Consider the following 55,334-nt stretch of genomic DNA (forward strand, 5'->3'; position numbering starts at 1 on the left):
CGTGGAGGGCCCCTGGGGGGCCCCGAGCCTCTGGCCGCCTGCCTCCTTCACGCACATCGGGGGCCGCACCAAGGCGGGGATCTCCCCCACAGCGAGACTCGCAGGTGGAGAAGAGAGTCCTCCACGGGCCTGGGTGGGACCACAGAACCAGCACACTCACGGTCTCACAAGAGCCGCACCCCACGAGCACGGAGGCCCCTGGCCGGGGCTCAGCCTCCGCGGGGACAGAGGGCCTGGGCACCAGTCAGACAGGCTGCGCAGCATCACCTCGTCTCCACCCCTGTGGGCCCCCTAACCTGGCCTCCCAGCTCCAGGCCCAGCACCTTTACACCGGTGTCGGCGCCTGGCCGCCTGGGGCCTGGGAGGTGGGAGACACAGGCTCAGCGCGGTAATGGTTTCTGCCTTGTCCTTCACAGCCCCGGCTGGCAGGGAGGTGGTCCCCAAGTGATGTGTGGCCCAGACAGGACACAGGCCACCTCTGCTGCCATTTCATTGGTCAAGCGAGGTGAGGAGCGACAGGGAATTTCAAACGTGTGGCGGTGGAGGAATGTAGTGCCCCGCACTGGGGCCGAAGGAGGCCGAGTACAGCAACTGGGGCGTGGGCCAGCCAGCGAGGGTCTGCGAGGGCAGGACAGAGCCGAGCAGCTGAAGGGTGTGCGTGGAGGGAGCCGGGGCGCAGTGCGGGAGACCGCAGGGCCTGGTGGCCACGCATCCCCGGTGTTACCGTGGGGCAGAAGAAGGCCCCTGGACTTCGTGGGATAGGAAGGAACGGCCGTCCCTATGGCCGGGTCGGACGGCAGAACTTACGGAGGCCAAGGCTTCCCAAAGTCTGTCAAACAACCCCGTAACAAAAAACGACTCTTCGGTGACAAACTCTTAGGCTCAGGGAGCTTGGCGACCTCACCTGGCTGTGTGAACAAGGGCGGAGGTGCAAGGCGTCAAACCGTGCCTCGGGCCCCCGCCACACAATGCAAAGCCCGTGGGGAGTCCAGTGGTCAGTGCCCAGGCCCCCGTTGGACCTGCGCAGGACCAGGGTACCCCGGGGCAACTCGAGCGCACGGTCTCCGGGGGCGGCCCTGGGGCGCGGACCGGCGCCAGGGGCTCCAGTTCAGCCCGGAGGCCGCACTGAGAGCGGGACCAGAGACCCAGCCAAGGAGACCCCGGCGCGCGGCCGCACATGTTTAGCGCCGCCGCCACCCCAGCGCTCGAGAGCGCGCGCTCGCGCGCGCGGCCGGGCTCTGGGCCCGCCGCCCCTCCCCCTCCCTCCCGAGGCTCAGTTTCGCTAGCCACCTGCCCCCTCCCCGGGGGTGACCCGCACCCGGCCCAGCACCGCGGGGCCGCCTGTCCTGGGCGCGACCGACCTCCGTCCCAGCGCAGCCCTTTCCCGCCGCCCCATCCCGGGCCCGGCGCGGCCCGGCGAAGCGCAGAGCCGCAGGCTGACGCTTAGGGTCCCCAGACAGAGCGCCGGCTTTGTTCACGAAGGCAGCGGGGATGCGGGGGTTCAGGGGAACCCCTCGTCTCCGCGGCCCCGCCGGGCGGAGGTGCCTCGTCCGTAGACCATTGGGCGCCGCGGCCCCAGTGTCAGCGCGGGACTGGCCCCTCCCGAAGTGATCAGCGGGTACAGGGCTCCGCGCGCCGCCAACCGCGCCAGTCCCGCCCCGTCTCCGCCCCCAGCGCTCGGCTTCGCCCCGGCTCCTTCGCGCCGGCCCCGCCCCGGCCCCGCCCCCGCGCGCTCGCAGTCCGCGGAGCCGGCACGGCCTCCAGGACCCGCGAGCGCTGAGGCTGAGGCGCAAGGCGGCAGCTGCCAGCCGCTCCCACTCCCGCTCCCGCCCGGCGGGCGGGCCATGCCCGGGTCTCCGGCCGCGGTGCGCACCCAGGCCCGGCGATGAGGAGCGGCGCCGAGCGCAGGGGCAGCAGCGCCTCGGCGCCCCCCAGTTCGCCGCCCTCCGGCCGCGCGCGCCCTGCGGGCCCCGACGCGCCCCTGGCCCTGCAGCCGCCCGCCACCGGCCAGCCTCGAGCCCGGGACGCGGGCGATGCCCGCGCGCAGCCGCGCCCCCTGTTTGCGTGGAGCAAGTGGAAGAAGAGGATGAGCTCGTCCATGTCGGCGGCCCCCGCGCGGAGGCCCGTGTTTGACGACAAGGAGGACGGTGAGTTCGGCCGCACGGAGGGGACTTGAGCCGCTCCGGGGACAGCGCGGGGCCCCCACCCGCTCTCGCAGGAGGCCGCGGCGGTAGGATTTCCTCGCACCCGGACTCCGCAGCCGCCGGGTGGGAAGGCATCCAGGGCTGCTTGGTTTCCGAGGAAACTCGGGAACCGTGCCGGAGGTGCCCACGCGTGTCCACAGCGCCCACCTGCATCCTCCACCTTGTCCAGGGACTGCCCGGCGGCTCCAGGCTTAGGTGGGACGCACCGAGGGCTGCACGTTTTCATTTTCCTCTTAGGGGGCCTTGCGCCGCTCCGTGTGCTGCGCCCATTGTGCAAGGGGGTGCGTGCCCCACAGGTGGCTGGGAGCCCCGGCCCTCGCTCTCGTCTGAGGTGCGCGCCAGGCGCTCGGCCAGGGGCATGCCCAGCCTTCGAGCTGGGATGTGCTGTGGCGGTGGCCTTGCCTTGTGCACAGAGCTGCCCTTTGGGGAGCCGGTTTCCTCCTCCAGGCGAAGCTGCCACCCAGAGCTTAGGTGCTCCTCAGTGGCCCCAGGGAGGTGGGTGCTGGTGGAAAGCAGGCGACAGGCAGCGGCCGACCTGCTCACGCCTTCGGCGCCCTGCTGGGCAGCAGGGACCTTCGCAGGGAGGGGGCTGTGTGGTGTCCACCTTTGGGGCACGGTGACACATTTACACACAAACACACAGCTCCTCCCCACAGATGCCATGCCGATCGCCCCAATGGTACCACGATGACACACTGGATGTTTTTGACATTTTCCTAAAATAGATGAAATATGCACTTTTTCCTTTGTAGGCAGGCTGCAGAGGTCTGATGGATCCTTTATAATTTTAGAGCACAGCTCAGCGCAAGAGCCCAAGCGATTTATTTCTGATAAATAATTTAAGCATTGTAGGAAATTACAATAGTCCGAGCTCAGGCCAGTGTTGGCGAGTGTGCAGGCTGGGTGCCAACCGTGGTCAGGGAGCGCGGCGGGAGCCTGCTGTTGTGCCGGGGTTGGGGTGGGCGCCGGCCGCAGGGAGGGGCCCCGACGCCGCTCCCCGTGCCTGGTTTTCAGGACCAGCCACGCGGCACAGTGTGACCTGGGACTGCCTTTCATTGTGTTCTGAATGTGGTGGGGGCAGCAGAGCTCACCGCTGTGAATGTTCCGTGTTACGTGTTTTTGTTTGTAGCACAAATATTCAACGTAAAGAAAGCCCAGAGTGAATTAGGAACGAGTGAGGAAGCAGATTGATGTCCGACTGCCGGGTAAGAGCGCGTCAGGGGCGACTCAGGATTTCAGCGCCGTCTGGTGCCGGCCGGGGCCGGCCGCGCTCTAGAGCCTGGCGCGCTGCTCCCTGAGGCCGGGGTGGAGACCCCAGTGCGGAACCAAAGCACGCGCTGCCCTCAGCCTGTTAGGGTGGACCTGTGCCGCGTGCTCCGGGTGTTACTTCTCAGGGTCCGAGGGTCACTGGAGAGGCGAAAGGCGCACAGCATCTGCTTAGGGTGCTCGCACTCTGATTCGAGAATTGCTTAGCACGCCCCGCCCCCCGCCCCGTATCTGCCTGCACGCGGGTGGCACGGACACCCGCTGTCGGGACTGCGGGAGGTGGGGACCGGCACGGGCCCCAGGTGACCATCGAGCACCTGCTTGTCACCGAACACGTGACCGGGGCTTACTCGGGCATCGGGGTGACCGGGAGGCCAGGCCCGTTTCTGGGGTTGGCGGCCCCTCTGTCCCACGCGCATCCCACAGACGTGTGTCCGTGTCAGGGCGCCCGCGGCTCGGGGGGGCCACAGCCGTGCCCGCAGCGGGGACGCTGTGCGGCTGTGAGCGTGGAGCCGTGGCTTTATTTGGGTGCAAAGAATGGGGTTTGGAAAGGAGGAAGGAACATCTTTCAGGAGGGGGCTGTGCCCTGACTCCGCCCCCCCCCCCCCAGGCTGGGTGTGCGGCCGCCTGGGCCCCCGGAGGGGCCGGGCGCGGGTGGGGCTGCTGACTCCCACTTACAGTCACGGTGCGGTTGCTATGGCAATGTGAAGCCTTCCGATGCCTTTTTTTTTTTTTATTAAAACACCCAATTAATACATCAAACTTGGTACACAGAGGAAAGGAAAAAAGAAAATGAGAGGGCAATTTAACAAAGTGCCAGGTAAATGGCGACAAAAAAGCGTGGTTGTGCTATGAAATAACTGTCCCTGCCAGTGCTGAGGAGTCTGACCCGCGGTCCTGACCTGGCAGGGGCGGGGGGACTGCGCAGGGCTCTGCGCCTCCCCTTCGCCCCAGAACCAAGGGCTGCCTTTTCCTCTCCCCCCGACCACCTTCCTTCCATTCTGTCCCTCCCCGGCTTCCAGAACAGTTCCTTCCAGGGACTGAGCCTGCGGGGGGCCTGTGTTTCTTCTGCTGCTCTGCCCCAGAGCTGTGCGGGGGGCCCTTCACTTCTCCTGGCCAGAGGGGCTGCTGGGAACCTGCTGGGGTGGGCCGCCCTTCTTAGCAGGGGCGGCGGGTCTCAGGTCAAGGGGCGTGAGCTTGCTCCTGGGGAGGGACTGAGGGCGGAGGAGGAGGCTGGCCTTCGCCCGGAAAGACGGGGAGCCCGGCCTTGGGCCGGTGTGCGGGCAGGTGGACGACGGGGCCACCAAGTGACCTTTCTTAACGTTAAAAACAAGTCTGTTTTTTTCTAACTATAGAAGCCATGACACGTGTACATTTGTAAGAATTTCATATTTTCTTGTTTCTTCCTAAAATTGCCCCAGATAGGAAAACCAAGACACCTGTGAGCGCCGCTGCACAAGGGTGTCCCTCCCTTGTGCGCCCTCCCGGCCTGTCCCTGGGAATTTGTTGGGCGGCAAGAGGGCGCTCAGACATCGGCACGTCTCTAAGCCCCCACCCACCGCCCCGGGATGGGCAGTCAGGATGACTCTCCCGGGATGAGAGTCACTGCTTGGTGGAGAGAATGTTGTTTAATTCCCCTCCGAGGACACTGGGGTGTTTCTGTTTCATAAACACCGTAGACAGGTAGGCAGTGGACGTCCTTTGTACGGTCAGCCTGGCGCACCTGGCTGACGTCTGTGGGACAAATTCCCGGGAGTGACTTCGCACCGCCGCGGGGGTGTCTGTGTAAGGCAGCGTGTCGGCCCGCCCGGCCCCGGCGGAGAGCCGGCTGCTGTCCTGGGTGCCGCACGGTCACACAGCGGTGACCAAATAGAGGGGGCTGCCACGGGTGCAGGGGACCGGACAGAGGGGCCAGCAGGAGGCCACAGTAGACGAGGGAACGTGAGCAAATGACCGAAGGGCAGGAGGGGCCGGAGCAGAGGGCAGGGGAGGCCGGGAAGGGAGGCGAGTGCGTGCTTCTCTCGGGGCATGAAAGCCCTTTCCCCGAGTCCTGTCGAACCGGGAGCACGGACGAAGTCCTCACCGAGGACGCGCTCCTGGTTTTAGAGAGAAGGGAAGGGAGGGAGAGGAACACCCACGAGAGAAAGAAGTATCGACCGGTTGCCTCTTGTAGGCGCCCGGACTAAGGACTGACCCTGCAACCCAGGCGCGTGCCCTGACGGGGAGTCGAGTCCGTGCCCTTGCCATTTACAGGAGGCAGCTCCCGCGGAGCCGCACCAGGCAGGGAGGTGTTTCACTTTTTGACAACCTAACGGGCGAAGAGGTTGTATCAGCCCTTCAAGTTCCTTTGATTACGAGTGAGATTCGCCGTCTTTGCCTTCGATGGACGGACGGGTGCCCGTTGGGGCTCCAGCTGCTGGCACCTGCCCCGACCAACGCCTCCTGGTCAGAACTGGGGTGCTGCTGTCCTGCGCCTTCCACGGCTCTGAGTACGTGCAGGCCTCCCCTGACAGCCCCCCGCCCGCCCCCCCCCGCCTGTCATTTATCTGGGAAGGCTGCTAGTTCTGGTCTGGGGCCTCCGGGGCGTCTGGGTACGGCTGTGTGAACGGCGCGTGCTCCGAGGAGGCCTCAGGATCTCCGGCTCCGTTCCGCCTGGGGTCCCGCAGAGACGCGCCCCCGGGCGCAGGGGAGAACGGTGCCGGGGAAGCCTCTGCCTGCCCAGCTGCAGCTTCGCTCGCCACACCCGGAGTCCCGCCCCGGACTGAGCGCCTCTCCCTCCGGCGAGGCCTGTGCTCCCCCCGGGGGAGTGTGTCTGGGCTGCCGGGAGACCGAACACGCCCCTGTTGTGTGCTAGTCCCGTGTGTCTGTGGCTCCGTGCGCGGGGTCTTTCTGCCTGTCGCGTGGCCCGCGGCCCGGTTGCTGGAACAGCGCTCGCCGCGAGGGCGGCCCCTCTGCCCCCTTTCTGCCTGTCTCCCTGGGCCGTGTGGGTGGCGTCTGCAGAGGGCAACTCCCCGGCTGCGTCCTGGGGCCTGTGCCCCCCTGTCCTTTGTCCACTGCCCAGAGCCTGCAGGGCAGCGGAGGGTGCGGTGCGGCCGCGGGGGACTGACCCCGCCCGAGCTCCCAGTGCGGGTAGAGCCCCAGCTTTCGGAGCCCTCCCCGGGGGGCTGGCCTTGAGTTTTGGCAGGCGCCTCTCCCTCCCCTCCTGACCCTGAAACGCGGTGGGAGGGAGGAGTCTCTCTGTGGGGGCCCCCCAGGGCACCGCCCCCCGGCCCCCGCAGGGGCGCTGGGGGCTGCAGAGGCCCCTGCTTGGGGGTGGGCCTTGGGTCCCCGGGGCAGGAGGGCACAAAGCCCAGCCCCCTTGCACGTTCAGCCCTGGCCCCGGGGCGTTGCAGGCGCTGGTCTCCCTGTGGCCCCGTGGCCGGGAAGGACTTGGGACCCGCTGTCACACTCTTTATGTAACAAACGTCAGCTCTGCGTGTCTATCCATCTGGTTGTATGTTTTAAATGCTAAAAATAAGCCTGTTTTCTTTTAAAAATGTAACCGCCCAGCTTCCAGCTGAGATCTGCAGGAATGGGCTGGAGGCCTTTCTGCTCGGGGTTCTCTCTGGGGGCGCAGCGCCAAGGCAGGCTGGGGCGCAGCCGCTGAGCAGCGACGTTCCAGCAGGGCCTGGACACCCCCCGCCAGGGGCTCCTGCGGGGCCGCGGGCCCCCAGCCCCTGGGGTCCTGAGAACGGGGTGGGGCCGGACTCCGCCTGTCGGCCCAGCCCCCAGGAGAGGCCAGCGCTCGCGTGCCCAGCCGGGGGGACTGTAGAGGGAAGACGGGCCCCCCGGGCTGTGGCCTTGGCACCGCCCCGACGCCCGAGGGGCCTGAGCCGGGAGAGCTCAGCTTGGGCCGCAGCAGGGGCAGCGCCTGTCTCCCTTCTATTTTGCTTTTGTTCCTGTGTCGCTCCCAGGTCTCTTCCCTCAGGCGTTGCCTGCTGCCTGTGTCACCAGAATGTAGCCGCACTGTGTCCCGCGGCTCCCCTGACACCGTGGCGGCCTCGTCCTTTGTCTGAGCTGAGACAGGCCCCTTCCCTCGGGCTCCCACCCTGGCAGGTCGCGGGAGGCCCCGCGGACCCTTTGCCCGTCCCCCGAGCTCGCCCTCCCGCCCACAGAAGGTCCTGCCCCCGCACCCCTAGGGCTTGCCGTGGGGTGCGAGGGGGTGCTCTGTGCCACCCCGGGTGGCACCCTCCTCGGCGGCTCCAGGCCTCTCTTTAGCCCTCTGGGTCCTATGTCAAGGGCCTGTGGCCGTGGTCCCACCTCCCTCGCTGGCAGAAAGCTCAGAGTGGGGCTCCCCCGCCCCCCAGGGAGTGGGCGCCTGCTGGCGGGTGCCAGGGGGACATGCTGGGCTCCTCGGTGCTCCGGGTGGCCTAGCACGCAGAATGATTTCAATGATTGAAATTAGAGACCATTTGGGAGAAGCTGTAATTAATGCAATTGTCGTTATTTTTAAAAACTGGGATGCAAGCTTCATCAAAAAAAGTTTTCCGTCTTGACCCAAAATCTGTCATACAAACCAAGGCATCGGACTGAAACCAGCGGGGCTGAGGGCAGAGCGCAGACACAGGGGCTCGCTGAGGCCCGGCCCCTCCAGCCGTGGGAGGCCGCCTCTCCTCGACGCCCGGCTCCTAAACACGCCCCGGGCCGCAGCCGGCCTCTGAGGGCTGCCGGCGCGGGTGCGGGCCCTTGCGGGTCGTGTGAAGGCCCTGCTTGCTGCGGTCTGAGCGCCGAAGCCGAGGAAACAGGTGGGTGACAGCCAGTGCCGCACCCAGGGCATGCAACGCCGGAGCGGAGCGCGCTCAGTTTCTCGCAGCCCTTTCGGAGCTGGCCTCAGAACGGCCTCCTTGCCTTCAGAAGTCACCTCGCGGCTCCTCGGGCTCGTGCAGGGAGGCGGACTCGTCACCAGCGTGAGGACCCGGCGGCTGCGGCTGATGGGGCGTGGCTGGGCATCGGAGCCCTTCGAGTGTGGCTTTAGCTCCTTCCTGCGCGTCACGCTGTGCAGGGGGACGTCTGCCGTGCCGTTTGGTGCCTCCGGGCCCTCGGCCTCTCCCCGCGGCCCGCGTCCTGCTCATCAGCTGCCCGCGTCCCACAGCCCTGGGACCCAGGCGGCACGGGCAGGGATGTGTGACCGAGCTTCTCACCTCTGGCCCGTGTGTGTGCACGTGCGCACGCGCGTGCCTGTGGGGACTGATGTCAGTTCCTTGTTGCTGGTAATAAACTTATCCCCCAACGTAGTGACTGAGCAGCCATTTCCGCGATTTCTCATGATTCCGTGGCCGGGAACGTGGACAGGGCCCCGTGGGGATGGGCCTCTCGGCTCCATGGGACATCGGCAGAGATAGAACGTCCACAGTGGCTTTCTCATCGCCACGCACGTGGCGCCTCGTTTGAAGCGGGAACGGCCCGAGGCCAGGGGGCTGCAGAGGGACCACCCGGACGCGCGTCCCGCAGTCTCAGCTCCGCTGTCGGCTGACCTCCTCGTCACCCACCTGCGTATGAACAGACCCCTTCAGAACACAGCGGCCGAAATCAGCAAATGTCACCGTACGGTTTCTGAGTGGGCCATTCGGGAGTGGCTCCCCGGCGGGCCCGGTGCCGGGGACACCGCCCACCCCATGAGGCTGCAGTCCGGGTGCCAGCCCGGCTGCCGTCGTCCGAGGGTCCAGCCGCGGCTGGCAGGCCCACTCCCAGCCAGGTCCCCCGCGGGGCTCGCGGCTGGAGGCCTTGGTGCCTCACCACGGCGCCTCTCTGAGGGCCACTCGTGTGCCCTAACACGTGGCCGTGGCCTCCCCACGACGTGGTGAGTTAAGGACCCGCCCCCAAAGTCACACACTGTAGCTGCCACCTGATCCTGCGCGCCAGACGCCAGCTGCTCTGTGCCGCCCATGCTCGGAGGCAGGGAGTTGGCTCCACCCTGTGGCAGGGATGTCGAAGAAGGGGGCACGCTCTCGATGACGACAGCGGTCCCGCGCCGCCGCGAGGCCACGCGCTGGCCCCAGGCCTCTGCAGCAGGAGGGCAGGACTGCGCACGGGACCCGCCGGTGGCTGTTCCGGGGTCGCGTTCGCCTGGGTCCTCGCTTTCCCTTCCGAGTTATCCCTGCTTTCTAAGTATCAAAGTCAACTTCAGTTTCTGAACCACATTTGAGCTCCTCAGGCAAAAAGGGTAGTTTGCAAAGTTAGCAGGAGGTAGAGACAGGGAAGGGGAGGAAAGACGCAGAGGAAAACCCCTGCGGCAGGAAGGGCCCGCCGGGCCCCGGTGCCCTGCCCCGTCGGTCGGGCCGGGAGTGGCTTGGAGGCGGTGGGAACCCGGGCCGGGCCCTGCGGTCCGACCTGCCAGGTGCTGGGGCAGCAGGCGCCCAGACAGCAGTGGGTGGGGCAGCGGGGGGCCGGCACCCGGGCGGGCGGGGCCGCTGGCGCTGGAAGGGACCCCCTTCTCCGTGGCAGCTCTTGCAGAGGGTGCCCCGTGAGCTCACAGCTGGTAGGATATATGTACAAATGTGTGTTACTTTTAAAAATTCTTTTCCTCTGTCGTTTGGATTCCGATGCCCTTTGCCCCGAGCCCTCAGCAATTAGAATGTGCGCCCCCCCGAAGCTGGGCTCGGGGCAGACTCGGGGCTGGGGGGCTCAGCCCAGGCTCCTCCCGGCCCCACCCCTGCCTTGGCCGCCTGGCTGGCCCTGGGGCTCCTGCCCAGGGTCTCCGACGCTTCTGGGAACCAGAGAGGGAGGGGGCTCACGCTCCCCGCGCCCGAGCTGTCGACTGGGCGTGGCTATCAATACCGGCCGCCTCGCCCTCAGACGTGCCCCGGTTTGGGTGATAAATCGTGTGGCTGCCCGTCTAGCCACCTGACACTGCCCGATGGTCCTTTTTTCTTTATAGCTTTTTATTATGTAACAAAGTGACAAGATGAGATATCGAGAAGCCCAGTGTCTTACGTAAACTCAGCACTAGTGCGGGGCCCATTTGCCATTTGTCACGTCGCCTTTCAATCCACACGCGAATGCACACAGAATATATATCACTGTTAACAAGCCGTTTCCTAGTACACTTATTTTAGTATATTTTAGAGTTACAGAAGCCCCGGCTGGAGTAGCTCCATGGACTGAGCGCTGGCCTGCGAACCCAAGGGTCGCTGGTTCGATCCCCAGGCAGGGCACAGGCCTGGGGTGCCGGCTGGGTCCCCAGTTGGGGGCACAAGAAGCAACCACATATGGATGTTTCTCTCCCTCTCTCTCTCTTTCCCTCCCCGCTCTCTAAAAATAAATCTTTAAGAAAAATCTCAGATTTGCAGAACAGTTGTGAAAGTATACAGAGAGCTCTGGCCTGTCCCTCACCTGGTTCCCCTGACGCTCACACCCTGTGTGAGTCTGGTACATTTGTCATAGCCAGTGAAGCGATATTGACACATTATTGTAGTAGAGAAGCAGACCAATAGAACAACAGTGTGTGTAGAGATGACAGGTAGGTAGGTGACAGGTAGACAAGCAGGTGATGGATGGATGGATAGACAGGTAGGTAGAGTGATGATGGAGAGAGACGACGGGCAGGCAGGCAGATCGGGGGGGATCGGCTCGTGTGGTTCTGGACAGCCGGGGAGGCCAGCGTCACGGTCCGGCCCGGGTCTGCCGGCCTGAGACGTGCCGCCGACGGCCCGCGTCCCAGCCAGAAGGCTCGGGAAGACGCGGTGAGGCCCCAGCTGGGCAGCGGGGCAGGAACAGGGGTGAATCGCCCCCCCACCGCCTCGTTTTAGCCCGGCCCATCTTAACCCTCCGCGACCCGGTCCGGCCAACACCGGCCTGCTGGGCTGCCCGCCGCCTCCGTGCCCTGCGTGACCTCCTCCTCGCGGCCAGGGTGGGCCCGCGTTCGGCCGGAGCTGTGTCTGTGGCGTTGGCCGGGGGGCTCTGAGCCCCCGGGGCCCGGTGCACAGGCGAGTGCACGGCATCCTGCACACCAGCCAGCGCAGGCAACCAAGTACAGGCCCGCCGACGAGACAGGCACGATGCTTCCCGAGCCGCGAGGCCTCCGGAGGGCGTGGCTGTGGCGCGGGGTCCCCGTGTGACCGGCGCAGTGGCAGAGACACGGTCGGAGTCGCCGGGGGAGGCGCTCTGGGGTGCTGGGAGCGCTCGTTCCTGGACTGGGGCTGAGTCCTGGGTGCGTTCCCTTCATACCAGCCATTTGAGCCGAATGGATGTCGCAGGAGCCTGCGTATTTGTGGCCTGCCTGGCAGGCTCTAATCAAAAGTTTACGAGAGTATTTTAGGAACACCAGCGGGCCCCACCCAGAAATCCCGCTCAGCTCTGTTCGGCCCAGCGCACCGCCCATGCCCGAGGGCGAGGAGGCTGTGGGCTCGGTTCTGGGAGGCGGGGGTCCCAGGGTGTGGACTTGGCTCCAGTGGCCCCAGAGTGCGCGCCACTGCATACACGTCCCCGCGTGCCTGCCCCAGGGCCCGAGTGGCCTCTGCCTGTAAGGCCTGTCCCCCGCGTGCTCCCCGGTGTGTGCTCGTGCCCCTCTCAACTCCAGGCCCAGAATCCTGACTTCCAGGAAGTGCCCCGAGCCCAGGCCAGGGGCCTGCCCTGCGCCGTCCCTGCCTGGACACCTGCCCCACCCGTGGGGCGTGGGGCATGGCCCGGGGAGGCCCCCCCCAGCAGCTCAGGGGACAGAGACCATCCAAGGGACCGGCCTGAGTGGCAGCACTGTGGCCCCGAGCCCAGGCTCTGGGCCCCAGGCGCAGCTGTGAGCTCCGTGTGGTGCTAAGTTCACGTTTCATAATGTTGATGCATCATCCCCCGCTCCCGAGTGTGGGCGGGGGTGAACCAGGGGCCTGTGTGTCTGCGGGGAGGGCGCCTTGCAGCCGTCAGACCGCACCCACGGCAGGGCGTGCGGCGAACCAGCCGCACACTGCGCCCTCCCTGCGGAGAGCCGCCTTCCCATGCCCTGCTCCCCTGCAGCGAAACGCCTCGAGAGCGCTGTGCCCTGCGGTGTCCGGTCCTTCCTCACTGGGGTCAGGGCTTGTCCCCGCGGCCCCAGAGCTCCGTGAGGCCCCTTCCCCGGGGCTGAGTCTGATGCCCAGTGCTCAGCCCTCCTCGTTCCTGACCCAGGCAGACTGGGCGCTCTGGAGTGTCCCCAAGCCCCTGGACCCACGGGGCTTCCTCCAGGACGCCCGCGCCCCGACGCCCCTCCCCCGGCTCCGCGGAGCCCCAGCGCCGCGGGGGGGCCCCTTCCCGGCCTTCTCCTCCCGCTGCACTCACGCCCTGGCCATCTCAGCCTTCAAATGTCATCCATATGCCGACGACTCCCCAATTTAAACCTCCAGCGGGACCTGCCTCCCACATTCCAGACTTTCCGGTCCTGCCTCAGACTCCACGCCGCCTCTCCTGGGTGTCTCATGGATGTTTCAAGTCCAGCACGTTCAGGAGCAAACTCTGATGCGGCCCCGCCCCGCCACGGCCTGGCCCGAGAGGGGCCCGGCCGCCGGCCCCAGCCCTCGGCTAGCAGTCACACGGCCCCGCCCGTCCCCGGGGCCAGAGGGGCTGCCGGCCAAGGACGGGGGCGGCTGGGCGGTGCTACCTTTGGCGAGAGCAGTGCCCACCACGTCCCCATCAAGCCCTCGAGTTGTGCCCCCGGCCCTTGCCTGCTTTGCTCTTCGTGGGGGGGGGGCCTCTGGTGTGCCGTGGGGAGGGGTGCAGTTTGGGCGGCCGATGTCTTCCTCCCGCCTCTCCCACGGCGGGGCCCGCCGCGGGGAGAGCGGTCGGCCAGGCCTCGGGGAGAAGCCGCGAGAGGCCAACGCCTGCGGGAGCGGCGGGACCCCAGGCCACGGCGTCCCAGCGGCTGCGTCCGCGGGGCCCTCCTCAGGCGGCAAAGGCCGCGGCACCACGGGACGAAGCCCAGGGCCGCCCCACCTCTCTGCGCAGCTGGAGCCCAGCTCCCGTCCGTCCCTGGCGACCGTCCCGCCTTCTCTGAGGGGCGAGCGGCGAGCGCAGGCCGCATGCACGGAGGGACAGGCCCCAGAGAGGGGCTGTAGGGCGAGGCAGGAGCAGCGGCCGGCAGGGGAGGGGCGGGCGCTGCTGGGTTGCTGGGGGCGACGCAGAGGCTGCGGCGCCTCCTTCAGGCCGAGTGTGATGGGCGTGGCTGTGGCACTGCTGTCCCGAAGCCTCTCCCCGAGTTAGTTTGGAAACTTGCACATGGGCTGGTTATGAAACGCGTGTCAGACAGGAGCCCAGAAGCTGGCTGACGAGCAGACAGGAGCCCCGTGCCCAGGGTGGGCAGCCGCCTCCGAGGAGGGTGCTGGTGCCACCTGGGGACCTCAGCTGGACCCCCACAGGCTGAGCGGGGGGGGGGGCCGGCTGGGAGAGGGCGGCGCCGGCCACCCCTGACGCCGGCTGGCTCAGCACCGTGGACGTGGGGCGCTCCGTGCGGTGGGCCGGCCTGTGCACCGCGGGACGTCAGCAGCTCCGCTGGCCTCTCTCCACGGAGGCCGGTGGCACACTTCTGCGTTGGTGACAATGCTGCCTCAGACGCTGCCGCGCGTCCCCCACTGCCCTAGGCTGCAGGAACAGCCCCCAGCAGGGGGAGCTGTGGAGGCCTGGGCTAACGGTCAGGGTTGGTGTGGATTTCAATGGTCTTCAGGAGGCCCCGCCCCGGCACGGGCCGCCCCAGGGCGTCCGGAGCCGGGCGGTCCGGGCGGGGCCTCCGCTGGCGGACGAGGCCACAGCGGCTCCGAGAAGCACGGCCTCCCGGGGCCCAGAGCCAGGCCGGGGCCGGGTCTCCAGGGACGAGCAGGGCCTGTGACCTGCACGGCTGTGCCAGCACCAGAGCCGGCTCGGGGGGCCCCAGGTGGACGGGGAATCGCGGGTCCACATGAGTGTGCGATGTCGGCACACACGTGTGCAGACGTGTGCGAGCACAGCATGCGCACTACCATGTGTGAATGTGAGCACAAATGGGTGTAAATGCGGTGCGAGCACATGTGTGTGAGCGTGTGGGCCCGTGAGCAGAGCGTGCGCACGGGTGTGTGCGGGTGTGCAGGTGCGTGTGCGTGCATAGGCTGTGGGGATGTGTTTATGCACGCGTGTGAGTGTGCACTTGTGGGAGGCACGGACGCGTTTATGAGCGTGTGTGATTGTGAGTGTGGGCGTGCGTGTGTGGGTGTGAGGGATGTGTTTGTATGCGTTTGTGTGTGAGCGTATAAGATTGTGTTTTTACATATGAGGTCTGTCTGGAAAAAGGCCAGCCATTGTTAATATAATGAGAACGGTTTGCTCAACATCCATGTGACCTGGCCGCCAAGGAGAGGGGGCTGTAATGCACGCGTGTGAACAGCGACGGCTTCCCTGTCTAGTCAGTGGGTCTGTAGACGCCGTCGAGCGAGCACTTGCCCTGGGCGGCCCTCAAATTCAAAATAACTGAGTGAGTAGAGCAACGAATCCACATCCAATTTTGCATTAAGCTTGAACATTCCTCCACGGAAACTATTTGGATGATTCAGAAGCCGCAGCTGCGGGCAACGGGTGACTGGCAGCTTCATCATGACAACACGCCTGCTCATGCATCACGTCACGTGCAGCGCTTTTTCACGAAACATCAAATCACCCAGGTGACTCAGCCCCCTGCAGCCCAGATTTGGTGCCCTGGGACTTCTGCCTCTTCCCAAAACTAAAGTCACCTTTGAAAGGGCAGAGATTTCAGACCATCAATGAAATTCAGGAAAATACAACGGGGCCGCTGATGGCGACGGGGAGACCGGGGTGAGGTCCCAAGGTCCCTGCTCTGAAGGGGACTGAGGTGTCATTGTCCTCAGAGTTGTACAGAGATTCTTGTATCTTGATCTTCTTCAAGGAATGTCTCTATTCATAGTCCATGGCTGGATACCTTCTGGACAGACCTCGTGTTTGTGTGACTGTGGGGAATTGTGTTTGTGTACGTCTGTGTGTGAGGGAGATTGTGTTTGTCTGTGTTTGTCTGTGTTTGTGTGCACGCCCACATGTGTCAGGGGAGAAGCAGCAGCCGACCCAGGGGGGCCCGTGCTGGGGTGGGCACGTCCACTGTGTCCACTCCGTGTGGCCCGCTTTGCCCTTGGAGGCGGGTCGGGCAGGCGAGCCGCCTGCCGCCCCCAAGTCTCTCTTGGCCTCTTGAAGGAGTAGCCGGCTCCGTGGTGGCCGACCATGAACCCCATCCGCATGTGGGCTCCGCCGCCTGTCCCCTTCTCTGTTGGGATGACAGAGGGGCGGACCGCCTGGCTCGTTGGGGCAGGAGGTTCGGATGGCCGCCCTGTGCGCCCAGGTGGACCTGGGGCCATGTGGCTGTGCCCCGCTGTCTGCAGACAGACCTTCCGGGGGTGCGGGGTCGGAGCCGGGGGCGGATGAGCCGGCGGGTCTCAGCTGTGTGTCGGGCTGGGAGGCCAGGCTTGATCGGCTCGCCCCATCAGGCTCCTGAGTTCCAAGGGCGAGGGTGGCGGGGAGCATCCTACCCGAGGGTTCCTGCCTCAGGCAGCTGAGCCCCCGCCCTCTGGCCGGGGCGACAGACCTTCGAGCCTCAAGGGCAGCCCTGGAGAAGAGCACCGTGGGCTGAGGAAGTGGAGGGGACAGGGCCCACGGGACCGGGGCGGTGTGGACCCACATGGGCGTGTCCAGTGGGCTCTCCAGAAACTTTTACAAAACGAACTCCGGTTCCTTTTAATTACCGGAAAGTGCAGTGCCCCAGAGAAGACGCACTGGCTCCTTCGCCGGCTGAGTTAATTGGAAGGTTCCGAAAGCCTCGGTTAATTACCGCTTCCTCTCTGGCGCTGCCTCGGCTCCAAGGGCGGCACTCGATTGATTCCCGCTCTGGGTGTTGAGAGAGTGAGCGCCCGGCGGCGGAGGCGGGGGGGGGGGGGTTGTTCCCGGATGGGGACAGGCTGACGGGGGAGGCGGGGGCCAGGCGGGGGAGGCGGGGCCAGGCGGGGGAGGCGGGGCCAGGCGAGAGCCGCCAGCCCCGCGCGCGTGGGCCCCGCGCCTTCCCTGGAACCTCCTGTGGGTGGCTCGTGGGCCTCCCGAGAGAGCGCGAGCCCGGCGGGCGCAAGGCCGCCCTGGACTCCCGGGGCCTTGCCCACGTGAAGCGCTCGGCAAACGCTTGTCGATCGGAGCGAAGGGAGGAGAAAGCGAGGAGGGGCGAGCCGACGCGGGTGAAGGGGGCTCACCTTTCCAGGGTCAGGAGCAGAAATGGTCAATTTTAAATACCAGGGCTACTGACCTACAATTTACATCAGATAAGATCCCTCGATTTTCAGGGTGTGATTCGATGCGTCTGACAGATGTGTACAGCCCTGTACCCGCCGCTGTGGGCCAGGGCAGACCATCCCTGTCACCTGGAAAGGTGCCCGTGCCCCTTCGCGGTCGCCCTGGGGTCACCGGAGCCGGCCCACGGCCGGCGGAGCCAGGTCTGTGCGTCCCTCACGTCCTTGCGATTCTCCATGGTGACTTTGGAAAAGGAGGTTTTGGTTTGGTGAAGTCCAGTCTTCATCAGTTTCTTCTTTACGGTTGGTTCTTTTTTGTGTTTTCTCTGGGAAAACCGGTGCAACTCGTGGTCACCAAGGTTTTCTCCTTTGTTTCCTTTTAGAACGTGTGTGGTCTTAGCTGTGAATTTTTGTTTCTATTCCACGTCAAGTTGCTTTTTGTACTGACTTGAAGTAGGGGCCCTGGCTCTCGCTCTCTCTCATTCTCTTTCTTTGTCTCTTCCTCCCCCGCCCCCGCCCCCTCTCCTGCTCCGCGTGGATGTCTGTGTGACCCGGCACCGCGTGCTGAAGGGACTGTCCTTCCCCGCTGAAGCCCCCGGTGTCTTAGTTCAAGTCCCTTGCGCCTGATACTGTGGGTCTTGCTCGGGACCCTGTCCTGGCTGTTGCTCGGCGTCTCTGCACCACGCCCCGCGGGGCGGATGGGCGCGGCCCCACCAGAACCCTTGAGAGCAGGTGAGCTTCCCCCTCCGACCTGGTGTCTCTCCCAAGCTGTTGGGGCTCCTCCAGATCCGTTGCCTCTGCGTGTATCTGCCAGGACCGGCGCGTCCGTTCCTAGCAGCAGCTGGCTGAGGTGTCGACTGGGACTGCGTCGTGCGTACTGAGTGACTCGGACAGAATGGCCTCTTGGCAGCTGAGCCTTCCGGTCGGCGCACACGGCGTTTCTGCGTTCGGCGCCATCCCCGCTGCTTCGCGGTTGCCCGCGTGCCAACACTGCAGGTTTTCACTTATCCCTACGTGTTTTATATTTCTTTAAATAAATTGTTACATATGGACTGTACGCTAAAACTTTGCTGAACGCACCCATTCCAGTGTTATCTACAGATTTCCTAGGTCACAGCCACACCGCTTTTGAGTAAAGGCCTTTTCATTTCTGACGTTTTACACGTCCCCTGCGCCGCCTCGCGTCGCAGGCGCAAGCTGCGCAGACAGGCAGAGAGCAGGCACCTCGCCGCCCCCTGGTCTCAGAGGGGTGTCCAGCGTCCGCTGCGAAGGGCGACGTCAGCCGAGCGTCTCCAGAGGTTCCGAACCAGACCGGGGTCTTCTCTTCCCCGTGCGCTCGGATTTTGTGGTGGTGGTGTTTTAAAATCGCCAACGGTTGTTGAACTGTGCCACATGCTTTCTCTGTATCTGTGGAGGTGACCCTATGATGTTCCTCCTCTATGCAGCCCACGTGGTCAGTCGCACGGGTTGACTTAGAGTCGCCCACCTGCCTTGTGCTGCTGAACTCGACTTCCTAATATTTCAGCGATGACCTTCCCACCTGTGCCCAGGAGGGACATTGCTCTAGGTCTTCTGTTCTCGTGGGCCCAGGACTGGTTTGGGTGTTGGGCTGGCGCTGGCCTCAGAGCGGCCGGGGGCGTTTGCCCACCTTGCCTTCTGAGAGCCTCGGTGGAGGTGGTGTTATTTCTACACGAACCAGTGGCTGGAACTCACGGGGGAAGCCATCGAACCCTGCAGTTCTTGTGGGAAGATTGTAATACCTGGTCGATTTCTTTGATAGATTCGAGGTCTTCAGGTTTCCCACTGCTCTCCGGTTAGTTTTGGTTACTTGCGTCTTTCTCAGAATGGAGTCTGTCTCCTGGCAGCCGCGGGCGCGAAGCCCTGAGCTGTTGCCGTTGGCGGGGCGGTTTTCTCTCCTTTCCTTGTCTGGTTGGTCTGTTCCTTCCCTCCCGTCTGGCTTCGCCGCCCACGTCCTGGCTGTTACTGGTGCTTTCGGGTTCACTACGGAGTCTCTTCGATGCCTCCAGCCTTCCATCCCCATGAAATGTGCCCCTTTACCTCTAGCAATAACGCTGCCCACCTTAGAGTCTGTCGGGTATTAAGCTGGACTCTTTCTTTCAGTTCATATTTGTGGGGTACGTTTGTTTTCCCCACGTCTGTGTCTTCAAATGGGGAGTAGTTCTGTCATAAATAGCAGACTTGAGTCCTGCCTTTGAAGTCCAGTCTGAAAATGCCTGCTTTTTAATTGGACGGTTAATCCATTTACTTGACTGTTAGTGTCGACATGTTTGAGCCTGCGATCTTGCTGTTTTCCCACCTATTGATTGTTCGTCCTCGGTCTCCCCGTGTGCCAGCGGTGCCTCGCGCCTCGCCTGCTCGCACCCCGGGTCTGGGCTCCGCTCGGCTCGTCCCCGGCTCCGCCCTCCTGCCGCTTGTCCTCGTGGAAAGGCCGACGGGGTCAGCACGGTGTCGGCTTGGGACGCTCTGCGGCCCCGGGGCTGCCCCTTCCCGCCGCCGCCTCTGCGAGCCGCCACCGCCTGACCTGCTCCCTCCAGGTAGCAGGTGTGCGGCTGGTGCTCTCGGGCCTGTGTGGTCAAAGTCCCTTGACCACTGTGTCCCTGTGCCCCAACAAGCCTCCCTGCAGTCGGCGCGCGGGGACACCGCAAGGCCTCGGCGGCGAGTCGTGGGATCTGGGGACTCTGGCGGGGAGACCGCGCTCCACAGCACCCAGGCCGGGCTGCTGTTTGGTCTGGTCCTCCTTCCCGGCCGCCCCCCACCTCTGAGCCCCCTTCTGCTGTGGGACCCCTGGACTTCAGCTTGGGGGGCTGGGGCGGGGCGGGGCGGGGAGCAAGCAGCCTGGGAGTGGGCTCCCCAGCAGGGAGTGGGGAGAGTGGGAGCCATCTGGGGCCGTGGGGGAGGGGCGGGCAGCGGCAGCTGGCAATTTTGAGCAGAGCCGGCCTGTGCCTCATCAGCTCACCCCTCCCAGCGGCCCGCCGTCTCCATGGCAGCCCCTGGCGTCCTCATCTCCCCTCGTGGCCCCTGCCACTGGGAGCAGCTGTCCCCTCCCCCCACCAAGCTGCTCAGACCAAGGAGGAGGAGGAGGAGGAGGAGGAGGAGGAGGAGGGGCTGTTTGGAGGCTGAGGGTCCTGGTGCCCAGGGACGCTGACTTGGGCGCCTTTTCTGTGCCTGCCGCCCACTCTCTGGCTCTGCCTGGGGACACGGCCGGGGAGGGGACGGCGTGAGCCTGCTTTTCCCGCGGGGCCACGGTGGGTGGTTCTGCGAAGCTCAGTGGGAGCGGATCCTCGGAGCCTCTGAAGCCGCACTCGCTCAGGATCTTAGTGGGGCCCCAGCTCCTCCGGTCCCTGGGGGGACTGTGAGGTCAGGGCCTCCGGCCGCCCGTGGGGGGCCGCCCTGCGGGCGTGGGCAGGAGGGCGGGCGCAGAGTGTGGGCCTCCCCTTCGCGGCGGGCGGGGGCGCAGGGGGAGCTCTTCCTGGGGATGCGAGTGGGGTGGGTGCTCCCCCCAGTCCCACTCAGACCCCCTGCAGCCCCCGGGAGCTGAGGAGCCCCCTGGGAGGGGCCCTGGCCTGGCCGTTGCGGGTCGGGGTGCCTCTGCTCCCCGAGCCCGTTCTGAAGGGCTTCCGGGTCTGCGGGAGCCCCTGCCTTCGGGGGCCGGGGGCCGACAAAACCCGCTTCCCCAGCGGCACAGGGGCAGCTCCTGGCGGCAGCCGTCACCTCCGGGAGCCGTTTCCTGAGAGCAGGATTCTCGTTTCCTAGACGGCGCTGCCTGGCGTTCCCAGGCGGGCGCCGGGGACCGCACCCTCGGGGACTAACGCGGACACTTGGCTCCGTTTCTGAGAAAGCCACTCCCCTGAAGCTGGAGAAACGGAGGTCCAGGCCCCTGAAGACAGGAGTCGGCGAAACAGATGGCTTTCACCTGGGCAGGGTGGGGGGCCGGCCAAGTGAATGAGGCACAGCAGGGCCGTCTGTTTTTATACCTCAGTGAACCGGCTTTTATTTATTTTTTAAATAAGCAGAGAAGCGTAAAGAAGAAACCAGGAGGTAGCCCAAACTCTCACGCCAGGCAATCCCTGCTGGAGTAAAAAGGGAACGTGTCTGCGAGGCGTCAACCTGCGTGGGACCCAGAGCAGCAGGGGTGGACCCCGAGGCCCGCACCACGCGTGCCGGGCCCACACAGGGCTGCCCGTGTGGCCCCGTGACCGGGGCTCCGCGCGCAGGGTATTCGCCCTCGTGCAGACCTCACGCTGCCCCACGCCGCCCCCTTGGGGCATTTTGCTGTTGGCTCTACACCTCCCTGGTCATTAACGTCTGCACGATATTGCACATCCTGTCTGTCGCGGGCCCTGTGACCGGCCCCTGGGCGCACACACCTGGCTGGTCTTGGGACTGTTTTGATTTGAATCCTAAGTGGTGAACGTTGCTGGGCGCCGACCATGAGAATTTTTGCGCGTGTGTTGATGGTGCGGCCTCACGGCAGCAGCACGGCTGGCCCCCGACCGCGGCCGCAGCGGCTCCCGGGAGGGCTGGGCTGCACCCCGCCCCCCCGTCCCGGGCACAACCAGGCCTTCCCCGGGCGCCTCCTTGTGGTGTGGACCAGCGTTTGCACATCGGGAGGCGGGGGGGTGGTGGCCCCCAGTGTCCTGTCTGATTCACTGTCTCAGGCGACAGCCCATCAGGTCCCTGCCTTTTCTGTTGGGTTGACTTTCTCTCCAATTTGCGTGATTTCTTCTAATGAGAGGAAACTTACTCTCCTGTGTCATATTTATTGCAAATACCTTTACCCAGTGTGCAGTATTTTGATTTTCTAAAATTTCTGTATTTTTTCCCTGTGCAAAAGCCTCACCCTTTTTCTTGATGAACCCGCCCGCCAGGCAGAGCCCCCTTTGCGGCTCCTGGGCTTTATTTCCGTCTCAGAAGGGCCACCCTCCTTCCAGAATCACGAATACGTTCACCACCATCCATTTCTTCCTAGAACTCGTACAGACTTGTTGTGCGTGCGACACTCGGAGGCCCGCAGGCCAGCAGGCCGCCAGCTCGCTGTGACCGCGGTGACACCCTCTCTGCGGCCCAGCGAGGCCGGCTGCGCCCCACGCTCCGAGGCCTCCTCAGGGGAAGAAACCTGCTCCGGCCGCAGGAGAGGCGGGACCCCACGTCCCCGAGGGCCGAGGCCTGGGTATGGTGCCCGCAGGCCCCCAGCACGGCCTCCGCCCGGCGCGGGAGCAGCGGAGGCCCTGGCTTCTCTCCAGGGACTTCGGGGAGAGCCGGGCGGGCCGGCCGCCCGGTCCTGCGTCAGGGTCTTGCATCCTGGCCTCAGCTCCCGCCCCGCACACCGCAGCACTCCCGCGGGAAGGCGGCGTCCAGCCCTGCTTGTTCTGCTGGCTCCTATTTTTGGAAACAGAAGAGAACGGGAGTCTTAGGCTCCCCCTCCAAAGAGCGCCTGTCCTTAATTCTATTCATTCTGGCCTAAAATAGACCCACCCCTTTTCCAGGAGGAGAACTCGGCCTGTCAAGCCGGAGGGGAAGCGCGCGACCCGGGCCGTTCCCCGGAGACCAGGGGAGCCGCTCCGCGCGGTGGGGGCACATCTAGGTCGCCCGGGAAACCAACCCGGGAGGGAAACGCTGTGTCACTCTGTGTGTGCCATTCCCAGAGAGCCGGCAGGACCCCGTCCAAACGCCTCAGAGCCAGCGCGGCGGGAGGGCCCGGCCTGGGCCGGGGATTCCCGGAGCGGGTGGGCGGGGGCTCGTGGGCGCCGGCACAAACCTACCCCCATGGAAGGCTCGGCGTTTTGGCATCTCATGACTCTCCTTAGAAGCCTCCTTTCGGAGCCCTGAACATTTTCCCGCTGTCTCTGTGCTGTTGTCTCGCGGCGCATCTGCCTTCTAATTTTCGGTGAATCTGAAAAATCGGTGACCGGCACATGGTTCACCAGAAGAGCTGTCCCAGCTGGCGGCAAAGGCCTGAGCTAGGCCGGGAGCTGGCCGGGCTGCGAGGGTGCCTGGCCTCCGGCTGCCCTGGGCCCCGCCGGCTGCCCCCACCCCAGCGGCGGCCACAGCCCCAGGGAGGCCGGGGCGGCTGGGGTTTCCCTGGAAACATCCCTTCCCCGCAGAAGTTACGACAGCTGTCAGGCCCTGGGGTGGAGGGAGGCTGGTTGGGGGCTGGCCTGTCCCGCATGGAAGGGCCTTGTCATGTTAGGGGTGGGTCCTCGGGGTTTGGGGGCCACGGGCTGATTTCTTAGGGCCCCCGTCCCGTTTGTCACCTCTGATTTTCCTTCCCCAGAGGGGCAGCCTGGTCCTCCGGGGACGCGGCCCAGGCCAGCGCGCCTGGGGAGGAGGCAGCAGCCTGCGTGCAGTCCTGGCCTGAGAAGGCAAGGTCCCACCTGCAGGGGCCCGGGGACACGCGGGGCCCTCCCTGGCCCGTGCACACTGCCCCAGGGTTAGCGGGCAGAACGGGCGGCGCCCGAGGGCCCGAGGCCTGAGCCCTGGGCGAGGCCCCTGCCCGGAGCTGGGTTTGGGGGGACGGCCCCGGACGGCAGGGCAGGCTGTGCGGGGGGCGAGCCGCCCCGGAATTGTGGGGTCTCTGTCTGGCGGGCAGACACGTGCCGCCCACCGCTGCTGCTGGCCTCCGGCCGCCGGGAGGGGCCTAGCCGAGTCCTGCCGGACCGGCCCGCGGTTTAGAGACGGACGCCGCTCTCGCCGTGGACCTGGATCCCAGCCTAGACACGCACCTCGTCTCACAAACATCGGGGACCTTCCGCTCCCTCAGCACTTCACAGTCTCAGCAGTTAAGGCCCCGGGGCCCCGCATCCGGTCAAGAGTCCGCCTGGGGGGCGTCCCCGCTGGCCTGGGGCCAGGGCGTTTGCGATCTGCCCTTCCCTTCACTCATTCACTCCTCTTTCGCACCCGAGCCTGCGCTGGGCCTGGGGAAGGGGCTCGGGGCTGCAGGGGGACTTTGCAGCACCCCCAGACGACCCTGCAGTCACCCCAGCCTCGGTCTGCCAGGCCTCCCTCAGAGCCAGGCCCTCTGAGCCCCTTTCGGGACACGCAGCCTCTCTCTCGATGGGAGACTGTATGGGCCCCGGCCGTGCCCCCCCCCACATGATGATGTGAGGGGCACTCCCAGGTACAAGGGGCTCCCAGGCAGAGGGGGTGACAGCGGGGGGCCTGGCAGCTCTCGATCGGTGAGCAGACACGGGAGAGACACCGTGCAGCTTTGCCAGCTCAGGAGCTCCCTTCACGCCTTTGGGGATAAATCCGTCCCTCAGCTGCGTACGCAGGCAGGAGGCGCAGGCAGGAGGCGCAGGGAGGAGGCGGCTCTTAGCAGGGCCGCGGGGGCGATAAATGCTGTGAGGCCCCATGCTGCCTCCACACGCTTCTTCCCGCGCCCTCGCCGCCCCCGCGGCAGCTCGCAGGCCGGCCTGCGCCACACGCGCGCTCACAGGAGGTCTGGCTCAGCAGCGGGACCCAGAGGCGGCCCCTCTCCTAACCCTCTCCCTGCGGCTCGGAAATTGCCGGGACCCTGGAGAAGGGGGAGGGCTCCAGGGTGGGTGCGTCGGTCAGACCGCCGGCCGGCCGAGCCGTCGGTGAAGCCGCTCAAACGGGCCGCGTGCAGGACCGCTGTGCCCTGCCACGGTGCGTGTGTACCCAGGCAGCTCCGGCACACGTGCACACGCACAGAGCCAGAAGCCCCGTTTCCCCACGGCCCCCACAGGCCCCCACGGGCACAGCACACGGCTGGGCCTCTGAGGCAGGCCACTGGGCTCCAGAACAGCAGGGAGTCCTGTGCTGGGCACACCTGTCCGGCTTGGGTCAGGTGTCGGGGGCCCACAGAGGAGGCCGGGCCTGCACTCGGCACCCCTCTCCGGGCGTGGGGGCGGGCCCCGGTGCGGCAGGTGCGCGGGGCGCCGGCCGAGCGCAGGGCCCCCTCGAATGGACGGGGGAGCCCCGTCGTGGGGAGGGGCCGGGGAGCCTGGGGCTGGGCCAGAGGCCCCGAATGCGGGATGTTCCGCGGGCGCCGCTGCGGGGACAGGAGCGTTGGCTCTGCGTTGGCCCCCAGGCCGAGCACAGACCAGGTGGGGCTCAGGTCGCTGTTGAGAAGCAGCCTGATGACTAACCTGCTCCCGCCCTCGCTCAGAGGCCGGCTGGCCCGCCCTGGCCGTCCAGCTGCCGTTTTGCGGCCCCGCCCTCCAGCTCCCAGCTCCCCACACCCGCTGCCCCAGCCCCAGCCCCAGGCCCAGCCCCAGCCCCAGCCCCAGCCCCAGGCCCAGCCCAGCCCCAGCCCCAGCCCCAGGCCCAGCCCAGCCCCAGCCCCAGCCCCAGCCCAGCCCCAGCCCAGCCCAGCCCCAGCCCCAGCCCCAGGCCCAGGCCCAGCCCCAGCCCCAGCCCCAGCCCCAGCCCCAGCCCCAGCCCCAGCCCCAGCCCCAGCCCCAGCCCCAGGCCCAGCCCCAGCCCCAGCCCCAGCCCCAGGCCCAGCCCCAGCCCCAGCCCCAGCCCCAGGCCCAGCCCCACCCGCCCCAGCCCCAGCCCCAGCCCCAGCCCCAGCCCAGCCCCAGCCCCAGGCCCAGCCCAGCCCCAGCCCCAGCCCCAGCCCAGCCCCAGCCCCAGCCCAGCCCCAGCCCCAGGCCCAGCCCCAGCCCCAGCCCCAGCCCCAGGCCCAGCCTCAGCCCCAGGCCCAGCCCAGCCCCAGCCCCAGCCCAGCCTCAGCCCCAGCCCCAGCCCCAGCCCCAGCCCAGCCCCAGCCCCAGCCCCAGGCCCAGCCCCAGCCCTGCCCCAGCCCCAGGCTGGCTGGAAAGCCTGCTGCTCCCCACATGCCCTGTTCGCAGCTCTGATGCTCGTGTGATGCTGCTGTGGGAGCCCCCACGCACCACCGCGGGCAGAGCCCCCTCCGCAGCCCTGTGCCTGGGTGTGTCTGACCCTCCACCGCCCTGAGCTGGCCTCCCTTTGACCCCCTCCCCCACCCTGCAGGCTGGGTTCAAGCCCAGGAGCCCGGCCCCATGCTCTGTTTCCATAGCAATTTGGAAACGGCGCCTCTGTTCAGTCTGTAGCCGGGGCGTGGCCTGTGGGGTGGAGGGGCGGGCGGCGCCAGGAGCTGGGCAGGGAGGAGCTGGGCCGGGAGCCGGTGCCCTGTGCCCTCTGAGCGAGGCCCGCGCCCTTCCTCCGCCTCGGGTGCCCGGCCGCACGGCGTGGCGTTGCCCGTGGCGCCGGGGCCTGTGTGGGGGCGGTGGGGCGAGGTTGGGGCGTGGGGTGCCTCTCCGCTGCACGCAGGGGCTGACTGAGCCACGGGGGGCCGGGAGCAACTTCACAGTGGCCCTGACGGGGCTGTGAGCAGAGACAGGCTGCCGGCCCCTCCCCGGGGCTCGGCCTCATGACGCTCGTCTTGTGTCCCGAACCGGCCACCTGCGCAGGAGAGGCTGCCGCCCCAAATCGGGCCCCTGCGATTTCTGGGGTGGGCCTTTCCTCCGTCTCCCTCTGGCTCAGCAGGCGGGGCCCGGCCGAGGCCGCTTGGGACCCGTCTCCGTGTCTGCAGCAGGGGCGTAGACGGCATGTCCTGCATCAAAGGGCAGTTTGAGGGAAGCCCCCGGCCCTGTGACCCTCGCTCCCGGCCCCCGGGCCTTGCCTGTACTTTCCCCTCGAATCAGACGCGAGGCTGTTTGTGTCGTGACGCACGTGGCCCTGGGCCCAGGTGACGTGGCCCCCCTTGCCCGGTGGCTGGGACTATGGCAGCCCCCACGGCCATCGTGCAGGGTCTGGCAGGTGAGGGACACGCGGAGGCACCTGCCCTGCCGCGACCTGCCTGGCGGGGGCCGTGCCCCGGGCCGTCTGCAGCAGCGGGCGGCATCTCTCGGGGGAGCTGCAGGGGGAGCCCCGAGCTCGCTGGGCGCCCCCCCCCGCCCCCCCCCTGCCAGCAGAGGCTGCGTCTGCAGGGACGGAGGGGAGGAGGCCCAGGGCCCGCCCCGCTGGGCCTGGCTAGTTGAGGAGGCAGGCCGGGGACGCACCCGCCTGGGGCGAGGACCACCTCCCAGCTGGTCCCCAGCACTGCCCGCCCCTCTGGGCCTTCAGGGGGCGCCTGTGGGCCGGAAGTCGGGTGGCGAAGAGCCCTCTGCTCACACTGGCCAGCTCTCCCCAAGGGGCTGCGGTTGCTGACGCTGCCCTGAGGAGCCATCTGCCTGCCACTCCCCCTCGCCATCTGCGTCTGCGGGTGACTCGCCCTGGCAGGGCTGCGCTCCCCACATCGACCCCGAGCGCCTGGGGGGCCCACACTCCCCCAAAGAGGGGGTTCCCATGCGCCGGGGCCTCGGGCCGTGCTGGGGCGTCGGAGGATGGAGCACAGGGGCCCGGGGTCTGGGCAGGAGAGCTCGGCCCGGAGGGGGAAGGTCTGACCCCCCGCTCAGCAGCGGAGGTCCCCAGCAGCGGGGTCGGGGGCCGGCAGCGGGAGGGCCGCGGGGGCGGGCGCCGCTGCAGGCCGAGCAGGTCGCCCAGAGCGGGGGAGTGGCAGGGCCCGCGGGGCAGGGGCACCGGCCTGGCCGTGGTCCCTGCTGAGGGCAGAGCCCACTCCCCAGGCTCCTTCCCGCTTGGGTGGCTGCCCGGGCCGCCAGGAAGCAGCCCTCTACCTCCTGAGGCCGAGCCAGGTGCCCGGGCCCCGGGGACACCGTCCACAGAGCTGCTGACTGTCGGGCACCCACCTCCCAGGCCCGAGGCATTAAGTCGGGGGGCGGTCAGGAGCGGGACGGCCCTGCAGGCCCTCGCTGTGTCGCTGCAAGGACAGCGGCAGCCTGACCCCTCCCCCAGGGCCCACCTTCCCCCGACTCTCCTCAGTGGGGGCCCCTGTGTGTCTGTCCCAAGGGAAGCCAGGCCTCGGACGGGACGTGCCCTCTGCCTGCCCCGCCCTGGACTCAGCGCTTCCCCGAGCGCTGGCGTCGGCACCGGACCCCAGGGGGAGGTGGGCGCGAGGTGGGCCCAGAGGAAGGGCAGCTCTTTGCTTTATCTTTAGGAACAAAGCGCTGAAATGTCACTGACATTTCCCCCAGTTCTGTGGCAGCCGCAGCTGCGGCGGCGCTGAGCTCCCTCGCCTGCCTCTACCTGGGTGCCCGTGGGCACCCCACGGCGACCGCTCCCCCCAGCCCGGACTCCGACCCGCCTTCGCCCCTGAGCCCAAAACCGTCTTTTCTGCGACCGCAGGGCCGACAGGGCAGCGCATGGGAGGGGGCTGGGCCCCAGCGCCACAGGAGCACCGTGCCGGGCGCGGTCTCCGACACCGGGAGCCGCGTGCGTTCAGCTCGCTGGAACGGGGGCCTGGGGCGCCTTGACCGCACTCTGGGGAGAGCTCGCTGGCCCTGGCCGGGGCGGTGCAGCCGGCCGGGCGGCGTCCCGCAGAGCGAGAGGCCGCGGGTTCAGCTCCCGGTCGGGGCGCAGGCCTGGGCTGTGGGCCTGGTCCCCAGCTGGGGGCACGCGAGAGGGCCTATCCCTGTTTCTCTCACACACCCATGTTTCTCTTTCTCTCCCTCTCCTTCTTCTCTCTCTAAAGATAAATAAATAAAATCTAAAAAAAAAAAAGCAGAGGGACCCCTGGCTTTCCTGGAGACTGGCTCCAAGGCTGGGTGCCCAACCCCAGGGCGCCATCAGGAGTGCCCTCGGGGGCTCCGTCCGGGCTTTGTCGTGAGGAGGGGGCTCGGCGGCCCCCACCGAGGGGCGGCCCTTGGCTCCGCGCGGCTGCGCAGTGGGGGCGGCGGGCATGAGTCGGCCCCGGGGAAATGGAACGAAACCTCCCTCCACTCGCTGTCAGCTGGCAGCGCGAGGCGACCTATTTTCATAGCAATGCTGTGCTTCCAACTCTGAAAAGAAAAGCCTTCCTCGGGGAGTAAACATCCCGACACTGCTGGTTTCCAATCTTTATCTGCACCAGGAGGGGCCTGTGCCGGGGCCCACGAGCCCAGCGGCAGGGGGGCGTGGAGGCTGGGCGGCTGGGCGGGACACACGGACACCGACCGGCTCCCCAGCCCCGGGCTCCTGGCAGAGATGCAGGGATGGGTACGGGGGCTGCTGGGTGGGACTGACCGCGTCCCCCACCTTCCCTGTTACCTGGAGGGCCCGACCCCAGGAAGCACGCACCCCAGCCTCACACGGGGGCAGAGGCGACACTTCAGAGCACGCAGCGTGGCCAGCGTAGCTCAGGGACCTGCTGCCTACCCTGGCTCGGCTCCACAAATGGCTCCCCGAGGCCTCGTGGAAAGGAGCAGCCTCCTCGCGGCTTTATTCTCCTCCCAGCTTGGGGCACCCCCACCTTGCGTCCGAGCCCTGCACCCGGCACCCTGGCCGCCCCAGCAGCCGCCTGACTGCCCTGTCCCTGCGGCTGGGACGGGCTGGCCTTGCCCATGATGGACCCGGGAAGAGGGGGCCGCACAGCCCCAGGCCCCGGCCCTCGGCCTCGGCTCAGGCCCTCCCCGCCTCACACAGGAGCCGAGCTCGGCCTCCAGCCGGGGCCGAGCCCGACCCTCTTGGGCGCCGGGGGCTGCCTTGGGGGCGGTGGCTCAGGGCCCCCGACCACCTCACCTGATATCCTGCTGTTTTCCCTACAGTGAACTTCGACCACTTCCAGATCCTGCGGGCCATCGGGAAGGGCAGCTTCGGCAAGGTAAGGCGGCGCCCGCCGAGGGCCAGGGCAGGGGCCGTGGCGTCGGATGGCCCGGCGCTGAGCCCACCTGCCCCCGAGGGGCAGGCCGCACCGGGGTCTGCGAGTGAGGTGGGCACCTCCCGCCCATGAGGCCAGGGATGCCGGCACAGCGGGCTGTCCCCGAGCTCAGAGATGCTAGGGAGTCTCGGCCCAGGCGTGCGGGGTCGCGGAGCTCAGCCGGGAGCCGAGTGTGCAGGCGGCGCAGTCGCTGACCGCCCTCGCTGTCCTGTCGAGGACGCCCTGCCCCGGGACCACGTCCTGACCCTGGGGCAGGCGTCTTGGGACCCCCACGTCTGTGAGGGGGCCTTATCTGCCGGCCCCGAGCCCATTCCTCCGCTTTCCTGTTCTCTCTCCACCTCCCCGAGCTGCTAATTGAGAGATCGGGGCCATCGTAAGTCAAGGGTCTTCGCACGCTCTCTGCACAGGTTGCAATCAGCCCCAATCAGCCCCCGGACACTGCCTGGGCGGGTCTGTAGTAAAGGACCCGCTTCTGAGAGGACAGGTTCTTTCCAGACACGGGGGCTTGGCAGGTAAGCCTCCCCCGTACAGGTGTCTGGACGCTGCTTCTCTGATCCCTAGGTGCAGGGAACTTAAATGCTATTTTTAAAGAAGATGTTATTTATTTTTGGAGAGAGGGGAAGGGAGGGAGAAAGAAGAAGAGACACATCCACATGTGGCTGACTCTTGCGCGCCCCCCGCTGGGGACCTGGCCCCCAACCCAGGCCTGTGCCCCGACTGGGCATCGAACCGGCCACCCTTTGGTTCGCAGGCCAGCGCTCAAGCCACTGAGCCGCACCCGCCGGGGCTGAATGCTATTCATCACCTCGTTTCAATGTACCGCATGTGCCGCCCCAGGGCTGCGGCCTGGCGGGGGGCGGAGGTTGTTAGAGCCAGCGTGAATCGGCGCCGTGAGAGAACCCGCTTGAGCCGCCCCTCCAGTGCGAGACAGGGTGGCAGCGCCCCCGGGTGTCGGGAGGTGACTGACCCACCCGTGCTTCCCGCCGGTGGCTACCCAGGAGACGTGCCCCTCGCGTCAGCGAGCGCGTCGGCCGCTGTGGACCAGCCGAGACGGCCTCCGGAGGCGGCGGCAGAGCCCCGGGACTCGGGCTGCTCGGGCGGCTCGCGGGGAGGGAGGCACGCTTGGCGCGTGCGCAGCCGTCGGGCCAGGTCTGCTCAGACGCAGGGGCCAAAGGTCGGCGACTCCACCGCAAGAGCAGGAGGGCGCTGAGACGGGCCTCCCTCACCGCAGCCGCTGCTGCACCGCTGAGCCCGTGGGCTGGTTTCCGACTAAACGACGTGTCAGTAGGAGGCCCTGCTGGGGGCCACTGCCCGACCTGGCAGCCCCACGCCCCAGCGACCTGTGAGCTGCACTAGCTGGTCCTCCGGCCGGGCCCGCTCTGCCGGGCCCCGGAAGTCGCTGCGGGAAGGAGGCAGCGGCCCCTGGCAAGTCCCGTACCACGCGCTCCGACTGCGTGGCTAGTGCAGACGCAGCTCTGGGCAGAGCTACCGCGGCCTGTCGTACTTGCGGCCACCACCTGGGGCTGCCCTGTGGCTGCAGAGGCTCCATGGGCCACAGGCCACGGCCAGGGGCAGCCGCGTTGCATTGGGAACCCGAAACCCTGGTGGGCCTTCCGCCCTCCCCCGATGGACATGCAGGGGTGCAGCTGCTCTGGGGTTGGGGCACCCACAGAGGCCAGCTGGTCAAGAGGGCAGAAGGCAGGTCTGGGCTGGGGCCTCGCTGGCACCAAGGCACACGTGAGCTCGCCGCAGAGGGACCAGGGACCAGGGGTGGGACGTGGGAGAACAGCCGCCCGGGGTGGCGGGAGGCGGGGAGGCAGGTCGCCGGCCATGGGGGCGAGGGGCTGGCACGGCCCTTCGCTCTGTCCAGACTCTGGTCTGTCCCACTGCCCGTGAGACGGCCCCTTTCTTGGCAGCTGCAGACACCGTCCTGGGCCCGTCCCGGTCCGGGGTGCCCGGCAGCACAGGGCCGGGACCTGGGGCCGCCGATGCCCGTCCGGCGGCTGCAGAAGCTGCCCCGGGGCAGGAGGCAGCCTCCCCACGATGCTGGGCTTCAAGCGCTGCCACCAGGTGTTTGTTTTCTGGGGGACAAACGACACTTAGGGACCAAAAGAGCTTGGGGTGAGTCGCAACACCCGCAACACGTGCAACACGCGCAACACGCACCAGCGCCTTCTGTGAGAACGCGGCCACCACGCCTTCCGCCTCCCGGGCTGCCGCGGCCGCTGTGGCCACAGCTCGTCCCAAGGAAGCCCCCGGACACCCAGGCCTCGATCGGCGGGGCCTCCTGCTCTTCCCACTTGGATCGAATTCCATCTCCTCTTTGTGGGGCTTAAGCTGATTACCAGAGCAAGCAGCTCAGAAGGCTGAGGCCAATTTCCTTTCAGGAATTGGCTTAATGGGGCCGCGGCTTTCCACCCAGAGTCTGGGTTGCGGCGGCGGCGGCTCCCACGCGCGGCTGTAAACACCGCCGGTCTGGTCTGCGGCACCTGGGTCCCTTTGAGCAGAGATGGCGCCAAACCCCAGCATCTCTTAAGTGCCACCCACTGGGATAAAAGGGCGTCCTTGGAGTGTCAGGCGCAGAGGCCGAGCCCCTGCCGGCCTGCCCCGCGCCGGCCCCAGCCTTGTGCTCCAAGGGCGGCCAGGGCGGCCCTCGGCCTGCGGGTCCAAGGCCAAGCCCCGGGCAGGGGCCTCTCAGGCGAGGCAGGTTTAGCAGGGCTTTGCGGCGTCTGGGTGGCGCATGCGGGCCCCTGTTGGGTCTGTGGGCCTGTGTGAGCTGCGGAGCCACGGCTCAGAGGTGCGTGGGGTCTCGGCTGCGGCAGGCTGTCCCCGGGCGCCGTGGGCACCCCCGGCCGGCTGTGCCCCTCTGAGGCCCAGGGCATGGCCAGAGGGGAGCAGCAGCGAGCAGGGCATTACCTGGGGAGCAGAGGCTGCGGCTCCCGAAGGTCAGGAAGGTCACCGCACCTGGATGATACGGGGACATTCGGGGCTGGGAGAAGCTGCTCAGCTGCCGGGTCCAGAGTCCCGACCCACAGTCACCCACCGCCGGGCAGGACCGGATCTGGGCGCCACAACAGCGTCAAGGCCCCCAGCCCCCAAACAGAGCTGTCCTTACGCCCCGTGCTCGACCCCAGCGGTTCCCACACAGGGCAGCTCCTGCGGACGTTGCTTACGCGAAGCGGCACATCTGGGCATGGCCTTATGAAAATTGTCACACGTCCTGACTCGTCTTCGTGGCCGCGTGACACTCCGCCGAGCTCCCCTGCCCGCGCCCCCGAGGCGGCTTGAGGCTGAGTCTGCGGGAGGGGCTTGTGCAAGGGGCAGCGAGGGGGTCCCTCCCCGGTGCGCCCACAGCCGCCTGGGTGGCGGGCGCGGCGGGCAGGGGGTGGCGGCGGGCGGCCGGCTGACGCACCCGGCCCCCAGGTGTGCATTGTGCAGAAGCGGGACACGGAGAAAATGTACGCCATGAAGTACATGAGCAAGCAGCAGTGCATCGAGCGCGACGAGGTGCGCAACGTCTTCCGGGAGCTGGAGATCCTGCAGGGGCTGGAGCACGTGTTCCTGGTGAACCTCTGGTGCGCCCGCCGCCTGCCCCGCCCCCGCCCTGCTGCCTGCCCGGGCCGCCCCCCTCCCCCTCCCCGTGCACCCGCAGCCCCGCCCGGGCCGGGTGTCCACGGCACCCTGCGTCCTGAGGATTCCCACAAAGGAGGCCTGGGACCCGCGGCCTTTCTGGCAGAAAGTCCGTGGGGGAGAGTTGGGGGCCTGACTGAGTTGTTTCCACAGAAAGGGCCCCCAGACCAGCCCGAGGAGGTGGGGACCTGCAGGCCACAGCGGGTACCTCCCTTTCCCCCGGGAGTGCCCCAGCAAGGGGGCCTCCTGATCCCCCGACAGCCTCCTGCGGGGTGGGGCAACGTGCCCTCTCACGCGCTCGCAGACGGCGCGGACCCCGCGGACCCTGGCAGCGGTGCCCCCGGGCGGGCGAGCGGGACCCGGCCCCGCGGAGTGCGGGGCGCAGGGGTGGCCAGCCGTGCATGTGCCAGGTCCTCCCCCGGCGCCCACAGGTACTCCTTCCAGGACGAGGAGGACATGTTCATGGTGGTGGACCTGCTGCTGGGTGGGGACCTGCGCTACCACCTGCAGCAGAACGTGCAGTTCTCCGAGGACACCGTGCGGCTGTACATCTGCGAGATGGCGCTGGCCCTGGACTACCTGCGCGGCCAGCACATCATCCACAGGTGCGCGCGGCCGCGCCGAGCAGCGGGCTGCCTGCAGGGACGCCCCGCTCCCCCGCCACGCATCCCACGTGCTCTGCCCCCGGGGCGGCCCCGGCCGGCCCCCCGATATCCACGTGGGGCTGGTCCGACCCAAGCCGCCCCAGCTGGGTTCGGGCACACAGAGCCGCCGGGTCTTGGGGACTCCGGGGCCGCCTGGCCTGTGTGACTGCAGGGTCCCATGTGCCCATCTGCGCTGGGCCCCGGGGAGTCAAACCAATGTTCACATTAGCTGACAGCGGAGATAATAGGGCGATGAAGCTGCCTCCGTGGGACAGAACCCTAGGCGTGGTCTCCCAGAAAGTCAAGTGGCCTGGATTTCAGCGTCTCTGCCCTGGCGGACTCTGGGGGCAGGGTTGGTCAGGGGGCTGTTTCTGCTGCGGGGGCAGGGGCGGGGAGCTTCCGCTCCCTGTGTCCAGCGCTGGGCTCTTCTCTGCTATCTGTCTGGTCCAGAAGGTGGGGCTGGAGGCAGCTGGTCTGCCAGCTACGTCCATTTGTCGGGGGCCTAGGGCCTGGAGTCTGTCCACTAGGGCCCACGGTGGGCCTCCCTCGGGGGAGCCCCCAGCCCTGCCGGGGGTCACGGGGCAGGAACAGGAAGGATTTCTCCGCTTCCTGCTCCTTCTGCAGAGACGTCAAGCCCGACAACATTCTGCTGGACGAGCGAGGTGAGCAGGCGCTTGCGGCCGGCGGGGACCGGCGCCCTGCCCGCGGGACGCATCTCTGGTCCTCGGACAGCCGCCCCGACCTCTCTCCTCCAGGCCACGCGCACCTGACCGACTTCAACATCGCCACCATCATAAAGGACGGGGAGAGGGCGACCGCGCTGGCTGGGACCAAGCCGTACATGGGTGAGTGCGGCCCAGCCCCCCGCCAGCCTGCCTTCCCCTGCAGCCTGCAGCCAGCGGGCGGGTCCCTTCCTGAAGGCACACGGCAGTCAGTGTGAGGGACAGCGTGTTCGATCGTGCGGACGACCAAGTCACGCACGAGAGGGTGACAGGCGTGGCAAAGGGAGGGCCGGGCGCGCACGGCGGGCGGTGGGACCTGCCTGTGGACCCGGCCGTCCGTGGGGAGGGACCACAGCCAGGGGCGGCGGTTCTGGGTGCCAGCCCTGCGCCCGCGGGTCGGGGTGCTCAGCCACTCCTTCCCTTTCCGGAAAGCTCCGGAGATCTTCCAGTCTTTCGTCAACGGCGGGACCGGCTACTCCTTCGAGGTGGACTGGTGGTCGGTGGGGGTGATGGCGTACGAGCTGCTGCGAGGATGGGTACGGCCCCTCGGCCCAGCCCCGACCCCACGCGAGCCGGCTGCGCCCCCGGGTGGCCCCATGCCCGGGGTGGGGGGGAGGCTGCGTGCTCAGCCAGCAAGGACGCACGCTTTTAGCCACTCGGCTCAGAGTGGGGGCACAGTGCCCGGGCAGGCGCGGGGGGGCACTGCTGGGGCTCCTGGACGGCGGCGGGGGCTGTGCCCGGCCCGTCCCCACCCCCGGGCGGGGCCCTCGAGGCCCCCGGCCGCCCCTGTGGGAGGCAGCGTTCGGCCGTGCCTGACCGGGGAGGGGTGCCGGGAGCGCTGGGCCGCAGCGGCTCCGGCACAGCACCGCCTCCCTGCCCAGAGGCCCTACGACATCCACTCGAGCAACGCCGTGGAGTCCCTGGTGCAGCTGTTCAGCACCGTGAGTGTCCAGTACGTCCCCTCCTGGTCCAAGGAGACGGTGGCACTGCTGCGGAAGGTGAGCCCCGCCCGGGGCGCGGAGCCGCCGGGCCCGGCTGCGCTGGGTCTGTCTGGGGCTGTGGTGGGCAGCCCCTGGTCCCCGGAGGTGTCTCGTCCCTGCGTGTTTGTCTGGAGCCCCTCTCCAGTGGGCTCCCCGCCCGTCCACGCCGGCGATGTCCCGTCGCCGCCAGCCTGTCTGCCCACCAGCCTCGAGCTGACTGAGCCCTCAGCTCCCAGCCCGGGACAGGCACCCAAACCAGGCGCAGAGAACTTGGCCCTGTGCGGGCGCACGCCACACGTGCCGGAGGGCAGTCATGGGCGAAGGGTGCCTGCCACGCTGCGCTCTGGCCCCCTCCGCCCCTCCAGCCCCTCCGGCAGGTGGGCAGCCACCCTCGGGGGCGAGCGGAGAAGCCCTGAGACCCCCTGCGCCCCCAGGGCCCTTGGCCTGAGGGCACAGGGCTGTGGTGCTGCCACCAGCCTCCCACCCGTGGGCCCCGCTCCCGTCCTCCCTCCCCTGCCCCCCCCCCGCCCACTCGGAGAGCCGCGCTTCAAAGACACGGGGCCCCTCGGGACCAGGAGTGGGCGGGCGCCGGGCAGGGCGCACCCAGGGGCTCCCAGCCCCGAGTCCTGGCCTCCCAGGTCCTGCTGGGCAGGCCTGGCCCCGGCCTGGAGACCCTTGACCCTGGAGTTGCAGCCAGGCACCAAGAGGCCTCTCCCGGCCCCTAATGGAGCCTCGTCACCGAGCTTTCACCCCACAGAGCGCTCCCCGTACCTGCCCAGGGGGTCCCCAGGTGGGACCTCGGCCCGAGAAGCTTGAGTGGGGAGTGGGGATGGTCTGTGCGCCAAGCCCCGCACCCGGAGAGGCCTCGTGGGGCTTGAGGGCAGTTTCTGCCGGCAGCCGCCCTGCAGCTGGCCCGGCCGAGGCTGCCACCTGCTGGTGAATCTCAGCAGGTCGTCCTCTGCCTCCCTGGGCTCCGGGCTTAACCTGGCCACGCACACCACACTGCCCCCAGGCTGCGCCACTGTGCTGACCAGGTTGCCTGCCTGACCCTTGAGGCCCCGCATTCCCCAGCCTCGGCTCTGGCGAGACCCGCCGGGCGCCCTGGCCTGGACAGCTCTTCCCGGGGCGAGCGCTGGGCCAGGTCCCGCAGGGCACGGGGCGGCCCCGTCTGATGTGGCCTTGTTCCAGCTCCTCACTGTGAACCCCAAGCACCGAGTCTCCAGCCTCCAGGACATGCAGGCGACCCCATCACTGGCCAACGTGCTGTGGGACGACCTCATCCAGAAGAAGGTGGAGCCAGGTTTTGTGCCCAACGTAAGCCTGCGGGGCGGCCGGGGCCGGGGGGGGGGCGGACCGGGGGGGGGGGAGCCGGGAGGCGGGGTGGAACCGCGGGCGAGCCCCCACCTGCCCCCGCAGAAGGGCCGCCTGCACTGCGACCCCACCTTCGAGCTGGAGGAGATGATCCTGGAGTCCAGGCCCCTGCACAAGAAGAAGAAGCGTCTGGCCAAGACCCGGTCCCGGGACAGCAGCAGGGACAGCTCCCAGTCTGTGAGTGCGGGGCTTGGGCGGGGGGCTCCCCCGCCACGTCACCACCCCCGGCGCCCCGGCAGGGGGACACCTTGGAAGTCCTGCAGGCGGTCCTCCCGGTGTCCCGAGACCTTCCGCCGCCTTTCCCAGCCCCGTCGTCTGCCCCCGAGTCCTGCGGCCTCCGCGCCCCTCGCGGCCCCCGTGAGCCCAGGGCCCCCGTCGGGGCCCCGGCGTGGGGGCCCCGGCCCGCCCTGAGGCCCTGCTGCTCTCCCGGTGCCCGGAGCCCGGAGCCCGTCGCCCCGGCATCCCCCGTGCCCAGGGCGGCCCCGCAGGCCCGCGGTCCGGGAGCCACCCCCTCACCGGTCCCCAGCGGCAGGGCTGCCGGAGCGGCCAGCACACACTGCCACCGGCCCCCGCCGGGCGCACGCTCGATGTGGTGCCCGTGACGGGTCCTCACTCGTCCGGCCTGCTCGGGGCCAGGCCGCTCGCAGCCGACGCTGAGACGGGACTTTGTGCGCAGGGGATGGTGACCCCGGGACCCGGGAGGAAGTGGGGGGGAGGCGCTGAGCCACTGTGGTTTGGTCGCTTGGACACCGCCTTCCACGTCTGCGTCCCGAGTCTTGGGGCTGGGCGTCCGCCAGGACACCCTCCGGTCCCTGGCTGAGGGTCGCCTGGGAGGGGCAACCCCCCAGCTGCTCTGGCTAATGACAGAGTCCAGGCTTCGGGAGGAAGCCCAGGTGCAGGCAGCCCCAGGAGGAGAGGCCGGAGGGGCGGGGCCCCCGCCGCGGGGGGCGTGACGCCGGCTCGCTCTGACTGGCAGGAGAATGACTACCTTCAGGACTACCTGGATGTGATCCAGCAGGACTTCGTGATCTTTAACCGAGAGAAGTGAGTGCGCAGGGGGCGCTGGGGGGGCCGTGACGGGGGCCGAGAGGAGCTGGGGGAGGGGCCGGGGCTTTCAGGGCCACACGAGTCCCGCGCCCCAGCAGCACAGGGCACCAGGGGGCCGGGGGTCTGAGCACTGGTCCGGGGGGCAGCGGGGGTGGTCCACCCTCAGGCTCCTGCGAGAGGGGCTCCTCCAGAATTTTTGGTCCTAAAGGAGGGCCAGTGGCCAGGACCCCGGGCGGACACTCCGGGGACTTCCCTGACGAGGGCTGGTGGCCTCCTGCACGGCAGCTGCCTCCCCGCCATCAGCCGCTCGCTCGGCCAACGTGTACTGGGCGCCCGGGGCCGGGGGCGGGGAGTCACGGCTGGCTGGCCGGGAGGCCGCAAAAGCTGTGCGTCCGCCCGGGAGGGACAGAGCCCAGCACTGCGGGGCCCAGGGGAGGGGCGGCAGGGTGGGGCGCAGGGCCTCCTGCAGGAGGTGGCCTCGGGCTCTGGGAGGGCAAGCAGGTTTGGGGGGTGCTCTGTCCTGCCTCAGTGGCCGGGGGGACACGGGGGCACTGGTTTAGGACACAGGCCACCGTCCTGGGTGAGACAGGGGCTCGGCCACGGTCTCTGTAAAGCCTCACCCCCGAAACTGCTGACCCCAGAGCTGAACGGGCCCTGCCAGCTCCAGGCTGGAGAGGAGCCGAGGCCCCCGGGCCCAGAGGTGCCAGGAGGAGGCGCTGCTGGGCTGCCACCCCCGCCCGCCCACCCAGGACCTGCCCCACAGCCCCGCTGGCTCCCTGCTGGGCTCTGGTCCAGGAGACGCTGGGCGCCTTGTGCGGGAGCCCTGTCCCCAAAGGGTGCGCCCTGGAGCCCAGCTGACCCCCGGCCGCTGGGGAGGCCGGACGAAACCCCTCCCGGTGCTTCCCTGCCAGGCTGAAGAGGAGCCGGGACCCCGCCCGGGCTGCTCCTGACGCCGAGTCTGGGGACGCTGACAGCGAGGGCAGCCCCGCCCTGCCCACGTGCGGCCCCATCTGCCCCTCGGCGGGGAGCAGCTAGGCGCGCGCGGGCCCCCAGAGGGACGGGGCGACGGCAGGAAGAGGCCCGGTGTCCGCCCTCCCACTGAGCAGCCCGAGGAGCCCGCAGCCCCAGGCTGGGGGCCCCGCCCTGTCCCGGCCACAGCCTGCCGGAACAGCCGACCGCCGAGCGGCCACCGGGCTCTCGGAGGTGCCTGGTGACAAGAGGCCGCCAGCAGGCCGAGCGGTGGGCGAGGCCGACCTGCTTGCTGGCTGGCCGCAGGGTGGACCACGCGGTGGGCAGGCACTCGCATCGCTCGCCACCTCTGGGCTGTACAGGCCTGGCTGCCTGGTCCGGCCCTGCCATCGGCTGCCTGACGCCCGTGAGCTTGCCACCCCGAGCCTGGGGGTGGCCCAGGGTCCACGGTTCCCGTGCATCAAGGGGGAGGGTCGCGGGCCAGAAGGCGAGGGTGATTTTATAAATACAAGTGTTCCAGCACTTTCTGCAGTGTTGCTGTACCCTTTCACCCCCGAGACCCACAACGGACCCCCGACTCGGAGCCGGGGTTTCCCCATCCTGCGTCTGCAGAGCCGCCATACAGCTCGCGGGGGGCATGTGCGTGGGTCGGGCAGAGCCCCCCGCACGCCAGTCCTGCCACCCTGGGCTGGGGACCGCTGGGCTGGGGGCACAGACGGAGGCGCAGGGCAGGGGACACCCAGGACACAGCGGGTGTGCCCGCCTGGGGGCTCCGGCCAGTGACCCCCGGGGGAGGCCGCCCTGCGGGTGGGAGAGACCCCCGAGAAAGTTCTGGGCAATCGGTATCAGACACAGGGCGGGGGCAGGCTGTCTGGGCGTTTCTGAGACCCCAGGGAACAGCGAGCGGGTTTCTGCGCGTAGGTGGCAGGGATGTGGGCGTGTCTGGCCCCACGGTCACCCAGTCTCTCGCCGGGCAAGGGGCCCGGCGCCTTGGACGGCAGCCCCAGAAACCAGCTCTGCAGCTGCACCAACCTGCCCCCCGGGCCGCAGGAGCCCCGGGAGCTTGGTGGGACCAGCGCGACGGACCGGGCTGCCCGGGGCCCGGCCCCCACTTGCCTTCCCCGTGACCACAGCCACCCTGCTCGGGGGCGGGGGGACAGCAGGCAGGGGCGTTGCGCTCCTGGGGCGCAGAACAGGACCACATTTATAAGAGGCTGAGGCAAGGTCGGCCCAACGGTTCCTTGTCCTGGAAGGTTCTGGGCAGCCTAGCTTCGGGTCTGGATCAGAACCCCGGGCCCCTCTGCCGTGAGCAGGGCGGGGCCCAGGCTGTGTCCGCAGACCGGGTGTCAGGCATCAGCTGCTCGCTGGAGGTGGGCTCACGGCCGGGTGGCGCCCCCCGCGGGCCCCCCCCCCCCCCCCCTGCTGCTGTGGCCGGCGCACACCGGGTCACGATGTGGTTGGAGGCCCTCCCGGGCCACCCCTGTCCTCGCCCTCTGGCTGCCCCTGACCTGCAGGCCTGGGTTCAGGAGCAAGGTTCCCGGGCCCCTTTCCCAGGGGGACGCCCTCCCGCGGCGCCGACCCAGCCCCGCCCCTTCCCACTGTGGGTGGTCCGGGGACCCGGCTTCCCAGCTGGCCCAGTGCCAGGCTGCGGGGCAGCCGGAGGGGCGCAGGGGCCCGCGTGGAACCCACTCGCAGGGGCAGAGAAGTGGGGTAGCTCCGTAGACTCCAACCCAGACGCCTTTATTGACCCCGTCCCCGTGAGCCCGGGGACACAGCGGCGGGGGGGCTGGGCAGCACGCAGAGTCCTGGCTACGGCGTCCGGAGTGCACCAAACTGCTGCTCTACTCGACTACGCGCCGCGCCGCTCAGGGCAACGGGGCATCCTAGCTAAGGTCCTACCACCGCCCGGCGGACGGGTGGCTACAAGGGCGGAGGTTCGGTCCCCGGGAGGCTGTGCGGCCGGCGCAGGCGCTGTGCCCCGCTCCCGGGGGGTCCCCTGGAGTCGCAGCAGCCCCGGCAGGGCCCGGCTCACGGGGCTGCTCCTTGTGCCGAGGCGCCGGCCCCGGGGAGGCAGGTGGCAGGGCTGGGCTTCGAGAGGCAGTGGCTGGCACGAGGTGGGGCTCACCCCAGCCCCTCGCCTGGGTGCTGTGAGGCCCCGGGAGCCCCAACAGCCTTTGGGGGGGCACCTAGCACCCAGGCCCGGGCAACAACCTGAGCTGCCCTGGCAGGGACCCCTCCCCAGGTTCAGCCCTTGTAACAGAACCTGGGTCCCCCCGAGGAGAGTGTCTGGTGAGGGAAGAAGGAGGGGCCGAGCACCTTCAAAGTCAGTTCTACAAAGAGAAGGCTGACGGTGAGCTTCCCGTGCACCTGCCCCGCCCGCCCAGGACGGCGGCAGCTCCTCGCGCCCTGAGCGGTCCCGCGGCGCCTAGGACAGCGAGGTGATGTTGGAGCGCCCGCCGGGGGGCGCCATGATCTTCTGCGCCGTGCGCCTGGCAACGTGGTCGTCAGCCTGCGACCCTGCAGGGAGCGGGACGGGGCGTGCGCAGAGGTCGCAGGCCGGCCATGTCCAGAGGCCAGGAGGGCAGAGCCCGCCCGCCCGCCCGCCCTGCGGGTCCCTGATGCTCCCCCGTGGGGGGCCACGGCAGGTAGACCAGGTGACAGGCAGGTGCTCCTGTCACCGAGGCCTTGGACGCAGAGGGCGGCCAGGCCTACGTTTGCAGCAGGCAGGGGACCGAAGGTCAAGCCGGTTGGGGCGCAGGCCAGTCCTGCCTCGTCCCCGCGGTGGGTCTCAGGCCGCCCTGCACGGCGTGGATTTCGAAGGGGACTGTTCCCCGGCTCCGTGTCCCCGGGAGGTGACCTCCCCAAGGGCAGGTGGCCCCCACCCGAGGGCTGGAAGGAGAGGGAGGGCCTGGCCCGGCTGCAGGAAGCACCTGGGGCTCACGTTTCCGGAAGGTGCCGCTGCAGAGGCCGCAGGCAGCAGCCGGCCCCGGGGGCTGCCCGAGCCCCCCCCCCCCGCCGCCCCCCACCCCCGAGCCTGTCCCTGAAGGGCCCGTCCTCAGCGTCGCTCGCGCCGCAGCGGGGCTGGGGCGCAGCCACGGGGTGGAGCGAGGGACTCCCACGAGGCCCCGGAGGCAGGGCGCCCCACGGCCGACGCTGGGGCAGGGAGCCTGGCCTCACAGCCCCGGGCCCTGCTAGCAGAGGCCCCCCACGGGCACAGGCCCAGCTCACCTGACAAGCTGAAGCCCGACTGGTGCAGGTTCCGCACGGGCGGCACCGAGATCTTCCCGGAGCAGGGCCCGCGGGCCTGGGCGCTGCCGCCGGGCTTGGCCGGCACCATCACCTCCTGCACCAGCCCGTCGTAGAGGCCGCGGGGCACACCGTGGACCTCGGCCAGCTGCGGGGCGGGGGGCGGGGGTGAGGGCTGGGCCGCCCTGCGGCGGGAGCGAGGGGCTCCTGCCGAAAACCTGGCCGCCCCGCGCTGTGGTGTCCCCCCCCCCCCGCCCCCTGGCCGGGCTCAGAAGCCCTGGGACTCCCTGCCAACAGGGCGTCTGCCTGTGCGCAGACACCCGCCTCCTGCCCCGCCCACCTGCGCACACGTGCGCACTCCTCCCGCGCCCTCCCACGTGTGCGCCCCTCCCCCTCCCGCCTGCACACGCACCTCCCTCCCCAGCGGCAGGGGCTCTGCTCAGACAAGGGCGGCCCCACGGAGGAGGCTGCTGTTTGGGATCGGAAACTGGCCCCCCCTACAGCCCCGGCGCCTCGGCTCTGGTGTGGCCCCGCTCTGGCCCGTGGGAGGCCCTGGGATGGAGCCCCCTGAACAGCTCCCACCGCCGGAGGCACTTCCCAGCAGCCACCACGACGGGCCAGCGGCCCGTGGACGGAAGCGAAACCTTCCGACGCGCTTCTGTCTCGGCGGCCGCCCCCCGACCCCGGGGTGTGTGGTTAGACTCGTGGCTGCCCGGCCTGAGCTGGGTCCTGCCCCGGAGCCGGTCCCAGGCAGAGGTGCAGGGCCGGGGAGATTCGCTGAGGGGCATCCAGTGACAAGGACGCGGGCCTGAGCCCAGCCCCACCCCTGGTCCCGGGTGCACGATGGGGACCCCGTCGCAGGCCCGCGCCCCGTACGTCACTCCGCTGGGCCCGGCTGTGCGTGAGGCGGGGGCTGCGACCTCGCAGAGTCTGCCCGGAACCCTCCCGGAGCTGGCCCAGCGCTGCTTCCCTGGCCCCGGGCGGGGGCAGGGCTGACCGGGAGCAGGGGCCCCCCGCCCGCCCCACGCCGGCGCAGGCCTCACCCTGTGGCGCGCCTTGATCCTCTTGTAGACGAAGTCGGGGAACGTCTTCCGAGGGATGAAGCGGCCGGCCCCGGGCGTGGCACACAGCTGCCCGCCCTCCAGCACCACCCTGCCCTGGCTGATGACCACGGCGGGCACCCCCCGGCACTCGAGGCCCTCGAAGATGTTGTACTCCACGTTCTGGGGAGGCAGGGCCGAGGTCCAGCACCGCCCCACGACACCGTCCCCAGGGGACACGTGCGCCTGTGTCTGACGGGACGCGGTCGCCCCAGGAACTGGCCATGACCTCCCGCGCCTGCCCCCGAGCCCTGTTTCTCAGGAGGAAGGGCGCGCGGACGAGCCTGCGCGGGGGGACTGGTCATGAACATTGCGGCCACGGGTCCCCACAGAGACGGCTGCAGTCGCCCCATGGCCACCCTGGACCCCCTGGGCAGGCGGCCGGGCCTCACCCCCGCCCCCCACCCCCTCACCAGCCCCAGGACCCAGCCCCTCTCACCAGGTTGTGGGTCTTGGCGGAGATGGTTTTCGTGGCCTTGGGGTCCCACAGGACCAGGTCGGCATCAGAGCCCACGGCCACCCGCCCCTTCCTCGGGTAAAAATTGAAGATTTTGGCGGCATTTGTACTGGTCACAGCAACGAACTCATTCTCATCCATTTTCCCTGAGGCCTGGGAAGCAGCAGGAAGGCCAGCTGAGGGGTCCGGGGCTCTGCGGGGACACCGCGGCCCCCCCCCACCCCCAGGGGCCGCGCGTGGCATTTAGCCCGCACTCCCAGGGCACGCAAGCCGATGGGTCGGGCTCAGCAGCCCGCTGGCATCTCCCCGTCCCTGTGCCCGGGGCCTGGTCCCTGTGCTCACGTTGTGGGTAAACGGAGAAGCCTCCACAACGCCTGTGTCCCCTGAGGACACGACCATCTCCCCCAGATGGCGGGCGGGCGGGGGACGCGGGGCAGCGAGGGGGGCCGGTCGGGGCCTCGGCCCGGGAGGGGGTGTGGCGGGGGTGCCCGGCAGAGCTGTCTGGGGGAGGCGGGCGTCTGAGACCGCGGGCACCCTGGGGAGGCCGCTCGCCTGCGGGGCGTCGCACCGGTGTGACGTGAGGGTGGGGGTGCCTGGCTGCAGGGCTGCGGGGCGACACCCCGGGGCCCACGCACTGGACCCCAGTCCTCGGGGGCATTTCCTGGTTCAGTTTCCCGCCGCGACGAGCCGGCAGATCCCGGCTCGCCCGGCGTGCCAGGCCCTGGGACTCACCACGCACTTCTCCCAGACCACCGACATGCGCTCCTGCACGCCGTTGGTGCCCTCGGGGATGAGGGCGAAGTTGTCTTTGCCGACGGCCTTCTGGGCGGTGGTGAAGGTGCAGTGGGCACTGCCGGTCACCTGGAGGTCCCCGCTGGAAACAAGCGGGGCCGGGGAGCCCAGCTGCGTGAGGCCGCGCTGGGCGGAGCCCGTGCGCCCGGGCGGGGGCGGGGCAGGGCAGGGCAGAGCCGGCGGACGCGCGGCGGAGCTGCCGCCCCGGGTAGGTGCTGGGGAGGCTGGAGCTGCCCACGGCCGAGTTCACGCCGCAGGGGGCGCGCGGGCCACCTGGGGCAGCGGCTCCTCACCTGGACAGCAGGGCGGCGAGGTGCTCGGCAGTGGTGGCGTCCGGGCTGATCGGGGGCGACGTCACGAAGGCGGCGGCCTTCGCCCAGTTCTCGCTCCAGCACTGCGAGCCGTCGGCGCCCAGCCCGGCTGCAGTGGGCTCCCCGAACACAGCCACACCTGCAGGGAGGCCGGGGATGGCAGCCGCCCGCCTGCACACCCGCCGGACCCGCGAGGGCGGAGGCCCCTCTCCTGGGGCACCTGGCCCTGCTCCCTCCCCCCCCTCCCCCCAGCCCCCCACAGGCAGGCGAGGCTCCTCCCCGCTCCCGCTGTGTGGGCGCCCTGCGGGCAGAGAGCACCCGGGCTCTCAGGACGTGCATCCCAGCCCCTGGATGCACAGAGGGGTCCAGTGAGCAGCTGCGTGGGCTCTGGGGGCTCAGCTGGGCACGGCGCCCCGGCCCAGCCGGCCTGTCCCCTTGCCTCAAGGCCCCATCGAGCAGCTGCTGCTCCAACCAGAGGGGGGAAGCCCCTCTAGCCACACAGGGACCGGGGGCGACCCCTGCAGGCCACAGGGGGAGGGGATGCGGTCGAGTGAGGCCGCTTCTCAGTGGGGCCTGCCTCAGCCCCAGTGGAGCCTGACCCCTGACCCCGGGGACCCCCCCCAGCAGCGGGGCCCAGGCCCAGCACTCACCCCTGCGCTTGGCTCGGGCCACCACGTCGGCTGCTCCCTTGCTCATCACCTTGGTGACATACAGTGGGCAGCTGGCCTGCTTGGCGATGGTGACGGCTCGGAACACAGCCTCGACCTCCACCTGGGGACAGGGAGGCTCAGGCCCGCGCAGGCCTCCTGACCAGTGCGGGCACGGCGGGCCCACGGCTCCCCACGTCCTGGGCCCAGGGGAGCACCCCTGCGTCAGGGAGGACCATGCCGTTCCCAGGGCCCAGCCACGCCGCTGCCTTGGCCTCGAGTGCCGGGCTTGAGGGACCGGCGGCCACAGGGGACACGCACCTGGTGGGGGGACAGGTACCCGGGCCAGGGAGCCAGGACCCACCCCCGGGGGCGCCGTCAGTGCTGGGGAGTCACGGCGGGCAGAGTGCCTACCTCCTCAGGGCGGCTCAGCACGTGGCCCTCGGGGCCGGTGATGCCGAGCTCCAGCAGCCGCTTCTGCTCCTGAGGAAGCCGACACGGTGCCCGTTCCAGCCCCGGTGCCCGGCCAGGGCATGCGCTCCCCGCCCGGGGTTCCTGCTCCCCAAGCCGCGTCCGGGCCCCCACCGACCACAGGGGACTCCGGCTCGGGGGGGACGCTGGAGAGGAGACTGCAGCTGCCGGGGGCTAGACGAGGGGGCGGGGCCGGGCGAGCGCGAGGGACGCGCCTGAGGTCCCAGGGCGGCCCCACTGGCGTGGCTGCCGTGCCGCGTGTGCACGGGGCTCTGCACAGGCCCACGAGCCTCCCAGGGGCCCCGCAGCACCTGCGCCGCGGGCACCCCCTCACGGCCCCCCGTCTGAGGGGAAGGCGCGTGGGCGCGCCCTGTGCCCCCCGGGTCTGACAGGAGGACAGGCACGTGTCCCACACGTGGGCTCACCCATCGGCAGGACGACAGGGGCCTGCCCCGCGAGGGCCCCGCACCCGGGCGGGGGGCACGGAAGCCCCAGTCTCCGTCGCCCCCACGTAGGTTTGGTGGAAGTTTCGACAAGTGGGTGCCCACAAAAAAATCTGCTCCGGCACAGAGCCCCCAGGTTCCCCTAATTCCCAGCTTGACCGCTGACCCTGGGCGCAGGGCTCACGGAACACGTCCGGTGCCCCGCTCAAGGCGTGGGGGACCAAGGGCTCCCGCCCTGCTGTCCGGCCGCCCGCCCGCCCCGCCCCGCCCCAGGCGGCCCTGCCCGCACCTCCTCCACCAGGTCCCCGTTCTCCGCGTGCACTTGAGCCAGGGCTCCCAGGTCCCGGATGATGCTGAAGATCTCGTACATCTGCGGGGAGAGGCCGCGTGGGGCTGCGCCTCACCTGGCAGCAGCCGGGGTCACCCGCTCATCCCCTCCCCTGGGCGCCGGCCCCTACCTGGCCGTCGGTGCACTGGCACCTGTCCTTGTACGCCATGAAGACCAGGAAGGAGTTCACACCTGGAGGGAGGCAGGAGGGCTCAGCTGCTCCACCCCCGGGGGCCTCCAAGCCGGCAAGGTGGCCCGCAGGCCCCAGCCCCACCTCCACCTGCAACGGGCGGCGGCAGAGGCAGCCCCACACCCCCTTCCCTGCGTCTCAGGCCCCGGGATCAGGGGCCAACGGTTCCCCAGCAGCAAATGCTGGGGAAACCCCTCCCAAGCCCCGCAGGGCCCCTCGCCCGCTCCAGTGTCCTCTGACGCCTGTTACACCCCGCGTGAAGGCTCAGGGCCCTTCCAGCCCAGGCGGCCGCAGCGCGAGACGGCGTCAACGCCTCCCCCCAGAAGGGCCTTAATTCGCCAGGAAAACAAATGGCACGTTTCTTTCGTCCACAAGCAAGACCAAGGGAACGGCGGTGGCAGCTGTGACCACTGCAATGGGGACGGTCACAGGAGGCGTCCCTCGGACAGGGAGGCAGACGACCCCTAGTCCGCATCCTCTGGACGCAGAGCAGACTCTCGGGCGACTCCTGTCCAACGCCCCCCACCCTGAGGCCGGGCCGCCTGCCCCGGGGTCAGAGGACACCACGTCCCGCTCAGCACCGCCTGCCTGGGGGGCTCCCGGCCGCCGGCCCCCAGGCAGCCCCGGCCCCGGCCCCGGCCCCACGGGGCCGCTCACCCTTGTCCTTGACCAGGGCCTCCAGCTCCTCCCTGGTGCTCTCGTGCCAGCGGGGGATGTCCACGTGCAGCGAGTAGTCGCAGCAGGCCCCGCTGTCCGCACGCTCCCGCCACTGCTCGTAGGCCGCCAGCAGGCTCACCCCCACGTCGGGGAACACGTGGTCCACTGTGGGGGCAGCACCGTCAGCCGGGCCCCCGCCCGGCCCGGCCACTGGGAACGACCTCCGACTCCATTCCCGAGAGATCGGCACGGAGCAGGGGCCGCCGGTGCCTTCCTGGGGGCTCAGCCCGCGGGGAGCCTGCCCGGCGGTGCTGCCCCCGCCTCCAGGCCTCCCTAGAGCACAGGGACCCGCCCTGGGTGCTGCCCACCTCGCTCCCCGGTGCTCACGTCACAGCCCGAGAGCACGAGGGCCAGCCGGGGCCTCAGCCTCCAGCGCAGGTGCCCCAGAGGTCGGGCCGGGAGGGCCGCTGTCCACGGTCCCCGCTGTCCCTGCTGTCCAAGCAGGGGGCTGGCTTCCCCGGGCCTTCCGGACCGCACACCCCGTAGTCAGGGCCACCCGTCCCGGGGGAATCTAGGGGTGCGCAGGGCCGTGGCACCATCCCCCCGCACCTGCCCACCTCGCGCCCCAAGTCCAAACCCCGCTCACAGCCGCCCCCGGCGAGGGAAAGCGCGCGGGGTACGGGCGGCCCACGGGAGGGCCCAGCACCCCCGGGCCCGGGCCGGCGCCTGCCTCCTCAGGCACAGCCCTCACGCGGGGCCCCTTATGCTCTCACAGCTCAGCCGGGGGGGCCGGGAGCCTGCGGGAGGGGCGCCGGTCCCACCCTGCGGGCTGTTCGCGGCTCCCGCCTGGGGCTGGCAGGTGGAGGAAGCAGATGGCTCGGCAGAAGCCAGCCCCGGGCCTGCAGCATCTCTCTCCCCACGGCGACACCTCGCAGCGTGTCTGATGCCTCGGCGTTGGCACGAGCAGGCAACGTCAAGCATGCAGGCGGCCTGGCCGGCTGGGGTCCCTGGAGACCGGCATGAGCCATGGCCTGACGTGACCCGTCTTCGCCGTCCAACCAAGACGGACCATCGTGGGTTTTTTCACGCTGTTGCCGAGTAAACCAACCAAGCCATGATTTTGACGAAGGCCAACCATCCCATGCGACGTAGCCCACAGGCCCCAGCGCGGCCTGTCCGGTGGCGGCAGTCACGGTTGTCACCGAGTACTTCCCGCGCACGGGCACCCTCGTGTGCACAAGTCCGCTTCCGCCCCCTCCCGCCTCACGAGGAAAGTGTGACTCGTGAGAGCCAGCTGCTCCCTGAGGTCCCCGGTGAGGCCTCGGTGGAGCAGGGTCCAAACCGTGCGTGAGGCCGGGTCTCCGGCGCAGCCGGCAACCCAAGGCTGCAAGCGGAGGGCTGGGCCTGGTGTCCCGTCCCGCCCTCCCGTCCTGGCTCGCTGAGAGCAAGTTCACTGCACAGGGCTCACACGGGACTTCCCCGCTGAGCTCCACGGGCTTCATGCGGACAGCACGTCAGCCGAAGGTGCACAGAGGCAGCTTAAAGGAAAGGCAACTCTGGTGGCTGCCGACAGGGTGATAGGTAGGTTTTTGTCACCCTTTTTCTAAACACACAGCGCCCGTGTTTAACTCCCCTGGACGCAGGCAGGAACTTGCTGCAACCCAGGCCTGCGAGGGGTGAGGTTCGGGAGCACACGTTCCAGGCGACGCGCTGCTCGCTTGTGAGGAGCATCTGGGTTCCCCAAACCCGGGCCTTGACCAGTGGCGGGCCTCCCGGGAAACAATAAATAACGAGGTCCCCTCCTATGTGCTCCCCCGCACCCCAGGAGCATCCCAGAGCCGGCCCACCAGTGTGGCCAGCACGGGGGACGGGGGGACCAGGGACGGCACTCCCGGGCTTTGTGACCGGGACATGAGAGAGGGGAAACGGGACTGGGAAAAACCCCGCCGTGCGAGATGCGTCCTGAAACGCACGCACCCGGCCAGGGCGCCGCGGGGCGGGGGCGGGGGCGCGGAGCCTGCCTGCAGCGGGGACACTCACATATCATGGTGGTCCCGCCCGCCAGGGCCGCCTTGGTGCCCTGGCAGAAGTCGTCGGCCGGGGTCATGCCCAGGACGGGCATCTGCAGCCTCGTGTGCACGTCGACCCCTCCCGGAAGCACCAGCAGGCCGTGAGCGTCGATGGTCCTGATGCCCCCAGGGACGACAAGGTTTTCTCCAATTTGCCTGGATGCGGCAGAGAGAGGGGCCGCGGGTTAGGAAGAACCCCACGCGGCCCAGGAACGGGCCCCGGGTGCGCAGCAGAGCCATGGGGCGCGCGTTTGGGCTCCTGCCCCCGAGGAAGCGGCCGCCCCGCCAAGGCTCCCTGGGCTCCTGAGGCTGTCAGAGGGCAAGTCGCCCGGCCTGGGGGCCAGCCCCGAGGGCACGTCACAGTCCCGGGGCGTCCGCCGAGGAGTCCACGTGCCCTTCGCCGACTGCTGGCTGGAGAGGCATCACACCGATGAGCAGAGAAGCTACCGGCGTGGCCAACGACAGGGGGCTCCACGTCCCAGCCTTGCTGGGACGCAGCGAGAAGCACGGACACTGTCGCCCTGCTTCTGAGACGCACGACTAGCAGGCGCAGCGGCCCCCCCACCCCGGGCCTGCGCCACAGTGGCTGGCGGGAAACGGCGACGCGCGAGGTGGACTCCACAGGACTGCACGTCCCGGCGAGCACGCCGTCGGCTGTGCACCGCGGCCAGGGAGGGCGCTTCCGGCGGGCACTTACTTTATCAAACCGTCTTCCACGTACAAGTCGGCGTAAAAGGACTGGTCATCGTTCACGACCTTCCCGCCTTTGATCAGAAGGCGGTCACTCTACAGCAAACAAGCAAAAAAAAACAGGGAAGTTTTCTCCAAACTGAGTTACCCAACAACATCCTTGGAACAACACCTCAGTCTACAGGAGACTCCGGCCGGGGAAGGGAACGTTCGGGCATAGTCTGTGCATGGAAAACCCAACGCAACGGAAAAGCCAACAGCACCGTCCCCTGGGAGGAGGGGCGGAGGGAGGCAGCCCCACCCACCCCTCAGGGCCCTGCGCCCGCCCAGCGCCTGCGGCACAGCCGGGCAACCGCCAGCCAGCGGACGCCCTGCAGCGGGGCCTCCCCTTCCCGCCTCCCCCACTGGCCAGCGGTCTGTCCCCACCAAGGGGGTGCAGGGACAAGCAGGGAACCTGGCTCCTCGCTTTGTTAAGAAAGCCACCATGAGCAAGTGTTGTGATGGAATGGGCTCCACCGATGTCCTCAAGCCTGTCCCCTAACTCGACACCCAGGCCGGGGGCAGAGGCGGGCAAAGTCCCACAGCGTCTGCGCTGGCCCGGAGGGCTGCCCTCCCCCTCGGTCCCCCCCGCCCCCCGCCACTGCCTCAGAGAAATGGCACACAAGGCCACTCCACCGTGACGAACACGAGAGGACAAAGAGGGTGACGCGGTGGAGGGCGGGGGAGGAGTCGGGCGCCTGGGGACCGGCAGGGCCTGCCGCGGGGCTGAGGCCCACACGTGCGAAGGCCGGCGGCCGGCGGCCGGCGCACCACCAGGAAACACGGCCACCGGGGGCTGGCAACTTCCGGGGGGAGTGGTGGGACCGCTGGGCCGCCCGCGGGGCTTCCGCGGGGCCTCGGCGGGGCCGGAGGAGGTTTCAAAGAGACCGCATTGGCTCTGCAAGGAAGGAGCCTAGAACCCGGATGGAAACAGGTCCGTCGCTCAGTGGTTTCTGAGGCTGCCGGGTGAGAGGAGGGGCCCCGGGCCAGGGGGGCCCCGAGAGGCTGCGGGGATGAAGGGCTGGGGAGGCATCGGGCGCCCACAGCTGCGGTGCTGCCCAGAAGCTCCCCAGGTGGGTGGAGAGCACAGTGTCGGGGGCGAGCGAGCCGGCCGTGGCGAGTCCACCGCGGCCCGGAGCTGGGGCCTACGCGAGGCAGGGCCGAGGCCCAGCCGCCACAAACGCTCCACGCGCCCCACCAAATGTCGGGACAAAGCGGGGTGCGGTGTGAGGGCTGTTGGGTGGCAGCCGGACCCCGGGGAGCACGACGGAGGGCGGAGCCGAGTGTGGGCCAGGGCGGCCCTCCAGGGTGCCCACCGCTCTGGTAGACGAGGACAGCGCCCCCCAGAGGCCCGGCTGGAGCTCAGCGGAGGGCAGGGCAGGAGGGGGCCTGGGGCTCCTTCGGCTCCAGCAGCCCGACGCCAGGGGGGCCGAGCCCGGGCAGTGCCCTGGGAGGGAGCTCTCAGAGCCTCTCCAGTGGCCAATAAGCCAGGGCTGCCGAGCCAGGTGATGCTGTTCTCCGTCCTCACCGACACCAAGGACCTTTCGGAATTCTCAGGTGAACCCCCCCATCGAGTCTATAAAAGGCAGCCCCCACCATACAGCCCGGAGCGGATAATTCTACATTTTACATGAGCTGAATAACATAAAAAAAAATTCACGCCTGGTAAAAGCGACATGAAATCCACATACCCCCCTTCCCAGTTAGGAAGGGACTTGTGCCCTGCCCCCTCACTCTCCCACCCCAGTTTTCAAGTATCTGGCCTTGGAACCCAAAGAGAAAAGCTGTGGTGGGGGGGCCCGACGCTCAAGATGGGGCGGAAGTTCCCCTCAACCAGCCCTTGCCCAAGGCCACCCATGGAAAGGGGTCTTCCTGACCCCCAGCCCCACTCCTACCCACCCCCTCCTCTCCCTGCCGGCCAGCATCGGGGGACCCCTCCTGCCCCGGGGGACAGGGCTCCTTGAGGGGCTCAGGGGGCGAGCCGGCCGACGCAGCGACCCACCGCCCGCCCACAGAGGCCCAGTCCCGAGTCGTGTCGGAAACCCCGCGCCCACCACCCCCGCCACCGGCCAGCTGGCGCCCCGGCTCGTCCCTCCCCCACGTCGCGGGCTCCCGGTGCCTGGAGGGGAGGCTTTGTCTCCTGGCAGCGGAGGGCGGAGGGTCGGTGCGTGTGCGTGTCACGGGGTCTCTCCCCCCGGGGTTGGGGGTGTCCGCTCTGCGCCTAGGGAGCTCGCCTCCCCGTGGTCCCCGAACCCTGGACGCAGGGAGGGGGTCGGTTCGGGCTGCCAGGGGCTCCGGCGAGAGGCCAGGCAGAGTCGCTTTGTCTCGGAGGGAACACGAGCCCGGGCCGCCGCGCGCGCGCAGCCTGGGGGGCGGGCGGGCGGGCGGCCTGGGGGCGGCTGCGCCGCGAGCGGCCGCTCCAACAAAGGGCCGCGCCACCCAGGACCGTGAGCGGAGTTTGAGGCCCGATCCACAGCCCCCGCGGCCACCGCGGGGAGCGAGGCGTGTCTGCGCGCTTTGGAGAGGGGGCCAGGCCCGCGTCCCCCCAGGCTGAGCGGGGATCCCAGGGAGCCAGCAGGGCCCGGGCCGGCGCGCCTGGCTAGTGAAGGGGTCGGGCCGCGCTACGGGAGACCCCGGCCGGGGAAGGGCCGGCGCCCGGACAGAGGCTTGTGCGGGGAGGGACTCGGAGGGCGGGGGGCCTGGAGCGCGGATGTCCAGGCCGGGGACAGAAGGCGCCGGGCGGGCACAGCGGGCCGGGTGCGGGGCTCACCGTGATCCGGGGGATGCTCTTCTTGCCTTGGAAGGACATTTTCCTCTCGTCCGGGGGTCCGGCCTGCAGGTCCGGGGCGGGGGCCGCTGGAGCCGGGCGCGGGGACGCGCGGAGCCGGCGGGGACGTGGGGGCGCCGGGTGTCGGAGTAGGAGCGCGCGGTTCGCGTGGCTGCGTTCCAGGCCCCGCCCCGGGCAGGCCCCGCCCCCGGCCCGCGGCTGCTCATTTGCATTCGAGTCCCGCCCCTGCCAGGCCGAGCACCCCGCGGCCGGTCCCTCAACTGCCGACCCCAGGTCCCCGCACTGGCTCTGCCGTCACCCTCTGCCGCCCCCGCGACCTGCGGGCCCCGCGCCCCGGAAGGAGCGAGGTCAGCCAGTGTTCGTCAGGCCAGTCCCTTGAGGCCTGAGGCGCCCAAGGCTCGGGGGTGGACCCCAACCTCGAGTTCAAGTCCGCAGCCGGGCTGCCCGGGAAGGGGTCTCCCGCCGAAGCCGAGCCCCTCGGGGACCGCCGGGTGGGGACGCGGCGCTAGGCTGCACGCTGTCCCTGGCGTCGACCGGGCGGTGGAGACACCTGCCAGCGAGGCTGCGCGTCCAAAGTTTGGGGACGGAGGGAGGGACAGGTTGCAGAGTCACCCGAGATGGAGAGACATATAACGAAACAGCCGCGCAGAGCCCGGGGCGGACGCGCGGGAGGCCCAGAGCCGGGCCCGAGGCCGAGCCTCGACGGGGCTGGGGAGCGAAAGCCGAGCGGAGGAGCCGCGGACTGCGACTGGCCAGCCGGGCGAGGCCCCGCCTCGAGCCCGTGTCTCCCCGGAGGCGCTGGCCGAGGTGGGAAGAGGGTGCGCTTCCTCCCCGCGCGCCACCCCCACGCCCGGCGGCCGCCCGATGCGGGTGCGCGGTGTCTCAGGGAGTCGGGAGCCCACATCCCCGCCTTCGCAGCCTCTTCCCTGCGGCCACTGCCTCCCTGGGCCGCCGGCTGGGCCGCGTAGGGCCTGCCTCGCAGAGCCGCTGCGGCCGCTGACCGTCTCGCCCGGCGCTTGCAGGCCCTGAGTCCCGCGTGGTCCGCGGTCGGGCTCCCTGGCTCGAGGGCCCCGGCGGCTGCTGCCCGGCGCCTCTGGCGCCAGGGCCTTGTTCCCAAACGCGTCCCGCTCGCCGCGGACGACCCCGCCACGCTCGGGCCGCGACCGAGGGCGGCCTGCGCCCTGCGAACCCAGGAACTCGGGCAGAGGCTCCGCGGGCTCCGGCGGCCGGCGCGCCGCCACGGCAGGTGCAGGAAAAGGGGGGGGGGCCCGGAGCCTCCTGAGGCGGGCGTGGGGCGCTGCCTGCAGACCAGGCGAACCTGGCCTGGCGCTGGCTGCCCCGCCGCGCCAGGCCAGGCCCCAGGGCGTACAGTCTGTCCCAGCCAAGCGCAGCTGCTCTGCTGAGCACCTGGGTTCCTCCTCCCGCTCCTGCCGCTGGGTGGGCGGGTGAGGATCGGGCACAGGACAAACCACGGGGTGTCGGGACCTGCCGCAGCGGCGTTTCCAGGCCCCGTGTTGCGGGGAGTGGGGGTGTCCCACAACAGGCTAGGAGGCTCTGACTCCAAACTTGGCCAAGTCTGGGTCGGGGTGGCCCGTCCCCGCGCCAGCGGCTCCTGGCTGCTCTCCGAGCCGAGTTCAAGGCTCTGGGGAGCAGAGGTGGGCGCTCTGCATAGGCCCAGGACCACAGGGCCACGCCGTCGCTCTGTGGAGCCCTGCGGACTGATTTCCAAGGAAAGGGTGGTCCAGCCTTGGCGTTCTGTTAGCGCAGACAGCACTCCGAGCGCAAGGGCGGGCAGCCCTCAGCTGCAGCGCTTGCGGGCAGGGCTAAACCAGTGCTCTCTCTTCTCCCCAGAGCAGTCAACAGAGCACCCTTCACTCACCCGTGGGCAGGTCCGTGTGCAAGTCTGCGGCCAGGCGTTTGCATTCAGTCGCAGAATTCTTCCTCTTCGCCAAATTACCTGACTCCCCTCCCCTGGCTCTCCTTCAATAACCAGCGACGGGGCGGCCTGCCCCACGTCCTCCTGGTGACCATCCGTGGCCCATGACCCCCCCCTGCAGTGGGGGGTGGGCCCAGGCCCCCTCCTGGGGTGGGGAGAGGCGTGGCTCGCACCCACGCAGACACAGAGGCGGCTGCCACTGCCCGGCTTTACTGCCTGGTGAGAACGTTGGTCTTCTAAGATTTATAACAATTTTTATTAAAACTGTACAATAAGTTACAAATGAGTAAAAATTCTCTGATATATTGTAGGAATCACAGTACAAAAATATGTGTAAAATTCTGTGGTCGGTGACCATACAAACCTACTCAGGCCAGCGAATACTGT

At 68.9% G+C, this 55,334-nt stretch overlaps 2 protein-coding genes across 3 annotated transcripts; one reads left to right on the forward strand and one right to left on the reverse strand.

Moving 5' to 3' along the window:
• Positions 1–1,885: 1,885 nt before the first annotated feature.
• On the forward strand, positions 1,886–38,849 carry STK32C (serine/threonine kinase 32C). 2 transcript variants are annotated; one of them, XM_054585007.1, is made up of 12 exons: positions 1,886–2,147; positions 29,308–29,363; positions 32,844–32,995; positions 33,482–33,655; positions 34,319–34,356; positions 34,450–34,539; positions 34,849–34,952; positions 35,298–35,414; positions 36,585–36,710; positions 36,813–36,944; positions 37,744–37,811; positions 38,726–38,849. In XM_054585007.1, exons 1-12 carry the CDS (start codon positions 1,886–1,888, stop codon positions 38,847–38,849), a joined length of 1,443 nt encoding a protein of 480 aa, XP_054440982.1. The 2 variants fall into 2 exon arrangements, with proteins under 2 accessions (XP_054440982.1, XP_054440990.1); XM_054585015.1 differs by lacking the exons at positions 1,886–2,147; positions 38,726–38,849 and having other exon boundaries at positions 29,313–29,363; positions 37,747–37,815.
• Positions 38,850–40,785: 1,936 nt separating this feature from the next.
• On the reverse strand, positions 40,786–53,089 carry DPYSL4 (dihydropyrimidinase like 4). The gene is made up of 14 exons (XM_054585026.1): positions 52,994–53,089; positions 50,192–50,280; positions 49,466–49,650; positions 47,426–47,590; positions 46,709–46,770; positions 46,540–46,620; positions 45,751–45,819; positions 45,340–45,460; positions 44,672–44,828; positions 44,319–44,460; positions 43,569–43,739; positions 43,073–43,252; positions 42,012–42,177; positions 40,786–41,300 (listed from the first exon to the last, which is right to left on the reverse strand). The coding sequence occupies exons 1-14, from the start codon at positions 53,030–53,032 to the stop codon at positions 41,209–41,211; spliced, it is 1,719 nt and encodes a 572-aa protein (XP_054441001.1). The 5' UTR covers positions 53,033–53,089; the 3' UTR covers positions 40,786–41,208.
• Between the last annotated feature and the right edge of the window lie 2,245 nt (positions 53,090–55,334).

This window comes from Pteronotus mesoamericanus, unplaced genomic scaffold, assembly GCF_021234165.1.
Source record: "Pteronotus mesoamericanus isolate MK-2021 breed Mesoamerican mustached bat unplaced genomic scaffold, CSHL_Meso_final contig_1201, whole genome shotgun sequence".
NCBI classification, from domain to species: Eukaryota; Metazoa; Chordata; class Mammalia; order Chiroptera; family Mormoopidae; genus Pteronotus; species Pteronotus mesoamericanus.

Coding starts and splice junctions, on each gene's coding strand:
- STK32C (XM_054585007.1), top strand. CDS start 1,886: ATGAGGAGCGGCGCCGAGCGCAGGGGCAGCAGCGCCTCGGCGCCCCCC. Junction 34,953..35,297: donor ACGAGCTGCTGCGAGGATGG/GTACGGCCCCTC, acceptor CTCCCTGCCCAG/AGGCCCTACGACATCCACTC. Junction 36,945..37,743: donor GCAGGGACAGCTCCCAGTCT/GTGAGTGCGGGG, acceptor TCTGACTGGCAG/GAGAATGACTACCTTCAGGA.
- DPYSL4 (XM_054585026.1), bottom strand. CDS start 53,032: ATGTCCTTCCAAGGCAAGAAGAGCATCCCCCGGATCACG. Junction 49,651..50,191: donor GTGGAAGACGGTTTGATAAA/GTAAGTGCCCGC, acceptor TGCCGCATCCAG/GCAAATTGGAGAAAACCTTG. Junction 45,461..45,750: donor TGCTGAGCCGCCCTGAGGAG/GTAGGCACTCTG, acceptor CCCTGTCCCCAG/GTGGAGGTCGAGGCTGTGTT.